The sequence below is a fragment of the Arachis hypogaea genome, chromosome 12, assembly GCF_003086295.3.
Source record: "Arachis hypogaea cultivar Tifrunner chromosome 12, arahy.Tifrunner.gnm2.J5K5, whole genome shotgun sequence".
In the NCBI taxonomy this organism is placed as follows: domain Eukaryota; kingdom Viridiplantae; phylum Streptophyta; class Magnoliopsida; order Fabales; family Fabaceae; genus Arachis; species Arachis hypogaea.
The window spans coordinates 83,249,158-83,320,939 of NC_092047.1; the positions used below are offsets into that span (position 1 = coordinate 83,249,158).

The following is a 71,782-nucleotide window of genomic DNA, read 5'->3' on the forward strand; positions in this document are numbered from 1 at the left end:
AATGGGCTATGAGTTAAAAAATGAACATCACCCATACTATTCAGAATAACCATCTGGGTACCAGGGATAATAAACATCTCATGTTATGAAACCACTCATCCCAAAAGCTGAAGCTGATTTTAGGGTTCACCAAGGATCGAACTCTTGAGCTTTCAGATCTAGAGCTCTAATACCATATCATGAAACCACTCATCCCAAAAGTTTAAGCTGATAGGAAAAGGTAACACTAATGGTTATATCTCTAATACTGAATCGGACATCTCTAAACCTCCATTGTACACATTGTACAGATATTCCATTAGCTCCCTATACTTCCTCTTTTTGTATTGTTTTGTATCTGTTTGAACAAATGAGAAGTCCTTTATGCTGGCGATGGTGACGGTGAGTGCTATTCTTGATGCGATATTAATGACTAGATGATTGAAAAATGGAATGAGTATTGATTGATATGATAACTCCCTAGGTAGATGCAAGGGTTGTGGTTCACCCCACTTACTCTAGGTTGAGACTAAATGTAGAGAATAATTGATATGAGACCGATGATGAGATGAGAATTATAACTTTGAATCATAGCCAAGTTTGGCGAGTTGACAATCTTTAGAGATTGAGATGATTAACAGATAGAAAAGAGATTATGGCGGTGTTGATTTAAGGCTGATGAATAAATTGTTTAACTTAAAATTCTTAGTCTGTAACTGCGAGAGAATTATTATTGTATTAAGGAACTTTATTAATGAAAAGACAAGTAAAGGTTAAACTTAAAGTATCTATTAGAGTTTTCCCTGTTTGGTTTAGAAAAGAACCCTAGGCTTGAAGCTTGTGTTGATTGGAGTTTAGGATCGCCTAACAGGTTCATATCTTTTTACATAATCACTATTTGGAATTATTACTCTGCTGAGAACGTTCGGATTCTCACCCATTATCGGATTTTGTTTTCAAATACAAGACATGACGCACCTCATTGAGCGTGCCAATCGAATCTCTTGGGACGCAAAGACTTCTTTACATTGTGTACTTTGTGCTTATTATATTTATATTCTCACATTTTGATCACATACTTGTACCCTTTTCAAAAGTTGATTTATGGAAAACACGTATTTTATTTACTTCTGGTTTGTATTATATTTTCTAGTCGGCCTTATTTTCGCAGGTCGAGACTAGTATTTATTATGGATCTCCTTTTGAATCATATATATTTCTGTTGTTTCTGTATATCATTAACATTTCGAGTGCAATGCACTTATTATTCTGTCATCTTTTTTCACAAGCTCCTAACTATATTATTATCCTTCAAATACTATGTATGTACCTTTAAGTTTAGGTGTCGTAATGTCTCGCCACTTTTGACTTACGACTATAGCGTCAGGTTTTATGTGGTAGGATGTTACACAAAAAAAGTTACAAATTAAAAAATAAAAAAATTACCTTGACTCTAAAACTCAAACTCATAAATCATAAAAGAAAAACTATATAATCTTTAGTAGGACGAAATTAATTATAAAAATTGATATAAATATCAATTTCATACTAATTGATACACATGTGCACAACAAAATTATTAATTTAAATATCATATAAATGTTTATTATGTATAAATTATATTATAATAATTGACAATTAAAATTATTGACAATTAGAATAGTTTATTAAATATTAATTTTCATATAATTATAAAGAAGATATTTTAAAAAAAAAACTGAAGAAAAGAGAAATAAGTATCAAAATGCGCCACATTAGCATTTTTGGTGCTAAAATATTATCGATTGTAGAATAATATAATTTTAAAATTTCTATAAAAAAATACACATATTCTAAAAAATTAATCCAAAACAAAAATAAATAGTATAAAATAAATTATTTGATTTACTCTTAGAACAGAAAATATTTTTTCTATTTTACGAACCTTATTTGGCTTCAAATTCAAATGTGATAGGATTCACATTTTCTACATATGAATACGGCTGTAAAGTTATTTCAGAGTTCAGACTTCAGGTAGACCCACACTTATTTTATTTTTATTTTATTTTTCTACATACAGGTACAACTATATATAACTCGAAAGGGAAATTGAGTCACATGAGACTGAGAGAGAGAGAGAGAGCGCATATTATTATTCTAATTTCTAATTGCACTTCTCGCAGTGTAAGTATTCGACGCACACATGATTATCCATCAAATTGCTCCTCAAAATAAGTGTAATAATCATCATATGTCCCAAGAAAACAATAGCCTTTAATAATTAGTATTAGAAAACAAAACAAATCAGCACCAAATGAAACCTGAATATCCAAGATCACAATCAAGCTCCAAATCCACTCAAAGTAATGAGGGACAGCACCATAATTTGACTCGAGGCATGGATTTTAAATTTCCAAGTTCACACGCACAAAATAATAAAAATAATAATAAAGATAATACTAAAATATCAATAATACACTTAACATATAAGGCTTTATTATATTCTTTCCTTTGCATTCAACCTTTATCCCCATCTCGTACAGAGACAAAAAAACAGAGGGGGAAGGAAACCACAAAACAAAAACATCATTCTAATAAGTTCTCATCAGATCTTATTACAATGATGATACCCCAGTTGCATAGTATGATTGCAACAATAATAATTGTTGTTGTTGTTGCAAAGATAAATGTGGGAGTGAATTCAGCTCCAGAAGCTGATAAGGTAACCAATTTGCCAGGGCAACCACCAGTGAAGTTCCAGCAATATGCTGGTTATATTACAGTGGATGAGAAGCAACAAAGATCTTTGTTTTACTACTTTGCTGAAGCACAAGTTGAACCTGCTTCCAAGCCATTGGTTCTATGGTTAAATGGAGGTATGATTCTTCTTTTCTTTTTATTTCTTTTGGACTAGGTTGCTTGCTATCTTTAAGCCACTTTATTGTTTTGAGCTCTTTCTTTCAAAAATAAATAAATATGGAGATACAGAGGCATAGATGGTCAGATGGGTATTTTTTTTGTCCCCGTTTTCAAGGAGTCAAGATTTTTTTCTCTATAAAAAATAAGTGTCTTTATTTTGATTTTACAATCAAATGGATCTCTATTGTTATTGTTTCTGTATCAGATACAGCATCTAAACATGACTCTAAACCTCTAACAGAACTGGTTAAAAGAGATATAACTATAAATAGCTTAGTTCATATAAGATTCATGACAAAGTGCAATTGAATCATTTGATTCATTTAGCCGAATTCACCAGGTGGAATAGTACTTGTTACTTACTGTTGTGGCAAAGACATTGTTTTCAATCCTTGATTTTTTGAATCTGAAAGTTCCTGTTCATATCAAAGTAAAATTTGGTGTCTATAGGGCCTGGCTGTTCTTCTGTTGGAGCCGGAGCTTTCGTCGAGCATGGTCCATTTAAACCAAGCGAAAATGTTCTTCTCAAGAATGATTATAGTTGGAACCAAGGTAATTTAATCCCAGTTATTCTGAAAAGATACCAATTTTTTTTTTTTAAAAGTATGTAACATTTTTATGTCCTTTAATTTCAATCAAAATTGCTTGTTGCAGAGGCAAATATGCTGTACTTGGAATCACCGGCTGGTGTTGGTTTCTCCTACTCTGCCAATAAATCTTTCTATGAATATGTTAATGATGAAATGACAGGTTCTTTAATTTCATTTTATTTTGTTAAAAGAGTTAGATGAGTTTGGACTTTTGGTTGAACTTGAATTGCTATTAATACCTCTTAATCTTTTTATCTTAGTTTGTATTCAGATTTTGATATCATATTTCATGAATCTAATTAGGGTTTGATTTCCCTTATTTTATAGCAAGGGATAATCTTGTATTCTTACAGAATTGGTTCACTAAATTCCCAGAGTACAAAAACAATGACTTCTTTATTACAGGGGAGAGTTATGCAGGTACTATCTTATTAAGTAAATTATTTCTTTATTAGAAATATAAAAACTTTGAATTTTCAGTGAGAACTTTTTTTATTGTTTTATTAATTAATGCCCTTAAAACACTTATTGACCAAACTTTAAATTCATTGTTGAATTTTCATTTTATTAATTGTTGAGGTAAATTTAGACTATTTTTGACTAATTCTTTTTTGTTACTAAACATTTTCGTTTTCATTTATACCAATACCATAAATGCAGTCAAAACTACTCTAATACTTTCTCTCCTCATTAATTAAGGGTTATTTTCTAAGGTTACTTTAAATCTCCAATGCTAATATTTATTTTAATTTTATTTTGAATTTCACAAAACACTATATTAATATAGAATCATATATTATAAATAATAATTTGATATTAAATGTAAAATTTGTTACTCCAATACTTGGTGTCAATTATTCAATTTGAATTAAAAATAAAACTAAATAAAAATAATTATACAAAGTGTCAAAATTTAATTGATTCTCATCAAAATGATTTGATCTTTTTAAACTAAGGTCAATCTCATTTCATCTATTTTTTTTTAATGCAAATTTCAATTTCAAAAGAATTTATTTCTTGTAAATGTCAAAAGTGATACTTTAAAGATACTCTATTGGAGTTATTCTTAGTTTCAAGTTCTTAAATGTACATTTAACTAAAGTAACAATGTTAAAAAAAATAAGGAATTATTATTATTATTGATTTAGGCAACAATTTAGTGTAATTCATAATTAAATTTTCAGGTCACTATGTACCACAACTTGCACAACTCATTGTTCAAAGCAAGACAAAGTTCAATTTCAAGGGTATAGCAGTGAGTGCAGAAATGACAAAAGCTTCAGTGATAGTAATTAAACTATATATGTGACATAATAAATGCTAATTTGATTAGGACTTAATTGTTGCAGATAGGAAACCCTCTTATGGAATTCAACACAGATTTCAATTCAAGGGCAGAGTATTTCTGGTCCCATGGACTAATATCTGATTCAACTTATGAAATGTTCACTAAAGTCTGTAACTACTCCCAAATTAGGAGACAACTTCAAAGTGGAACATTAAATGGGGTTTGTGCAGCCGTAAATAAAATAGTGTCCACAGAAGTTGGGAGATATGTTGATGCATATGATATCACTCTTGATGTGTGCCTATCAGCAGCAGATCAACAAGCTTATGTGCTCAATCAACTTAGCCAAGTGGTAATTGTTTCTTCATGCATTTACTATGGAAAATATACCTCCATGCTCTAGAAACCACATTTATAGTTGCTTGAAATACAACTATAATAATAATACTCTAGATATATTCTAACAATAATTACTGTTTTTTTTTCCTGTTTCAAATTATTTGCCATTTTGATCAATTTTGTTTTCTCACAATATTTGTTATTACTCTTTCTTTTTTTTTTTTGTAGAATTTATTATTGGGTTCTCCCTTATGTCTATAATTAAATTAGTTATCGTATTAGAGAAAATTAAATGTTATTTTGCATTTTTCATGTGAAGAAAGTCTTGGAAGCTAACATTACCAGCCAATATTCCAACTAATAGTTAACATAAGAAAAAAACATCTAAAACTCTTAAAAACAAAAAAAAAAATTCTGAAATTCAATTTAAAAAAATATTCGAAATCTAAACCCAATAAAACTCATCCTTAAAATAGTGTTTGGTGGAAAGACAGAGACAGAAAGACTGAGACGGAGAGATTGAGACTAAGAGACAGAGACTGAAATAAATGTCAGTATTCTGTTTGGTGTAAATTGGAAGACAAAAATTGAAACAAAAATAAAGTTCTAATTTAACTTGCACAAAGGGTAAAATTGGAATTAATTAATTGAAATGAGAGTATTTTAGGTATAAAATGTTATTAAAATTTTAGTCTCTGTTTCTAAAATTTTCAGTTTTCTATGTTTCTACTTTTTGGAGGTACTGAAATACTGAAATTTTGAAGACAGACAGAAATTTTAGTATCAGTCTTTGAGTCTTAGTCTTCTAGTCTCTGTCCCGTATCTCAAAACAAACGCTACCTAATGGACTTTATATTGGTCTTGTTTGACTATCTCCTATAGTATTGGTTGAAATTTATTGTTATAGTGTTGGGTTCTAGCATTACTCTTTCATGCAAGATATGTAGTTTTGTGACTGTATCGTTTAGATTACTTTTTATTTTAGATTTCATACATCATGTGTATTTAGCCTAAGTAAAAGATAATTTGGAACAAAAGAAGTAAAATTTATGATTAGTATAAATGATAAATCTGGTATCTAATTTGTTCAGTTAATGTGTGTGTTGGCCTTGCAGCAAGAGGGAGAGAAGATTGATGTGTGTGTGGAAGATGAAACGATCACATATTTGAATAAAAAAGATGTGCAACAAGCTTTCCATGCTAAGCTTGAAGGGATCACTAGATGGTCAACTTGCAGCGAGTTAGTTTTTTGCCTTTCAAATTCACTCTTGAGATTTTTTTTGAGCACCTATCCATCTTTTCAATTTTCATAGCTTATAAGTTTTGACAACACTTACTTTATCATCGTTAATTTCAAATTTTATCATAAACATCGTTCTAATGAGTAATGCATGCTTAAGTGTTGTTTCTACTGTCAAATTGAATTGAGTGGCCTAATTTTGGGTTGTACTTGTACAATTTTCACTATTTCAATTCACTATTTTGGGTTGTACTTGGCCTAATTAGGAATTATTATTATTATTAATAATTTGATTTGCTAATATTATTATTATTATTAATTTGATTTGCTTTGTTTTACAGCGTTCTCAAATATGATATGCAGAATCTAGAGGTTCCAACCATTTCTATCCTAGGAACACTAGTTAAGTCTGGTATTAGAGTTCTAGTATACAGGTAAGTAAAACTTTCCTTTATTTTCTATAATAATCATGTTAAGTAGTTTAATTAATTAATTAATTATATCATCATACATTACACCTACCACTAGTCCACTAGTCCAGTTAATGGTTACATGGAGCGCGGTTCAAGCTTCCCATGATTCCTGCTTGTGGACCCCAGAATTTAATGTTTACTAATAATGGTTGGATTAACAAATGTTTTGAAGTCACTACACTTTTTCAACCAAAAAAAAAAAAGTCACTACACTTGATAAGAAAGCAATTAAAATTTTTTACTAAAATTGAAGGTTTTGAATTTAATATTAAAAACTGAAAAGAAAGTATAACTTTTATTTACATAATGCCCTTAGCTGATTCCTATTAACGACTATCAATAGCTTTTTCATTGTTCTTTTTATCATTTATTTATTTTTGCTGTATTATTTATACAGTAATATTACATGACCAAATAATTTTAATAACAAAATTTAATTAAATTGGTCTAATAATTTATTTTGACACAATAAAAATTAATTAAAAAAAAAGAGATGCATAAAAAAATTGATTAAACTTAATTATAAAAATAACTTATTCACCTCACACTTCTCTTATTTATATCCATATAGAAAACTCAAACCTAAACTCCTAAAACAGAACAAATATTGAACAGCAAAAACCAAGGAAATATTCACAACATTAATCCAACTGTTTTTTATTTGTTTGTGAAGAGTATGTTTATCCGTAATATTAGGGAAAAAGATTCTCAAAGCATGAAACAATTGTTTAATTAGGTATTTCAGTACTTTCGAAATTAGAAGTGTGGAAGTCCATATAAGAAAAGAAATTACATCAAACAAGGGTAGTTTGAAAGACTCTAACTAGCGTTTGGTGAGATTGTTAATATTCTGTTTGGTGCAAAGTGAGTGACAGAAATTGAAACAAAAATAAAATTTTAATTTAATTTGTACAAAGAGTAAAACTAAAATTAATTAATTGAAATGAATGTATTTTAAGTATAAAATTTTATTAAAATTTCAGTTTCTATCTCTAAAAATTTTAGTCCATGTGTCTTCACTTTCTGAAGGTATTGCAATACTGAAATTTTGAAAACAGAGACAGAAATTTTAATACCAGTCTCTAAACCAACAAATATGATATTGAATCTTAATCTCTCAAGTTTTGTGTCAGTACCTCAAAACAAACGCTACTTAAAGAAGTGTTTGAGTTTTCAAACAGTACAAATTAACATTTTGCTTTTGGTGAACAAAATGTTGTTATGATTGTGTTTTCTATTTTTCAAATTTAGGAGTACTAATAAAAATATTTTTTTTTTAATTAAAATATCTAATATAATTTTATATATTAATAGTCACGAATTACTCTGTCGGTGACTGGCGCATAAAAAATTCATTTCTAGCAAACTTGGGAAGTAGATTTCATCATTTTCACAGAAAAACAAACTTGGAAAGTACATTAATGATTAGTATCTGAATTTCGTTTATTTTTTTTTAATATTTACACATGCTGATATATCACATTTAACACAATACATCATAATTTTGGAGAATTTTAGTTTAAGGGTTCTACATTAATATTAGTATCTGAATTTTTTTTACTATATTTAAATTTATTATGATTATTTTAAAACTTAAAATTAATTTTAACAAACACTATTAATTTAGCTTGTTTAAGCTATATCTATTAAAGTTATTTTTATTTTATTTTATCAGATGTAACTTTTGAAAACATTACAAAAACTAGTGAAATAGTCTAATTGAGAAAATCACACCAAAGGTAAATAATGTTTTTCAAAGTTTCTAGATGCTGCATCAAAGATGAGAAAGCTTTTGCAAAATGAAGAAGAAAAAGTGGGAAGAGGAAAAAAAAAAGTGAAAAGAAAATATCAAAAGAGACATAAGTGGATATAAATATGTTTATAAGATTGTGACGTACAAATAGCATTTTTTTTTTCTTTTCTTCTAAATACGAAAGATACCATAAATAATGTGTGTTCCCTTTCTTCTGCAGTGGTGATCAAGATTCAGTTCTGCCATTAACGGGAACAAGAACGCTTGTGAATGGGTTGGCTAAGGAGTTAGGACTTAATACAACAGAGTCTTATAGAGCATGGTTTGGAGGAAGACAGGTATATTATGTCAACGAAATTGATATTTATACGTCTAAAAAAATGTGTTTACTATTAACCAACTTTAACACTGTTACTGGATTAATAAACAACTTTCTTTTTATTTGTGGACCAACTTTATCACCACTGTTACTAGATTAGATATGTCTATTGACAGTCACTTTTAAGTTTTAATAATAATAATAATTAAATAGTAAATGCTCTGTTCTTTTTTGTAAAAAATCTTAAGTTCAAATTTTAGGATCAACAAAATAAGTAAATAAAACTTGTATAACAAACCGATTCCACTTGTTTCTCACTTGTCCACTTTAAATTTAAAAAAATGTCTGTAATAAACACCAAATTGAACATATAAACTAGATCACCTTTATTATGAAGAATAAAAATATTATATGCACACAAAAAATTAATCACCACATTTCTGTATAAATATATATATGTTGTTTACCTTTTTTTTTTTTATGTACTTTATATGTCAACATATATTTTATGAGTGATTGTTTTTTATTTATAAATATTAAGTAACATGGTTGTATAAAGAATGCAAACATATCCTTAATACCCGTTAGTATCATCCGTATTGTTATTGTGAGTATTTGAATAATTTTCAGGTAGCTGGATGGACACAAGTATATGGTGACATGTTATCGTTTGCTACTATAAGAGGAGCATCTCATGAAGCTCCTTTTTCACAGCCAGAGAGATCACTTGTGCTGCTGAAAGCATTTGTTGAAGGAAAATCTCTTCCGGGAATAATCTCTCTAACGTGAGTATCTATCTAAGTGACAGTTGCACTTGCACCCGCCACACCCAAACAAAAATCACAACAGAGAAAAAAAAATTGAAAGAAAGAAAGGAAATTGATAATATCACCTGAAGCTTCCGTTGTCCTTTACTTTCTGCAAATTGCATGTTACCAACCAGAAGTAATTTTCTCGCATTGGTATTGTTGGTCAACCAAAAAAATTTAAAGTGTTTATCAAAGAATATGTTTGTCCTGCCAGAACAGCTGAATGTGGTTATAAATTATGGGGAGTGGATTCTCTCCGGTGGAAAAAGACTGGATGGTGTCCAGTGTTTAATCTCACCATTTATTGCTTTTTCTTTCTTATTTATTTTTGGTCTCACTTATAGAATTAAAGGTGAGAGATCACACTTTATTCTCTCAAGTGTTAAGAAAAATGGAGAGGATCAATTTCCGAATGAATTATGATATATGTTCAAGGGGCCGGTTATTTCAGTTAAGCAAAAAATATTGTTTCCCTAAGTGAGTACTTTTGATGGGTGGTTGTATATGACCATATCTTTAATGATTTTATGTCTTTGCAAACAAACACCACACATGTACTGCTGTATCCATGTCTTAATGAACATATACACCAAAATAAACGCTGCCTACACTCATTTAAATATCATTCACACTCCTATAGGTCCGATACGGCTAAAAAATGCTAAGAATCTTGAGTTAGCCATCAACATATTAGTTCTGGTAACCTACGATATATTTCTTTTCTGTTAGCATGAGTTGGTTGCTGCCAACATGAGCGGTTTCTAATCCAAGAAAGAAGTTGAACTTTCCAAGATCCTTGAGAGAAAAGATAAAATGTAGTCTTTGAATTAAGGATTGAAGCTTAGCTCAATTGTCAACTGTAATTAATATATCTACATATGCTAAGAAAGTGACTGAGTTATATATCTAACGAATAAAGAAGGATCAAATTTAATACTAGAGAAACCAAACTTCTTTAAGATACAAGAGAATCGTCTTCTAGAAAGAGCAATGGTTATTACAATTCAAATAGTTTGTTGTTTAACAAGAAAACTAAAGGTTTGATCAAAATCAACCACTTCCCTGGCATGAAAGCCATTAGCCACAAGTCTAGCCTTATATCTAAGAATCTGACTTTGAGGCTTTTTTTTTTCTCAAGGCAAACACCCATTTGCTGCCTAGGATAGTAGCATTAAAAGGAGGGACAATAAGATCCCAAGTTCATGAAGACCCTGTGTTAGAAATTGTAATACCATATGTCCATATCCATTAGCAATATAAAGTCAACATAGTAGTAGTAGTATTGTTGAATTTGCCACCTCTAGTGAAACGTCCACCACCACCTCTTCTTGAGAAGATACTTATCTCGTAATTCTGGCTATAAGGTACTGGTGATTGTAATAAAGAGGAATGTTAGGGGCCAGCAACTTTTATGATTTGTAGCCATCAAATAGCCATCAATGATGATTTTAATGGTGTGAGATTGATGTGAGATTTCATCCAATAGCTCACTTTTCTTTGCTGGTTACATGCTGACCAGAATTTAACAAAATTGCTGGTCCCCTAAACTTTTTCTTGTAATAAATTCGCAAGAGGGAGATAAAGAAGAGATGATGTCTTTATATTCCTCGGTAAGGTTATCAATGATGGTTTGAATATGATCAACTCCAGAGTCGGGGCAATCAATTGCTATCAAAGAATCTACTAAATGCCTAATTCTAGTAAGATATTCATCTGCATAACTCAAGTAATCTTTACTAATTTTAGTTGGGCTTTAAGACTTGGTACTCTAGCTCTAAAAGAGGCAGTGAAAACTTCTTGATTTTTATCATAAAAAGAGTTGCAATGCACTATCTTGTTCTTTAAGTTAGAGTGCGCTGATGCCAAAAGCCATGTCATGAGTGAAAGATCTTCAAGTTTCCACTCTTTATATTGTATCTAATTCTACTTTGGTAGGTTTTCATTGCATCTCCAGAATCTACGCATTGAGGTAGAATCTTTTCCTTCTTAAAGTGACCTTCCAACCGTGATGTTGGCAGAGTGGTGCCATGTGAGAAAATTGTTCTCGTTCATCTTATCAATGATGATAGGTAGAAGGTATTTGCATGTGGAAGCACTGGTGTGGATCACTGCCATGATGTTAACTACTGGCTCTGGATACCATATTAGAGTTTCAAGACTTGTGATAAAAAGTGGTGTTTGATCAATGAAGATTGCACAAGAGAAAAATGAGTGAAGAAATGAAACTGAATGAGTTGGGTATGATTCTGAGTTTACAGTACATGTACTACACCTTCCTTTACATACACTCACCGATTCACACTCCTAATCCTATTCTTTATACTACTATACAATGCTAATTGCTAAGTATCATGAGTTAGTTTTGTCTGTTGCATTTCTATTAACCATTTAACCTTCACAGTGTAAGTCAACAAACAAATTTAACCGCAATTGTTTTTCATCCTACAAGAGAGGATTAGGGGAAGAGAGATAAACATAAAGGGGATAAACATTCAAATAAAGGCAATGTATGCAATCAAGTGAGCAATGAGCCAAAACAACAAAATTAGCAAACAGGAAATTTATGGTATCCATAACAGTTCCTAAATTTAAAACAAAACTCCAAATGTATTATAGAAAGTTGGACTAAAATTAAAACCATAAGTTATTTGGTTCCTACTAACAAAATACACATTTGATATATTAAAATTAGAAGAGAATGTAAACTGCTCGCAGAAAGTGTAACATACATAGTTGCTACAGCAAGCTTCTAAATGGGTGACGAGAACGGCCCTATCATTCATGGAGTGTCCCCATAATGTCTTCGTCTCGATACAGGTAATACCTAAGAGTAAAAGATAAATAAATAAATAAATAAATCATAATCTAAAATAAAATCAGCAGCTGTTGTTGCAACTATGACGAATATAGCCAGTGTGAACGGCCAATTTTATCCAAAGGTTAAAGCTTCCGTGGTTGTTTGAATTATGCTTTTGAAATTGAAATATAGAGATAAAGGTAGAGATAGAAACAAAGAGGCAAATACGTACATATATTTCCTATCCAAGTTTTAAGAAACACACGAAATACAAGAATTTTTTAAGCCCATTTTTTTGTATTCATATTTCTATTTTAGAAACAGTGTTCAAACATAGCTTAAGTGAAAGCCTTATGCCCCCTCGTGCAAAATAAATTTAACCTTAATGCGTAAACAATTGCCTGCCATATTTGTCCTTGTGGAAAAAATTCAATCAAATTCCCGACTTTTTTAAGAGGCCTCAACATTCAAGATCTTTTGTTTTCAAGACTTTGTGGGGGGAAAAAAGGAAAAATAATGAAAACAATGGAATCTTGTTTTCCCTTGTTTTTATTTTTATTTTTTTCTACAAAATTCTGAAAACAGAAAATACTGAAAATTAAAAAAAAAGAAAACCTTTCACAAGCCTATCAGGTTAAGAATCAAAAGTGCAGAAAACACTAAAAATTAATTGGACAAAAGTGCAGCTAAAACCTAATTACTCAACATTTTTATTTTACGAATATATGCCGGAAGAAAAAAAAAAAACTTAAAAAGGCATTTTAAAGCTTATCACATCGAATGTGTCAAGCCATGCAAAAATATGAAATTAAGAACTGTAAGAGTGCCAATCAAAGAAATAAATGGAACATGGAATGTACAAAAGATGTACTTACTCTTTGTCAGCAAGTTTCACCTCTGTTCCTCCATATTCAGGTAAAAGGACAGTGTCGCCTTCCTTCACGGCAAGAGGAATTAGGTTCCCGTCCTTGCCACGAAGACCGGGGCCAACAGCAATAACTTTTCCCGAGTTCAACTAAAGCAAGTCACCAAGTCATCAAATGCACTTCAATCAAGCAAGAGTTCCACACAAATTGGACGTATTTAATAATAAGAAAACCCGTGTTAAGAACATAACACTAATACTGATTGCACAAAAAAAATTTGAACCAGGGAAACAATTTTTCCCTCAACGACAATCGCCAAGTCATGAAATGTACTTCGATCAAGAAGCACTCAACACAAAATATACTAAGAAATCCTGTGTTAAAAATACGTAACACTAACACTGATTGCACAGGAAACTTTTGAACTAGGAAAACATTTTTGTTCCATCAATGTGGAGCAGAATTCTATAAGAGTAGAGAACGATAAGCAACAAGCGAAAGACATTTATGAGAATCAAACCCAGAATTAGGACATATAATCAACTTTCACAAGTGTATTTCACAGTTTGGAAACTCTTTCATGGATTACTACTGATTTATAGCATTTGACCACAAATTGATCCTACAATAATTCGTTCTTCATCAAATTGGGGTGCAAAAATGTTTGCTATTTTTCTCTAGCCTATCATATCAATCTAACATTAACTTTTCTCCCTCTAACAATTAAGTTGTGATAAGAGAAACATAAATACAGGTACAGTAAAAAAAATAAAATAAAATAAAATAATAGGAGGAATACATTTCCAATGGCAAATTACGGGAAAACAAAGGAAAAGTTCCAACACATTTGTGTAGATAACCATGGATCCAATAATAATAATTAATAACAATTCTCTTAAAAAGTTCGGTGCCCGAGGGGCATCAACTAAACAAAAAACATAGTGGTATTGTTGAGAATAATTAACATAACGGAAAGTGGGAACAGAAAGAAATTGCATTAAGAAATTTTGAGACAAAAAATAAAATATATAATTGAGATAAAGAAGTAAAGGAGAAATGGGTATAAATTAAGACCTTGGTGGTCTTCTCTGGTAAAAGAATGCCAGTGTTGGTCTTCGATGGAGGGATGATTTTCTCAACCAATACACGATTCAGTAGAGGAACAAGGCGCTTTGCCATTTGAAACACGAGAGAGAGAGAGAGGGAGGGGGGTTGATTCAGTAAAGAAATCGTAGGATTTTCGGCTGGTAGGGTTTTAGAGGGGGTTTATACTTTATATTCAATTGTCGGAGGAGTTTCTAGAATTTTCAGCTAAAATTTTTGCTCCCTTTTGAGTGCCTCAATATTAACTTATCCTAAAAGGTTTTTTGGTAACTTAATTTTTCATTTTTTATTTGTTATATTTTGTATTAATAATTTATATTTAAAATATAATATGTAGATTAACATCTTCTGAATAAATTATAAGAAAAAATGAAAAATGCAAAATTTGTAAATATATACTTTTGAATTTTAAAATGGAGCTTGGCATTGTGTAATGCAATGTTATTAAAGAGTTGCATGTTTAATGTTATTGTGGAGGACAGCTGCAAGTAAATCGAATGGTCATAGAAATAAAAATCGAACGGTTCACTTTAGGTACACAAATTGAATGGTCTGATTTTGGTACCTAAGATATGTGTCTTTCATACAGCGGACTGCAGGGGGCGAAGCTAGACAATATTTACTAGGGGTCAATATCTTTTTTAGTTTTTTATTTTAACAAAAAAAAGTTAAAAATAACTCTATATATAATTTTAATTAAAAATAACAACTAAACCTTAAAAATTTACTTTTTATAAGATAACTGAACATACCGTATATTAAAATAATTAAACACAAATATCTCAAAACTAATTTCAAATATTGTAAATATAAGTTGTTACATACTTGTTTTTAGAATCTTCAAATACTATTCAATTTCTTTTTAGACGTTTCCTGCAAAATTATTAAAAAAATGTATTATGCTTCAACCTTCATGTAAATAATTTAAATCACAACCATAATTTATGCAATAAAAAAATTAGTAACAATATTATTAGAGGTGAAATAAATTAAAATTTGCAACTTACATAGACAATTGAGCTCGATGCTTTTTCCTTGATTCAAAGTCATCTATTATTGAATTTGTACTGAAAGTAGCTGCAATTTCTTTTTCAATGTAAATGACTAAATTATTTGCAAGAAATTCGTCTGCCATTTTACTCCGAAGTCTTGTTTTAACAATTTTCATTGCCGAGAAAGCTCTTTCTATTGTTGTTGTAGATACTGGAAAAGTCAAGACATTGCGAATCAGTCTATTAACCAAATGATAAGTTTTTTATTTTTCTGTTTCTTTCAATCTTTGACATAACTCAGAAAGTGTCCCAACATCTTTTAGATGATTCGGTATATCAAATGCATAATGTTACAATTGAGCATTCAAAAGAATCCTTTTTTGATAAGAAAAAATCTGAAGGATAAAATTTTTCAGCTAACTTGCATATATTCTGAATATTAAACAACTTAAAATTGTCTTTAGGGACAAAGCATTACTTAAAGTCAAAAGCTCCATGGTTTCCTCATTGAATCTACTATTTAACTCTTGAATTTGAGAGTCAATTGCTGCTAAAAACACATATACTCGATAATGATGCTTGATTGTTATCTTTGGTTGACGAGATCGACCTCTTCCAACCGTGTATTGTGTACTCATATCAGGGATGTGAATTTCATGTTTCTCACAAAACTTCTTAACAATCTCAAGTAAATTGCACCAACCATTATCCCTCAATTTTTGAAGTAGTTTTGATGTGGAAACAGCATGCATTGCATTTAAAATATCTTGAGATTTTTAATGTAATGCTTGGCACAAAATATTAGTAATCCCCATAATTTCCTTCATCAAATATAAAAAACAAATTCAAACGAGGATAGCACTTTGTCGATACCATAAGCCTCACCTCTTTTAGCAGAAGTTGTACCATCATCAATAATGTTATTAAGAACGGTATGAGTAGCTGCAAACATTCTTATCAAGCTACAAATAAAATGAAAGTGAAAACTCCATCTTGTATCTCTAGCTCTTTGTAAAGTGCCAATTTGATTTGCACCTTGACTTGTTTTTAACTCATCATTGGCAATTAATTTTGTATTTTCAATTTCTTGAGCTTCTTGTAGTTGATCATGTCGTTTGCAAGATGCACCAATAATATTGACAATAGCAGTCAATTGTGTGAAAAACTCATGAAATTGAAGTACTTCTTTTGAAGCAGCCACAAGTGTTAACTGCAATCTATGAGCAAAACAATGGACATAATATGCTTGTCGGAAATCATTGAGAAATAAAGCTTGTAAACCATTCCATTCCCCCTCTCATATTGCTAGCACCATCATACCCCTGACCTCGAATATTTTTAATTTGGAGATTATAAATAGAAAGCACAGACACCAACTCTTTTTCAAAGTCAAGGCACTAGTATCACTAACATGTACAAGATCAAATAAGCGTTCACGAACAAAATCATCCACATCAACAAATCTCAAAACAATAGCCATTTGCTCTTTTTTAGATTCATCACGAACTTCATCAATGATAATACAAAATTTGGCATCTCCAATATCCTTTCTAACAAAATTTGACATCTCCAATATCCTTTCTAATTGAGTTTCTTACCATTGTAGCAAGAATATGTAGAATTTCTTTCTGAACATCACTTGAAGTATATTTAGCAAATCTAGGAGTATTTTCCAAAACAAGCTTCTGAATACTACTATTGTAAGAACCCAAAAACTTTAACAATTCAATAAAGTTACCTCGATTATCTGAACTCAAGCTTTCATCATGGCCTCTATAAGTGCAACCTTGAAAAGTCAACCATCTAATACAATCAATAGATGCTCCAAGTCTATGTTGATTATTCTCAATTTCCTCTGATGTTTGTCATTTCATAAGTGTATCAACATGTTATGATTGTTTCATCAAATCATCACATGATTTCGTTGCCCTATGATGGAACGAATTGGGGCCTTTGCTAATGTGATTCAAAAGAGAACCATCTTTTTCACTATTTACCTTCTTCCAATTCCTGAAGCCATTTTCAATGAAAGCATTTGAACCTGTATTGATTGAAGATTCCATAGCAAATAGGTAGCATGGTAAACAATATACAGCATCATTTTCAATAGAATACTCTAACCATGAAGGATATAATTCAAACCAAGAAGCTTGAAAATGACGACGATGACTTGTATCGCTCGAGAATGGATACTTATCAAGTATTGGTTGATTTGGTCTAGCTTTAAGATAAGCTCGACGAATTTCATCTCTTTTACTTGGATGGAACTTCCAAATCATTGGTCGAATTCCTGGACTCTTACCAAATGACATACTTCCATTTGTTCAAGATTAAATTGTGGGAACTTTGACTTTGAACTATCTTGTTGAGGAGCTAAAGTATTCATGTTTGATATCTCAAGTATTGAAGAGGTTGGTGTTGATGTAACAACATTAGAAACATTTTCACTCTTCTAGCTAGTCTTTTTGAAAAAAGTATCTATTATTTTCATCTTGCTCATGATTCAACTAAATTCCTACAATTAAGAATTTACATAAATAATAAGATAAATATTATGCAACTTAACTAAACTCAATTTATTTTATTTTTTGCAAATCAATAATATCAATGTCACAAACAATTAATAATGAGAAAAAAATTAAAAACAATACAAAGATAACATTATAATTACGTGATTATCATCTTTAATTTTTTTCAAAAACCTAAATTATTATTATAATATTATAAACTAGATAAATAAATAAATATATAAATTATTTATAAAAACAAATAAAATAAATAACTTACAAAAGAAAGAAGAATGAAAGATGATAATAGAAGACCAAAGACTACTTACTATCTTCTAAGTTGTAATGATAATGGAAATATGAAGTAATGTTTTGTTTTCTGATTAAAAGAAGAGGGAAGAACGGAAAAAGTGATTTGTTGACTTCTTGTTATTGCCTTTTTAGATTCTTTACTTTTAATATGGATTAGGACTTTTTTTTTTTAATTAAGCATATGACCCTCTATCCATAACCCAAATAACACACTACTTTCCAATCCATTTCTTGAATGGAATTAAGGATAGCATATTTTTTCTAAAGGGGGAGGCCTACTTTTTTTCCAGGGAGCCACTCTTTGATTTTTTTATTCTTGTAAACAAATTTGGGGAGGGGGGGCACTGCTTCCCCTGGAACATACGAAGCTTCGCTCTTGGCGGACTGCACTTCACTCTTCTCCCTCCTAAATCTCTTACACTCATAGCTCTTTCTTATATTATTTTGAGAATCTCTCTTCACATATTTACATTTTTTATCTGTGTTCTTTCAAACTGATAAACAAGAAGAAGAAAGCAACAACAAATTTCTTCCCTTGGCAACATTAAGAAGTAAGCAATGTCTAGGAGATTTAGAATAAAAGATGTTGATTGTCGTAAATTTTTACATTGTTAATTATCACAATCATCCTAATTATGTAAGTAATAATTTTTAATTTTATGTTTTAGTAAAAATAAAAATGATAATATTATAGATTAATCTTATTTATAATGATTAAATGATAGTATTATAATATATTGTGTTTAGATATTTTGTATTAGCGAGTTAGTTAATGTTATTGAATTGATATAGTTTGTATATTAGGGAAGAAATTAAATATGGTCCATTTTTGGGCGTGTTTAATAATAATTATTAGAATAATATTTTAGGTATTTTTAAATTATATTAATTATTGTTAAAAGCTAAATATAATTGTGATTTTTTTAAAAATAAATTTAGTATATTTTGGATAATTAATGAATTAATATTAATTATATGTTAATTAAAATTAGATATTAGTATACCTTTATTAATTATAGTAGCCTTGTATGTGAATATAAATTGTAATTCTTTTTGGGTGAAATTATTAATTATATTTTTGCATACAGTTTGTACATTAGGAAAGAAATCCGATAAAACATATACTTTTTAGATATATTTTTTAGAATTATCTTTTAGATATTTTTAAATTTTATTAATTATTTTGGATATATTGGATCTTATATGTTTGATGCAAAACATAAAAAATTTTAGGAGGTGATCAAGTTCCATTATTGCAAGCAATGGTTGATCTAATAGAATCATGTTAACCAGTGATAAGGTCCACACTATCTCGTATCACCACATATTGTCACAAGTTACTGAAAAAAAGGTGTCATGTATTAGAAATCTCCCCTCTATAATGACAACTGCAATAGGCACGATAATGTTATTTGATTTTGTGAAACTGTAATTAACAGACAACCTTTATATTTTTCATACAAGTGAGTCTCGTTTATCTGTACAACTGATTTGTAGTGTCTGAATATTCTAATACAAGGGAGTAATAATTCTAGAAGACCCAATGTAATACCTGGATATCAGGAACCAAGACATCCCCTAGTGCACAAGCATAGTTTTGAAATGAATGTCTACTGATAGCTCCTTGTGACACATAGCTTCAAACTATCTAGGTAAAGCTTCATAAGAAGCTTTAAAACTTCCGAACAAAATTTTTTCTCACTTTTACTTTGCTAACTATGCATTGCGATAACTTATGGTAAAATTAAACTTCGACTGAACTTTAGTGATTTCACCCTTATAAAGGGGTCAACCTCTATTAATGGCTTTATTACTTCTGCAATTGTGTTGCAATCCATCTTAGTGGTTCTAGTACAAGTGTGACTGCCATTGTACTTTGTAACACCCTCATTATTAGAATGTCACGCTTTCGACTACGCCACTCTGATAGCAAGACTATTACGTCGACTTCCATATATATAATAATAAGATATGAGCCTTTACTTCGAAACCTATCGCTATTTTCTTTGAAAAACCGAAAATACTTTTTATTTGAAAATGCACTTACATACATACAAATCAATCACAACCAATTATATATATATATATACCATAACTTACAAACATAACCATCAAAACTCCTAACCCTCTTTACAAGATACAATATTAATGGCGAGGGATAAATAAATAATAACTAAACTAGTATAACAATATCGAATAAGTAAAACGCAAATAAACTCTTCGTAAGCTTCTTCATCCAATTTCTGAAAAGATAAAGCTGTAGGGGGTGAGAACCAAATCACAATACCACATGGTCTCACTACGGATTTTTAGAATTGTTATAAGAAGATATTTAATACGAAAATTTTTTTTCAAGCTCAGTGATCATTGTTGTCTTATGAATCTTTTGAAAACCAACGATTTAACATTCAAAAATCCAAAATCCAAAGCCTTTTCAAAAATTAATATTTAATTATCTAGAAACCAAAAACCTTTCTTTTCTTATAAGAAAATCTTAAAAAGTTTCCTAGACTGTATGAATGACCAACATGTTCCAAGCATAGGTTCATTAAGTCTATGCTGAACCAGCTTGATTTTTCATACTTTACTGAAACCTCAAACAAAAACCAACCACGACCTCCGGCCCAAGCAACTCAATCAAATCAACAATCAAAGAATCACATCAAGAAAACAACCCCCAGCTTTACCACCACCAGCATGAGGGATCTCTCAGTTGCACACACATACAATACAACCAAGGAAAACACAGATAGGATACAAATACAGCAAGTAGGCCAAATAGCAGATAAGCATAGTTAAACAAATAGGCAAACAAAAACAATGCACACTCAAGTAAAACATACAAATGCATATGATGTATGCCTGTCCTATGGCTGATGATATCATCTATTGGTTATATAGCCAATCCGACATATCCTGGTAGCTAACCTTGGACAGAAATAACCCATCGTAGAGCAAGTGGGCCTGAGCCACAACCCATTGCTATTACTCGCTTAACCCAGAGCATGTGAAATAAACCACTACTGCTGCTACTACCCAGGTGGGTGTTTAAAGACTCAACCTGGAGAAAGTGGAATAATCCACTACTGCTGCTACTACCCAGGCGTCATAATCACTGACAAGGTGTAAGCGGGACAAACCACAATCCTTGTTATTGCCCAGGTATCTCAATCACTGACCCGGAGCAAGCGGGACGAACCACAATCCTTGCTACTGTCCAGGTATCTCAATCAAATAAAATTTCATTTTCAAATTCATTCTTAATATAATTCAATTCATTTAAAATCATACTTTGAAAAATCAATCCTCATTATCCTCCCATTTCATTCATCAATAATTCAAACTCAAAACATAGTTTATCATTTTCTAAATAAATCAAACTCAAAATGTAATCATTTCCTTAATAACTCAAAATCAAATTATAAATTCATAAAAATTCCAAATCTTTCTAATAAGCACCTCAAATGAAACTTTCAGTTTTTATAAAAATTTTGGCAGCATCTCCTCTAAAATTCAGATTATGCCACCCTTCAAAGGTCCCAACCAAACCATTTCTCAAACTCTTTTCAAATCTTTTCCAAACTCAGACCAATTCCAATATTAAATCTTTTTCAAAATCAAATCAACTCCAATATCAAATCATTTATAAAATTAAACTAATTCAGCAAAATCGATGAATGCACAGTAAAACCAACAAAATCATTTATATAATTGCTACGCTTTTTTAACTTTTTGCCACGCTTTAAAAGCGTAGAAAAATCGATGTTTGCTTGTAGCATGTAAGTGAATTACATATTCTAATAAGCAAAATATCAAAAGGTTTTTTTTATTAAATTTAGTTAATCAATTTGTAGATGTATGCACTGTAGAATTTGAGAAATGGGATTTACCAGACGCTCACATTCTGCTATTCATACATCCGCTATTCAAGCCAAGATTATCGGACATATCGACAAGCTCATATCAGCTGAAATCCTGGATAAGTCAACCTGTCCTAAGCTTCATGTAGCGGTTGAAAAGTTTATGGTCCATGGACCTTGTGGGAAGCATAACATTACTAGCCCATGCATGTTGAATGAAAGGTGCTCAAAGTTCTATCCAAAACCATTTAGGACGAGGACCATAATTAACGATGCTAGAGTTCCTAAATATAGAAGACTTGGCAATGGCCGAACAATCAATAAGAAAAATGTGACTCTTAACAATTCATACATTGTGCCTTAAAATCCATCTTTGTTGCTGAAGTATGGTTGTCATGTAAACGTTGAGCATACGTGCCAAACATAAAAATCAAGTATCTATTCAAGTTTGTTCACAAGGAAAATGATCGAGTAATTGCCCCTTTCTACCAGTAAGTAGGTCAATTTAATAGTATGCAGGTAATTGATGAGATACACAATTATTATGATTGTCACTACGTATCTGCATGTGAAGCAGCTTGAGGATATTTGGATTTGACATACAATTGAAGGAACCGTCAGTTATTAGGCTTCTATTTCACTTGCCCAATGATCATCTAGTAGTTTGTAAGGATCATGAAAACATTGTTGATGTCATTGATAGGAAGTTAACAAAAATTTTAGCATGGATGCTTGCAAATAGATTATTCCCTGATAGGAGGAAATTAACATATACCGAGTTTCCAAACAAATTTGTTTAGAAAGATGATATTTCCATGTGGAAGCCAAGGAAACAACGTTTCTCAATTGGCAGATTGACACATGTGACACGTGAAAATGGGAAAGACTACTACCTGAGATTGTTACTAAATGTACAAACAGGTTGCCTGAGCTTTCTTGATCTGCATGCCGTTGATGGTGTCGTATACGAAACATTCAAGGATGCATGTTATCCATTAGGATTATTGTAAGATGACAAAGAATTTAATAATGCTATCATAGAGGCAAGCACTTGGGCATTTACAAATTATGTTCGAAACCTTTTTTTTGTGCTACTGTTGTTGATTAACATTGCTAGACCTTATGTTGTTTGGCTATAATGCTACGATGTTCTTTATGATGATGTGTTATATTCATACAAGAGAACTAAGCAATGTCAAGGTTAGTTCAATCTGCACAAATTTTGTTCCTATTGAAAATGTGAAATACATATTTAATATTGTGCCTTATTTTCTTTCTGATTAGTTTATTGCATCCTATAGACTTACAACTTTTCGAGGAACAAATGATTAACATTATATTAACAAAGATAGATGAGGAACTATAGGATAATGTCAGGTTGCTTAAAGAATTTGAGAGCATGTGATAAACCCCAATTTTGTGGTTTATCTTGTGCTTAATTTAGGGGATTTTATCAACTTATCTCACATTTATTCAATAAAATAGCATAGTTTTTGTAATTCTCCCTAACTTGTGCTTAAGAGTGAAAATATGCTTTTTAGACCTTAAAATTGCTAAATTTAATTCACTTTAATTCCATTTGATGCCTTGATATGTTTGTTGAGTGATTTCAGGTTCATAAGGCAAGGAATTGATGGAAGAAGTGAAGAGAAAAGCACGCAAAGTGGAGAATTCATGAAGAAATGAGCATTTGGAAGATTCAAGGCCACGCGCACGCGTCACCCACGCGTACGCGTGAGAAGGGCATTTGCCAGCGATGCGCACGCGTCGACCACGCGCATGTGTGACACTAATCACAAGACCTCATTAAAGTGAATATGCTGGGGGCGATTTCTGAGCTTTTCAAGCCCAAATCCAACTCATTTCTGAGGCTATTTGATGTAGAATTGAAGATTGGACAAGGGGGGAGCAATTAGATTAGCTTAGGATCATGCTTTAGGTAGTTTCTAGAGTGAGAAGGTCCACCTTCTCTCTAGAATTAGGTTAGAATGAGGTTAATTTTTCTCTTAGATCTAGGTTTAATTCTTGTTTTCATCTTATTTTCTTTATAATTTCTTGTTCATATATCTTTATTCTTCTTAGTTCTCTTGTTAATTTCCCTTTTTATGCCTCTTTTATGTTGATGCACTCTTGTTGGATTGGGATTTTCTTTAATGCAATTTTATGTTTTCATGTTATTGTTGTTTATTTGAGTTATTAATGTTAATTTCTTGCATTTGGTAGTAGTAGATTTTATTATTCTTGGAATTTTACCATGCTTTCTTTTTATGCCTTCCAAGTGTTTGACAAAATGCTTGGCTTAGGTTTAGAGTAGCTTTTTGAGCATTCTTGGCTTGGAAAGAGAAATCAGGCAATCTTGAGTCATTAATACCCAACTCATGTTGGTGATCTGGAGTTGTTAGTTAATATTATTTCCATTGCTCTAATCTCTTGCTAATTCAATTAGTGAGTTGATCAGGACTTTTGGATTGAGATTAACTAGTCTTATTTGACTTTCTCTCAAGTGAAGATAACATTATACCTTCTTCCGATGTTGGAGATGACTAAATAGGATTAGCTCTTGTTAAGTATTGTATGATGATTAATGACTAGGATAGAAAGCCTTGATTCTCAATCCTTGCCATGAATGCCTCTTTTTATTATTTGTTATCTTTGGTTGTTTTCTTTAATTTCTTGCCATTTAAATTTTTGTCTTCTTATATGCAAACCCCCTTTGTTCCTTCATAGCCAATAATTGATCATTTCATTGCAATTCCTTGTGAGACAACCCGGGGTTTAAATACTTCAGTTTATTTTTATTGGAGTTTGTACTTGTGACAACCAAATTTAAACTTTGATGGAGAGTTATTAGTTGGTTTGGAACTATGCTTACAACAAAGTTCTCTTTTTCTATTGAGAAATTCTAAACCAACAAAAATTATCACTTTCAAGTTTTAGCGCTGTTGCCGGGGAATTGCAATGTGCTTGTTATTGGTTATTGTTCATATGTGAATAGTGTGAATAGTTTGCTTTTTGTTGGTTTGCTAGTTTTGATTTAGGAGTTTGTTTTGTTTATCTCTTCTTAGTTTTTGTTGTTATTTTTCTTTTCCACTATGAATTCTCATCACTTTGGCTATGAGTTTGGTTCAAACTATATTGTAGGAAATGAAAATGAAAGCTTCAATGGAGGTTTGCATCAAGGAATTGGGATCAAAGATGGGAGGAGCCTCAAGCATATGGATACTCTTCTTGGCAACAACCTCCGCCGATTTCTTATAGGTATAATCCAACTCCTAATGCATACCAATCTAATGGATGTGGTGACCCTCATTGTGGTTTTCAACCACAATCACCACATATATGACCCATTCCCTCAACATAGCCCTCAACAACCTTACTCACAAGCCCCGTACCACCATTCACCTCCATATGATCCTAATCCATATCCACCATACCAACAACCATGTGAATCATACCTAGAGCCACCACCATTCTAACATCAATATTCTCAAGAACCATCAATTCCATATACCTCACCTTCATACCTGATGAGCGGATAATTTATACGCTTTTTGGCATTGTTTTTAGTATGTTTTTAGTAGAATCTAGTTACTTTTAGGAATGTTTTTATTAGTTTTTATGTTAAATTAACATTTCTGGACTTTACTATAAGTTTGTGTATTTTTCTGTGATTTCAGGTATTTTCTAGCTGAAATCGAGAGACTTGAGCAAAAATCAGATTCAGAGGTTGAAGAAGGACTGCTGATGCTGTTGGATTCTGACCTCTCTGCACTCAAAGTGGATTTTCTGGAGCTACAGAACTAAAAATGGCACGCTTCCAATTGCGTTGGAAAGTAGACATCCAGGGCTTTCCAGCAATGTATAATAGTCTATACTTTGAACGAGTTTAGATGACGTAAAAGGGCGTTGAACGCCAGTTCTACGCTGCTGTCTGGAGTTAAACGCCAGAAACAAGTCACAAACCAGAGTTGAACGCCAGAAATATGTTACAACCTGGCGTTCAACTCCAGAAAGAGCCTCTGCACGTGTAACATTCAAGCTCAGCCCAAGTACACACCAAGTGGGCCCCGGAAGAGGATTTATGCATCAATTACTTACTTCTGTAAACCCTAGTAGCTAGTTTATTATAAATAGGACTTTTTACTATTGTATTAGACATCTTTGGATTATATTTTGATCTATTGATCACGTTTGGGGGCTGGCCATTCGGCCATGCCTGAACCTTTCACTTATGTATTTTCAACGGTAGAGTTTCTGCACTCCATAGATTAAGGTATGGAGCTCTGCTGTTCCTCAAAGATTAATGCAAAGTACTACTGTTTTTCTATTCAATTCAACTTATTTCGCTTCTAAGATATTCATTCGCACTTCAACCTGAATGTGATGAACGTGACAATCATCATCATTCCTTATGAACGCGTGCCTGACAACCACTTCCGTTCTACCTTAGATTGAATGAGTATCTCTTGGATCTCTTAATTAGAATCTTCGTGGTATAAGCTAGATTGATGGCGGCATTCATGAGAGTCCGGAAAGTCTAAACCTTGTCTGTGGTATTCCGAGCAGGACTCTGGGATTGAATGAATGTGACAAGCTTCAAACTCGCGAGTACTGGGCGTAGTGACAGACGCAAAAGGAGGGTGAATCCTATTCCAGTATGATCGAGAACCTCAGATGATTAGCCGTGCTGTGACAGAGCATTTGGACCATTTTCACAAGAGGATGGGATGCAGCCATTGACAAGGGTGATGCCTCCAGACGATTAGCCATGCAGTGACAGCGCATCGGACCATTTTCCAGAGAGGATCAAAAGTAGCCATTGCCAATTGTGATGTCCTTACATAAAGCCAGCCATAGAAAGGAGTAAGACTGATTGGATGAAGACAGCAGGAAAGCAGAGGTTTAGAGGGACGAAAGCATCTCCATGCATTTATCTGAAATTCTCACCAAGGATTTACATAAGTATCTCTATCCCTATTTTATTATTAATATTCGAAAACTCCATAACCATTCTATATCCGCCTGACTGAGATTTACAAGATGACCATAGCTTGCTTCATACCAACAATCTCCGTGGGATCGACCCTTACTCGCGTAAGGTTTATTACTTGGACGACCCAGTGCACCAAGTTTTTGGCGCCGTTGCCGGGAATTGTTCAAGTTTAGACAACCGACGGTTCATCTTGTTGCTCAGATTAGGTAATTTTCTTTTTGTTTTATTTTCAAAAAACTTTTCAAAAATCTTTCAAAAAAATTTCTCCTTTGTTTTTGAAAAAAAAAATTTAAAATAAAAATGTTTTCAAAAATATATTTTTCTTCAGAATTTTTAAGAATGAATTCTAGAGTTTCATGAAGCATGTTGAAGCATGTTGGCTATAAAACCATGTCTAAATTCCGTTGGACAGAGGTTTTGGCTTAAAATTGAATGAATTACTCCCATATTCATGCTAAAGCTTGACTGGCTATTAAGCCATGTCTAACCCTCAGATTGGAGCTTTAGATTAAGATTGTAAGATTCCTGGAATTCATATTAAAAATTTTGGAATCCTTATTTTTCTTTTTCAAAATGATTTTTGAAAAAAAAATTAAAAGAAAATACAAAAAATCATAAAATCATAAAAATGAAAAATATTTCATGTTTCTTGTTTGAGTCTTGAGTCAAGTTGAAAGTTTGGTGTCAATTGCATATTCATCTTGCATTTTTCGAAAACTTCATGCATTCATGGTGTTCTTCATGATCTTCAAGTTGTTCTTGGTAAGTCTTCTTGTTTGATCTTGATGTTTTCTTGTTTTGTGTCTTTTCTTGTTTCTCATGTGCATTTTTGCATCCATAGAGTCTAAGCATCAAAGATTTCTAAGTTTGGTGTATTGCATGTTTTCTTTGCATTAAAAATTTTCAAAAATATGTTCTTGATGTTCATCTTGACATTCAAAGTGTTCTTGGTGTTCATCTTGACATTCATAGTGTTCTTGCATTCATCACATACTTTGATCCAAAATCTCCATGCGTTGAGCATTTTCATTGTTTTTCTCTCTCATCTTTAAAAATTCAAAAATAAAAAAAATATCTTTCCTTTTTTCTCTCATAAATTTCGAAAATTAGATTTGACTTTTTCAAAAAATTTTTAAAATCTAGTTGTTTTTATGAGTCAAATCAAATTTTTAATTTAAAAATCTTATCTTTTTTAAAATCTTTTTCAAAAATCAAATCTTTTTCATTTTTCTTAGTTATTTTCGAAAATTACAAAAATATTTTTCAAAAATCTTTTCTTAATTTTATCTCATAATTTTCGAAAATAACATCATCAATTAATGTTTTGATTCAAAAATTTCAAGTTTGTTACTTGCTTGTTAAGAAAGATTCAAACTTTGAGTTCTAGAATCATATCTTGTGATTTCTTGTGAATCAAGTCATTAATTGTGATTTTAAAAATCAAATCTTTTTCAAAACTAATTTCAATCATATCTTTTCAAAAATATCTTCTTATCTTATCTTGTTCAAAAATTTGATTTCAAAATATCTTTTCTAACTTCCTAACTTATCTTTTCAAAATTTGTTTCAACTAACTAACTAACTTTTTGTTTGTTTCTTATCTTTTTCAAAACTACCTAACTAACTCTCTCTCTCTAATTTTCGAAAATATCTTCTCTCTTTTTCAAAATTTCTTTTTAATTAACTAATTATTTTAATTTTTGATTTTAATTTTCGAAAATTACTAACCTTTTTCAAAAACTATTTTCGAAAATCACTAACCGTTTTTTCAAAAATAATTTTCGAAAATCCTTCTCCCTCATCTCCTTCTAATTATTTATTCATCTACTAACACTTCTCTTCATCTCACATCACTGCTCCTATCCTTACCTTTGTGTTTGGATTCTTCATTCTTCTTCACCCCTATTCCTTTTCTTCTTCTACTAACAATAAGGAACCTCTTTACTGTGACATAGAAGATTCCTCTTCTTTTCTTGTTCTCTTCTCTTTCTTATGAGCAGAAACAAGGAAAAAGGCATTCTTGTTAAAGCTGATCCAGACCTGAAAGGACTCTGAAGAGGAAACTAAGAGAAGCTAAATTACAACAATCCAGAGACAACCTTATTGAAAATTTTGAACAAGTAAAGGAGATGGCAGCCGAACCCAACAACAATAATGCAAGGAGAATGCTTGGTGACTTTACTGCACCTAATTCCAATTTACATGGAAGAAGCATCTCCATTCCTGCCATTGGAGCAAACAATTTTGAGCTTAAACCTCAATTAGTTTCTCTGATGCAGCAAAACTGCAAGTTTCATGGACTTCCATCTGAAGATCCTTTTCAGTTCTTAACTGAATTCTTGCAGATATGTGATACTGTTAAGACTAATGGAGTAGATCCTGAAGTCTACAGGCTCATGCTTTTCCCTTTTGCTGTGAGAGACAGAGCTAGAATATGGTTGGACTCTCAACCTAAGGATAGCCTGAACTCTTGGGATAAGCTGGTCAAGGCTTTCTTAGCCAAGTTCTTTCCTCCTCAAAAGCTGAGTAAGCTTAGAGTGGATGTTCAAACCTTCAGATAGAAAGAAGGTGAATCCCTCTATGAAGCTTGGGAGAGATACAAAGGACTGACCAAAAAGTGTCCTTCTGACATGCTTTCAGAATGGACCATCCTGGATATATTCTATGATGGTCTGTCTGAGTTATCTAAGATGTCATTGGATACCTCTGCAGGTGGATCCATTCACTTAAAAAAAACGCCTGCAGAAGCTCAAGAACTCATTGACATGGTTGCTAATAACCAGTTCATGTACACTTCTGAGAGGAATCCTGTGAGTAATGGGACGCCTATGAAGAAGGGAGTTCTTGAAATTGATACTCTGAATGCCATATTGGCTCAGAATAAAATATTGACTCAGCAAGTCAATATGATTTCTCAGAGTCTGAATGGAATGCAAGCTGCATCCAACAGTACTCAAGAGGCATCTTCTGAAGAAGAAGCCTATGATCCTGAGAACCCTGCAATAGTAGAGGTAAATTACTTAGGTGAACCTTATGGAAACACCTATAACTCATCATGGAGAAATCATCCAAATTTCTCATGGAAGGATCAACAAAAGCCTCAACAAGGCTTTAATAATGGTGGAAGAAACAGGTTTAGCAATAGTAAGCCTTTTCCATCATCCACTCAGCAACAGACAGAGAACTCTGAACAAAATACTTCTAATTTAGCAAATTTAGTCTCTGATCTATCAAAGGCCACTGTGAGTTTCATGAATGAAACAAGGTCCTCCATTAGAAATTTGGAAGCACAAGTGGGCCAGCTGAGTAAAAGGATCACTGAAATCCCTCCTAGTACTCTCCCAAGCAATACAGAAGAAAATCCAAAAGGAGAGTGCAAGGCCATTGAATTAATCACCATGGCCAAACCTGTAAGGGAAGGAGAGGACGTGAATCCTAGTGAGGAAGACCTCCTGGGACGTCCAGTGATCAATAAGGAGTTTTCCTTTGAGGAACCAAAGGAATCTGAGGCTTATCTAGAGACCATAGAGATTCCATTAAACCTCCTTATGTCATTCATGAGCTCAGATGAGTATTCCTCTTCTGAAGAGAATGAGGATGTTACTGAAGAGCAAGTTACCAAGTACCTTGGTGCAATCATGAAGCTGAATGCCAAATCATTTAGTATTGAGACTTGGGAAGATGAACCTCCCTTGTTCACTAATGAACTAAGTGATCTGGATCAACTGACATTGCCTCAGAAGAAACAGGATCCTGGAAAGTTCGTAATACCTTGTACCATAGGCAACATGATCTTTGAAAAGGCTCTGTGTGATCTTGGGTCAGGGATAAACCTCATGCCCCTCTCTGTAATAGAGAGACTGGGAATCTATGGGGTGTAAGCTGCTAAAATCTCATTAGAGATGGCAGACAATTCAAGAAAACAGGCTTATGGACAAGTAGAGGACGTGTTAGTAAAGGTTGAAGGCCTTTACATCCCTGCTGATTTCATAGTCCTAGACACTAGGAAGGATGAAGATGAATTCATCATCCTTGGAAGACCCTTCCTAGCCACAACAAGAGCTGTGATTGATGTGGATAGAGGAAAATTGATCTTTCAATTAAATGAAGACAACCTTGTGTTTAAAACTCAAGGATCTCTCTCTGTACCCATGGAGAGGAAGCACAGTAAGCTTCTCTCATTGCAGAGTCAACCAGAGCCCCCACAGTCAAACTCTAAGTTTGGTGTTAGGAGGCCACAACCAAACTCTAAGTTTGGTGTTGGAGAGTCTCGACAATGCTCTGAACATCTGTGAGGCTCCATGAGAGCCCACTGTCAAGCTATTGACATTAAAGAAGCGCTTGTTGGGAGGCAACCCAATTTTTATCTAATTTATATTTTTATTATTTTTCATGTTTTATTAGGTTCATGATCATGTGGAGTCACAAAATAAATGAAAAAATTGAAAACGGAATTAAAAACAGCAGAAGAAAAATCACACCCTGGAGGAAGACCTTACTGGCGTTTAAACGCCAGTAAGATGCATCTGGCTGGCGTTCAACGCCAGAACAGAGCATGGTTCTGGCACTGAACGCCCAGAACAAGCATGGTTCTGGCGTTCAACTCCAGAAATGGGCAACAAATGGGCGTTCAACGCCCAGAACAAGCACCAATCTGGCGCTGAACGCCCAGAGTTGTGTACAAGGGCATTTTTGTATGCCCAATTTAGTGCAAGGTTGTAAATCCTTGAACATCTCAGGATCTGTGGACCCCACAGGATCTCCACCTACCTCCACTCACTTCTTCTCACCCCTCTTTCACACATTCCCATAAACACTCTTCCCCAAAACTCTTCACCAATCACCTCAATCTCTATTCCCTATCACCACTTCACCACTCACATCCATCCACTCTTCCCCATAAACCTACCTCATAAACTCCACCTACCTTCAAAATTCAAAATCAATTTCCCACCCAAAACCCACCCTTATGGCCGAACCTTACCCCCTCCCTTCCCTATATATAGCCCTCCATTCTTCCTCATTTTCACACAACACAACCCTCTCTTCTCTTCTTGGCCGAATACACCACTCCCCCCTCTCCTCCATATTTTCTTCTTCTTCTTCTTCTTCATCTTTTCTTTCTTTTCTTGCTCGAGGGCGAGCAATATTCTAAGTTTGGTGTGGTAAAAGCATAAGCTTTTTGTTTTTCCATTACCATTGATGGCACCTAAGACCGAAGAATCCTCTAGAAAAGGGAAAGGGAAAACAAAAGCTTCCACCTCCGAGTCATGGGAGATGGAAAGATTCATCTCCAAAGCTCATCAAGACCACTTCTATGATGTTGTGGCCAAGAAGAAGGTGATCCCTGAGGTCCCTTTCAAGCTCAAGAAGAATGAGTATCCGGAGATCCGACATGAAATCCAAAGAAGAGGTTGGGAAGTTCTAACAAAACCCATCCAACAAGTCGGCATCCTAATGGTTCAAGAGTTCTATGCCAATGCATGGATCACTAGGAACCATGATCAAAGTAAGAACCCGGACCCAAAGAATTATCTCACCATGGTTCGGGGGAAATACTTAGATTTTAGTCCGGAAAATGTGAGGTTAGCGTTTAACTTGCCTATGATGCAAGGAGATGCACGCCCCTACACTAGAAGGGTCAACTTTAATCAAAGGTTGGACCAAGTCCTCATGGACATATGTGTGGAAGGAGCTCAATGGAAGATTGACTCCAAAGGCAAGCCGGTTCAACTAAGAAGACTGGACCTCAAGCCTGCAGCTAGAGGATGGTTAGAGTTCATACAACGCTCCATCATCCCCACTAGCAACCGATCTGAAGTTACTGTGGATCGGGCCATCATGATTCATAGCATCATGATTGGAGAGGAAGTAGAAGTTCATGAAGTCATCTCCCTTGAACTCTACAAAATAGCTGAAAAGTCCTCCCCCATGGCAAGGCTAGCTTTTCCTCATCTTATTTGCCATCTATGTTACTCAGCTGGAGCTTTCATAGAAGGAGACATTCCCATTGAGGAAGAGAAGCCCATCTGATGAGCGGATAATTTATACGCTTTTTGACATTATTTTTAGTATGTTTTTAGTAGGATCTAGTTACTTTTAGGGATGTTTTCATTAGTTTTTATGTTAAATTCACATTTTTGGACTTTATTATGAATTTGTGTATTTTTCTGTGATTTCAGGTATTTTCTGGCTGAAATTGAGGGACTTGAGCAGAAATCAGATTCAGAGGTTGAAGAAGGACTGCTGATGCTGTTGGATTCTGACCTCCCTGCACTCAAAGTAAATTTTCTGGAGCTACAGAACTCGAAATGGCGTGCTTCCAATTGCGTTGGAAAGTAGACATCCAGGGCTTTCCAGCAATATATAATAGTCCATACTTTGGCCAAGAATAGACGACGTAAACTGGCGTTCAACGCCAGCTTTCTGCCCAAATCTGGCGTCCAGCGCCAGAAAAGGATCCAAAACCAGAGTTAAACGCCCAAACTGGCACAAATACTGGCGTTCAACTCCACAAATGGCCTCTACACGTGCAACACTCAAGCTCAGCCCAAGCACACACCAAGTGGGCCCCGGAAGTGGATTTATGCATCAATTACTTACTTCTGTAAACCCTAGTGACTAGTTTATTATAAATAGGACCTTTTACTATAGGATCTTTGAATCTTTGATCAGTTGTATGCTATCTTAGATCACGTTTGAGGGCTGGCCATCTCGGCCATGCCTGGAACTCTCACTTATGTATTTTTAACGGTAGAGTTTCTACACTCCATAGATTAAGGTGTGGAGCTCTGCTGTTCCTCAAAGATTAATGCAAAGTACTACTGTTTTCTATTCAATTCATCTTATTTCGCTTCTAAGATATCCATTCGCACCCAAGAACGTGATGAAGGTGATGATTATGTGTGACGCTCATCACCATTCTCCCCTATGAACACGTGCCTGACAAACACTTCCGTTCTACATGAAATAAGCTAGAATGAATATCTCTTAGATCTCCTAACCAGAACCATGGTATTGGCACCATGTTCTTGGCGCCATTGCCAGGAAAAGAAAGAGCCATGAATTTTACATAATCAAAGTGTAATCACGATTGCGCGTACCAAGTTGCTCACATTGCCAGGGATTGTTTGAGCCTGGACATCACAATTTCGTGCACCACCATCACTAAGAAAAGGATGGAGCAAGCAAGAGAGCCCATTCATGGAGCTCAAGAGGCGCATGAAACTCATCACCATGAGATCCCGGAGATGCCTCCAATGCATTTCCATCCACAAAATTATTGGGAGCAAATCAACACCTCCCTAGGAGAATTAAGTTCCAACATGGGACAACTAAGGGTGGAACATCAAGAGCACTCCATCATCCTTCATGAAATTAGAGAAGATCAAAAATCAATGAGGGAGGAGCAACAAAGACAAGGAAGAGACATAGAAGAGCTCAAGGACATCATTGGTTCCTCAAGAAGGAAACGCCACCATCACTAAGGTGGACTCATTCCTTGTTCTTACTTTCTCTGTTTTTCGTTTTCTATGTTAAGTGCTTATCTATGTTTGTGCCTTCATTACATGATCATTAGTATTTAGTAACTATGCCTTAAAGTAGTGAATATGAATCCATCACCTCTCTTAAATGAAAAATGTTTTAATTCAAAAGAACAAGAAGTACATGAGTTTTGAATTTATCCTTGAACTTAGTTTAATTATATTGATGTGGTGACAATGCTTCTTGTTTTCTGAATGAATGCTTGAACAGCGCATATGTCTTTTGAAGTTGTTGTTTAAGAATGTTAAATATGTTGGCTCTTGAAAGAATGATGACAAGGAGACATGTTATTTGATAATCTGAAAAATCATAAAAATGATTCTTGAAGCAAGAAAAAGCAGCAAAGAACAAAGCCTGCAGAAAAAAAAGAGAAAAAAAATAGCGAAAAAAATATAGAAAGAAAAAGAAAAAGCAAGCAGAAAAAGCCAAAAGCTCTTAAAACCAAGAGGCAAGAGCAAAAAGCCAATAACCCTTAAAACCAAAAGGCAAGGACAAATAAAAAGGATCCCAAGGCTTTGAGCATCAGTGGATAGGAGGGCCTAAAGGAATAAAATCCTGGTCTAAGCGGCTAAACCAAGCTGTCCCTAACCATGTGCTTGTGGCGTGAAGGTGTCAAGTGAAAACTTGAGACTGAGCGGTTAAAGTCAAGGTCCAAAGCAAAAAAAAAAAAAGAGTGTGCTTAAGAACCCTGGACACCTCTAATTGGGGACTTTAGCAAAGCTGAGTCACAATCTGAAAAGGTTCACCCAATTATGTGTCTGTGGCATTTATGTATCCGGTGGTAATACTGGAAAACAAAGTGCTTAGGGCCACGGCCAAGACTCATAAAATAGCTGTGTTCAAGAATCATCATACTGAACTAGGAGAATCAATAACACTATCTGAACTCTGAGTTCCTATAGAAGCCAATCATTCTGAACTTCAATGGATAAAGTGAGATGCCAAAACTATTCAAGAGGCAAAAAGCTACAAGTCCCGCTCATCTGATTGGAGCTATGTTTCATTGATAGTTTGGAATTTATAGTATATTCTCTTCTTTTTATCCTATTTGATTTTCAGTTGCTTGGGGACAAGTAACATTTTAAGTTTGGTGTTGTGATGAGCGGATAATTTATACGCTTTTTGGCATTGTTTTTAGTATGTTTTTAGTAGAATATAGTTACTTTTAGGGATGTTTTTATTAGTTTTTATGTTAAATTCACATTTCTGGACTTTACTATGAGTTTGTGTGTTTTTCTGTGATTTCAGGTATTTTCTGGCTGAAATCGAGGGACTTGATCAAAAATCAGATTCAGAGGTTGAAGAAGGACTGCTGATGCTGTTGGATTCTGACCTCCCTGCACTCAAAGTGGATTTTCTGAAGCTACAGAACTCAAAATGGCGTGATTCCAATTGCGTTGGAAAGTAGACATCCAGGGATTTCCAGCAATATATAATAGTTCATACTTTGGACGCGTTTAGACGACGTAAAAGGGCGTAGAACGCCAGTTCTACGCTGCTGTCTAGAGTTAAACGCCAGAAACAAGTCACAAACCAGAGTTGAACGCCAGAAATACGTTACAACCTGGCGTTCAACTCCAGAAAGAGCCTCTGCACGTGTAACATTCAAGCTCAACCCAAGCACACACCAAGTGGGCCCCGGAAGAGGATTTATGCATCAATTACTTACTTCTATAAACCCTAGTAGCTAGTTTATTATAAATAGGACTTTTTACTATTGTATTAGACATCTTTGGATTATATTTTGATCTATTGATCACGTTTGAGGGCTGGCCATTTGGCCATGCCTGGACCTTTCACTTATGTATTTTCAACGGTAGAGTTTCTGCACTCCATAGATTAAGGTGTGGAGCTCTGCTGTTCCTCAAAGATTAATGCAAAGTACTACTGTTTTTCTATTCAATTCAACTTATTCCGCTTCTAAGATATTCATTCGCACTTCAACCTGAATGTGATGAACGTGACAATCATCATCATTCCTTATGAACGCGTGCCTGACAACCACTTCCGTTCTACCTTAGATTGAATGAGTATCTCTTGGATCTCTTAATTAGAATCTTTGTGGTATAAGCTAGATTGATGGCAGCATTCATGAGAGTCCGGAAAGTCTAAACCTTGTCTGTGGTATTCCGAGCAGGACTCTGGGATTGAATGATTGTGACGAGCTTCAAACTCGCGAGTACTGGGCGTAGTGACAGACGCAAAAGGAGGGTGAATCCTATTCCAGTATGATCGAGAACCTCAGATGATTAGCCGTGCTGTGACAGAGCATTTGGACCATTTTCACAAGAGGATGGGATGCAGCCATTGACAAGGGTGATGCCTCCAGACGATTAGCCATGCAGTGACAGCGCATCGGACCATTTTCCAGAGAGGATCAAAAGTAGCCATTGCCAATTGTGATGTCCTTACATAAAGCCAGCCATAGAAAGGAGTAAGACTGATTGGATGAAGACAGCAGGAAAGCAGAGGTTTAGAGGGACGAAAGCATCTCCATGCATTTATCTGAAATTCTCACCAAGGATTTACATAAGTATCTCTATCCCTATTTTATTATTAATATTCGAAAACTCCATAACCATTCTATATCCGCCTGACTGAGATTTACAAGATGACCATAGCTTGCTTCATACCAACAATCTCCGTGGGATCGACCCTTACTCGCGTAAGGTTTATTACTTGGATGACCCAGTGCACCAATACCCTTACCAAGATGATCTACCTTCCAATTATGAGCCCTTTCCCCAAACACTGGACCCTCTCTTCCACCACCCCCTTCAAGGGATGAAGCCCTCTATACCTTCTTGCAAGAACAACGAAGAGATATTAACTCTTATATCCAAAGGCAAGAAGAGAAGCAAAAGGAGATAAAGATGCTAGAAGTCATGGTTGCTACCATGGCGGAAGCCATTAACCACATGGCCTCCCACCTAAGCTCATGCATCCCAAGTACTCCTATCGACGAATATGGAGGATCAACCAAGGAGCATAGTGAGGGAGTGAATTTGGAGCTTCAAGGTGAAGAAGAGAAGTTGAAGCAAGAATTACAACCAAGGGAGGAAGTTGAGACAATTGAGCCGGAAGGAGTGGTTGAAAAATTAGGAGAGGTTGATCAAGAATTGGACTTAATCATTGATGAGTTCTTGTCCTCACTAACAAATCACCTCGAAGATCCTATTAAGCCTTCTTCCATTGAGCTTGAAAGCAATGTCAAGGAGGGTGCGCAACCTCCAAAGCATTTGATGAATGATGAAGAATTGGAAGGAGTTGAGCAAGCAATAAATCTTCCTCTTGATAATGATTCCACACCAACACATGACCCTTTTGTATTTGAGGAGTCTTCTTCCATTAAAATTGAGGTAGATGTTGAGATGAGTTCTACATTACCTCCAAGTTGTGACATGAAGAATGGAGAAGAGCTAGAAGAGGTTGGTGAGGAAGTGGTTGAATGTGAAGAACTTTGTCAAGAAGTGGACATGAAAGATGCTTATCAAGAGGTGGAGGTAGTCAAAGAAGAGCACAAGGGAGTGGACCTCGCATTGTCAAAGTGTGGGGAGGTCCCCCTTCCTAAGTCACCATCATCCTTTTACACCATTGATGAGTTGAATTAGTGTTGGTCTAGAATTTCTCAAAATAAGATCACTTTGTTGCAAGTATAGCTAAACCAACAACTAACTCTCAACGTCAAAGTTTTAGATGATATTCAAATGCAAAACATAAACCGAGATCAAGAGTAATTCAACCTCGGATCGTTCTCCCTTGGAACTAATGTCAAAGAGTGCACATAATCTTGGTTGTGGGAAACAAGGGGTGTTTTCAATAATAAGGAAGCAATAAAGAAATAAAGAGATAAAAGAACAAGACAAAATTGCAATTAATAAACTAATAAAGGAATAAAAGAACTATGTATGCAATATGGACAAGTAAGGCTAAAAAGTAATGGAAAAGCGGTTCAAAACATAAATGAAACCTTGACTTGGGATGAGTTATGGAATCCCTTTCTTGCCATAACCACAACTATGATAATTATCATGAGTTAATCTCGCCTAGTTAACCCCAAACATCGATGAGTAAGTCAAGCAAGCATAATTGACCTTAATCCATAAGTTCTAACTAACTTATCAAACTAGTTGATAAAAGGCTAGCTTTAATGGAAACAAGAATCAACTAACTTTCCAAGAATTATCACTAAATGTTAGACATTATGACTCTAGTAATCCATAGACTCATTTTCCCCAAGCCAAGGGGTGGAAATTACCCCATAATCAAAATTGGCATTTCATCAAACACATAGAGGGAATAAACATAAAACATGGCAAAATTGGTAAATTAAGGAAAGCTATGAACAATAAATGACCAAAATCAATAAAGACAACTCAAGCAAACATATAAAAGCCATCAACATCAAATAAACAACTAGAACATAAAAATTTCAAAACTGTATAAATTGGCAAGAGAAATGAAAATATAAGAAAGTGTAGAACAAGTAATGTAATGAAAAGAAAAATTAAAGAAATATTTACAATGTAAATTGCAAAATCCAAAATCAAGACTTGAAGTATAAAATTCTACAAAACCCTATTAAACCTAAGAGAGAATATCCTAATCTACACTACTCCTACTCCTACTATGTGTTTTTCCTACTCTAAGATGGCTCCCTCTCATAAGGCATGAAGTTCTCTTCATATAGCACTTGATTTCAGCCTCAAGCCTTCAGAAATTGGCCAAGGAAGCCCCAAAATGTGCACGTGCACTTTTAATGAAGGCACGCACTGGGACCTGTTCGGACACACAGGCGCGTGCGGACGCACAAGCGTGTCTGTCCGCACACTTTGCTGAATTTCTACTTGTGGGTACGCACGCAGGGCTGTGCGCACGCACACTCCGCGATGCTCTTGGTTCGCTCTGCTTGGGTTCTTGTGTGTACGCTGGTGCACGAAATTGTGATACATATCCATGGCTTCAAAGGCCTGGTACTCTGATCTAGTTTTATTGTCTGTCACAACTTCGATACAACTAACCAGCAAGTGCACTGGGTCGTCCAAGTAATACCTTACGTGAGTAAGGGTCGAATCCCATGGAGATTGTTGGTATGAAGCAAGCTATGGTCACCTTGTAAATCTCAGTCAGGCGGATATAAAACAGTTATGTGGTTTTCGAATATTAATTAATAAAATAGGGATAGAAATACTTATGTAATTCATTGGTAGGAATTTCAGATAAGCGAATGGAGATGCTTTCGTTCCTCTGAACCTCTGCTTTCCTGCTATCTTTATCCAATCAGTCTTACTCCTTTCCATGGCTGGCTTTATCCAAGGGCATCACCGTTGTCAGTGGCTACATCCCCTCCTCTCAGTGAATAATATGCTCACGCACCCTGTCACGGCACGGCTATTCATCTGTCGGTTCCCGATCATGCTGGAATAGGATTCACCATCCTTTTGCGTCTGTCACTAACGCCCAACAATCGCGAGTTTGAAGCTCGTCACAGTCATTCAATCATTGAATCCTACTCAGAATACCACAGACAAGGTTTAGACCTTCCGGATTCTCTTGAATGCCACCATCATTCTAGCTTACGCCACGAAGATTCTGGTTAGGAGATCTAAGAGATACTCATTCTAGCTTAATTCATGTAGAACAGAAGTGTTTGTCAGGCACGCGTTCATAAGGGAGAAGGATGATGAGCGTCACACATAATCATCACCTTCATCACGTTCTTGGGTGCGAATGGATATCTTAGAAGCGAAATAAGATGAATTGAATAGAAAACAGTAGTACTTTGCATTAATCTTTGAGGAACAGCAGAGCTCCACACCTTAATCTATGGAGTGTAGAAACTCTACCGTTGAAAATACATAAGTGGAAGGTCCAGGCATGGCCGAGATGGCCAGCCCCCTAAAACGTGATCAAAGGATCATAAGGTAATCCAAAGATCCAAAGATGATCAAAAGATGTCTAATACAATAGTAAGAGGTCCTATTTATAATAAACTAGTCACTAGGGTTTACATGAGTAAGTAATTGATGAATAAATCCACTTCCGGGGCCCACTTGGTGTGTGTTTGGGCTGAGCCTGAGTGTTGCACGTGAAGAGGCCATTTGTGGAGTTGAACGCCAGTATTTGTGCCAGTTTGGGCGTTCAACTCTGGTTTTGGATCCTTTTCTGGCGCTGGACGCCAGATTTGGGCAGAAGGCTGGCGTTGAACGCCAGTTTACGTCGTCAATTCTTGGCCAAAGTATGGACTATTATATATTGCTGGAAAGCCCTGGATGTCTACTTTCCAACGCAATTGGAAGCGCGCCATTTCGAGTTCTGTAGCTCCAGAAAATCCACTTTGAGTGCAGGGAGGTCAGAATCCAACAGCATCAGCAGTCCTTTTTTAACCTCTGAATCTGATTTCTGCTCAAGTCCCTCAATTTCAGCCAGAAAATACCTGAAATTACAGAAAAATACACAATCTCATAGTAAAGTCCAGAAATGTGAATTTAACATAAAAACTAATGAAAACATCCCTAAAAGTAACTAGATCCTACTAAAAACATACTAAAAACAATGCCAAAAAGCGTATAAATTATCTGCTCATCACAACACCAAACTTAAATTGTTGCTTGTCCCCAAGTAACTGAAAATCAAATAGGATAAAAAAGAAGAGAATATACTATAAATTCCAAACTATCAATGAAACATAGCTTCAATCATATGAGCGGGACTTATAGCTTTTTGCCTCTTGAATAGTTTTGGCATCTCACTTTATCCATTGAGGTTTAGAATGGTTGGCATCTATAGGAACTTCAGATTTCGAATAGTGTTATTGACTCTCCTAGTTCAGTATGATGATTCTTGAACACAGCTTCTTTATGAGTCTTAGCCGTGGCCCTAAGCACTTTGTTTTCCAGTATTACTACCGGATACATAAATGCCACAGACACATAATTGGGTGAACCTTTTCAGATTGTGACTCAGCTTTGCTAAAGTCCCCAATTAGAGGTGTCCAGGGTTCTTAAGCACACTCTTTGTTTGCTTTGGACCTTGACTTTAACCGCTCAGTCTCAAGTTTTCACTTGACACCTACACGCCACAAGCACATGGTTAGGGACAGCTTGGTTTAGCCGCTTAGACCAGGATTTTTTTCCTTTAGGCCCTCCTATCCACTGATGCTCAAAGCCTTGGGATCCTTTTTATTTGCCCTTGCCTTTTGGTTTTAAGGGTTATTGGCTTTTTCTGCTTGCTTTTTCTTTTTCTTTCTTTTTTTTTCTATTTTTTTTTCGCCCCTTTTTTTTTTCTGCAAGCTTTGTTCTTTGCTGCTTTTTCTTGCTTCAAGAATCATTTTTATGATTTTTCAGATTATCAAATAACATGTCTCCTAGTCATCATTCTTTCAAGAGCCAACATATTTAACATTCTTAAACGACAACTTCAAAAGATATATGCACTGTTCAAGCATACATTCAGAAAACAAGAAGCATTGTCACCACATCAATATAATTAAGCTAAGTTCAAGGATAAATTCGAAACTCATGTACTTCTTGTTCTTTTGAATTAAAACATTTTTCATTTAAGAGAGGTGATGGATTCATAGGACATTTATAACTTTAAGACATAGTTACTAACTACTAATGATCATGTAATGAAGACACAAACACAGATAAGCACATAACATAGAAAACGAAAAACAGGAGAAATAAGAACAAGGAATGAATCCACCTTAGTAATGGTGGCGTTTCCTTCTTGAGGAACCAATGATGTCCTTGAGCTCTTCTATGTCTCTTCCTTGTCTTTGTTGCTCCTCCTTCATTTCTTTTAGATCTTCTCTGATTTCATGAAGGATGATGGAGTGCTCTTGATGTTCCACCCTTAGTTGCTTCCAATAATTGTGTGGAAGAAAATGTATCCCCTGAGGTATCTCAGGGATTTCTTGATTTGCAGTCAAATGTTCTACCACTGAGCTATAGACCCTTGATGGAAGCTTTTGTCTTCCCTTTCCTCTTTCTAGAGGTTTCTCTGGCCTTAGGTGCCATCAATGGTTATGGAAAAAAACAAAAAAGCTATGCTTTTACCACACCAAACTTAGAATGTTGCTCGCTCTCGAGCAAAAGAAGAAAGAATAGAAGAAGAAGAGGATATGGAGGAGATGGATGGCTGTGTGTATTCGGCCATATGGGTGGGATTGGGTGGGGAAGAGATGTTGAATTTTTGAAGGTAAGTAGGTGTATGGGTGTGAGTAGTAAATGGAAGACAGAAGGGATGAGTGTTTATTGGGAATAGAGGATGATTGAGAAGAGAGAAGAGAGTGAGTGAAGGTAGGTGGGGATCCTGTGGGGTCCACAGATCTTAAGGTGTCAAGGCATTTACATCCCTGCACCAATTTAGGCATGCAAAATGCCCTTGCACACAACTCTGGGCATTCAGCGCCAGGTTGGTGCCCATTTTGGGCGTTCAACGCCCCTTTGCTGCCATTTCTGGCGTTGAACGCCAGAACCATGCTTGTTCTGGGCGTTCATCGCCAGGATGCTCCCATTCTGGGCGTTCAGCGCCAGAACTATGCTCTGTTCTGGCGTTTGAACGCCAGACAGATGCTCCTCCAGGGTGTGATTTTTCTTCTGCTGTTTTTGATTCCGTTTTTGATTTTTTTGTTTATTTTGTGACTCCACATGATCATGAACCTAAGAAAATATGAAAAACAATAAAAATAAGAATTAGATAAACATTGGGTTGCCTCCCAACAAGCGCTTCTTTAATGTCAATAGCTTGACAGTGGGCTCTCATGGAGCCTCACAGATGTGCAGAGCTTTGTTGAGACTCTCCAACACCAAACTTAGAGTTTGGATATGGGAGTTCAACACCAAACTTAGAGTTTGGTTGTGGCCTCCCAACACCAAACTTAGAGTTTGACTGTGGGGGCTCTGGTTGACTCTGCCTTGAGAGAAGCTTTTTCTGCTTCCTCTCCATGGTTGCAGAGGGAGATCCTTGAGTTTTAAACACAAGGGAGTCCTCATTCCATTGAAGGATTATTTCACCTCTGTCAACATTAATCACAGCTCTTGCTGTGGCCAGGAAAGGTCTTCCTAGGATGATGGATTCATCCTCTTCCTTTCCAGTATCCAGGACTATGAAATCAGCAGGGATGTAAAGGCCTTCAACCTTTACTAATACGTCCTCTACTTGTCCATAAGCCTGTTTTCTAGAGCTGTCTGCCATCTCTAATGAGATTTTAGCAGCTTGCACCCCATAGATTCCCAGTTTCTCTATTACAGAGAGGGGCATGAGGTTTATTCCTGAACCAAGGTCACACAGAGCTTTAAAGATCATGGTGCCTATGGTACAGGATATTATGAACTTTCCAGGATCCTATCTCTTCTGAGGCAATGTCAGTTGATCCAGATCACTTAGTTCATTGATGAACAAGGGAGGTTCAACTTCCCAAGCATCAATGCCAAATAATTTGGCATTCAGCTTCATGATTGCACCAAGAAACTTGGCAGTTTGCTCTTCAGTGACATCCTCATTCTCTTCAGAAGAAGAATACTCATCAGAGCTCATGAAGGGCCTAAGGAGGTTCAATGGAATCTCTATGGTCTCTAGATGAGCCTCAGAGTCCTTTGGTTCCTCAGAGGGAAGCTCCTTATTGATCACTGGACGTCCCAGGAGGTCCTCCTCCTTGGGATTCACGTCCTCTCCCCTCCTCAGAGGTTCGGCCATGGCGCTTATGTCAATGGCCTTGCACTCTCCTTTTGGGTTTTCTTCTGTATTGCTTGGGAGAGTACTAGGAGGGATTTCAGTGATCCTTTTACTCAGCTGGCCCACTTGTGCTTCCAAGTTTCTAATGGAAGACCTTGTTTCATTCATGAAACTTACAGTGGCCTTAGATAGATCAGAGACTAAATTTGCTAAATTAGAAGCATTTTGTTCAGAGTTCTCTGTCTGTTGCTGAGTTGATGATGGAAAAGGCTTGCTATTGCTAAACCTATTTCTTCCACCATTATTAAAGCCTTGTTGAGGCTTTTGATCCTTCCATGAGAAATTTGGATAATTTCTCCCTGTTGAGTTATAGGTGTTTCCATAAGGTTCACCTAAGTAATTTGCCTCTGCTATTGCAGGGTTCTCATGATCATAAGCTTCTTCTTCAGGAGAAGCCTCTTGAGTACTGTTGGATGTAGCTTGCATTCCATGCAGACTCTGAGAGATCATATTGACTTGCTGAGTCAATATTTTATTCTGAGCCAATATGGCATTCCGAGTATCAACTTCAAGAACTCCCTTCTTCATAGGCGTCCCATTACTCACAGGATTCCTTTCAGAAGTGTACATGAACTGGTTATTAGCAACCATGTCAATGAGTTCTTGAGCTTCTGCAGGCGTTTTCTTTAGGTGAATGGATCCACCTGCAGAAGTGTCCAGTGACATCTTTGATAGCTCAGATAAACCATCATAGAATATATCCAGGATGGTCCATTCTGAAAGTATGTCAGAAGGACACTTTTTGGTCAACTGTTTGTATCTTTCCCAAGCTTCATAGAGGGATTCACCTTCTTTCTGTCTGAAGGTTTGAACATCAGCTCTAAGCTTGCTCAGCTTTTGAGGAGGAAAGTACTTGGCTAAGAAAGCCGTGACTAGCTTATCCCAAGAGTTCAGGCTGTCTTTGGGTTGAGAATTCAACCATAATCTAGCTCTGTCTCTTACAGCAAAAGGGAAAAGCATGAGCCTGTAGACTTCAGGATCTACTCCATTAGTCTTAACAGTATCACATATCTGTAAGAATTCAGTTAAGAACTGAAAAGGATCTTCAGATGGAAGTCCATGAAACTTGCAGTTCTGCTGCATCAGAGAAACTAATTGAGGTTTCAGCTCAAAGTTGTTTGCTCCAATGGCAGGAATGGAGATGCTTCTTCCATGTAAATTGGAATTAGGTGCAGTAAAGTCACCAAGCATCTTCCTTGCATTGTTGTTGGGTTCGGCTGCCATCTCCTTTACTTGTTCGAAATTTTCAATCAAGTTGTCTCTGGATTGTTGTAATTTAGCTTCTCTTAATTTTCTCTTTAGAGTCCTTTCAGGTTCTGGATCAGCTTCAATAAGAATGCCTTTTTCTCTGTCCCTGCTCATAAGAAAGAGAAGAGAAAAAGAAAAGAAGAGGAATCCTCTATGTCACAGTAAAGAGGATCTTTATTGTTAGTAGAAAAGAAGAAGAAGAAATTCGAACACAGATAGAGGAGGGGGTTCGAATTTGGTGATGATGTGAGGAAGAGATGTTAGTAGATGAATAAATAAATAGAATAAGATGAGAGAGAAGGAGGGAATTTTCGAAAATTATTTTTGAAAAGGAGTTAGTGATTTTTGAAAATAGTTTTTGAAAATTGTTAGTATTTTTTTCGAAAATTAAGTTTTAAAAATTAAAATAATAATTAATTAATAAATTAAAAAAGAAATTTTGAAAAAGGGGGAAGATATTTTCGAAAATGAGAGAGAGAGAGAGAGTTAGTTAGGTAGTTTTGAAAAAGTTAAGAAACAAACAAAAAGTTAGTTAGTTAGTTGAAGCAAATTTTGAAAAGATAGGAAGTTAGGAAGTTAGAGAAGATATTTTGAAATCAAATTTTTTTAAAAAGATAAGATAAGAAGATATTTTTGAAAAGATATGATAGGAATTAGTTTTGAAAAAGATTTGATTTTTAAAATCTCAATTAATGACTTGAATCATAAGAATTCATAAGATATGATTCTAGAACTTAAAGTTTGAATCTTTCTTAACAAGCAAGTAACAAACTTCAAATTTTTGAATCAAAACATTAATTGTTTATGTTATTTTCGAAAATTTAATACAAAAATAAGAAAAAGATTTTTGAAAAATATTTTTGAAATTTTTGAAAATAACTAAGAATTTTGAAAAAGATTTGATTTTTGAAAAAGATAAGATTTTCAAATTGAAAATTTGATTTGACTTATGAGAAACAATTTGATTTTTAAAAATTTTTGAAAAAGTCAACTCAATTTTCGAATTTGATGAGAGAAAAAGGGAAAGATATTTTTTTGATTTTTGAATTTTTATGATGCAAGAGAAAAACAAGAAAAATGATGCAATGCATGAAATTTTTAGATCAAAACAATGAATGCATGCAAGAATGCTATGAATGTCAAGATGAACACCAAGAACACTTTGAATGCCAAGATGAACATCATAGACACAATTTTGAAAAACTTTTAATGCAAAGAAAACATGCAAGACACCAAACTTAGAATTCTTTAATGCTTACGCACTAAGAATTCAGGAATGCATATGATAAACATGAAAAGACACAAAACAAAAAATCATCAAGATCAAATAAGAAGACTTACCAAGAACAACTTGAAGATCATGAAGAACACTATGAATGCATGAAATTTTTGAAAAATGCTAGATGCATATGCAATTGACACCAAACTTATGATATGACTCAAGACTCAAACAAGAAACAGAAAAATATTTTTGATTTTTATAATTTTCTAAATTTTTTTGGATTTTTTTCGAAAATTATATGAAAAAGAAAAAGAAAAATTAAGGATTCCAAAATTTTTAACATGAATTCCAGGAATCTTGCATTCTTAGTCTAAAGCTTCAGTCCAGGAATTAGACATGGCTCACTAGCCAGCCAAGCTTTCAAAGAAAGCTCCAGTCCAAAACACTAGACATGGCCAATGGCCAGCCAAGCTTCAGCATTTAACATCAGAGTATATTGATCTTTATAGCAAATTGCTGCTCATCATTTACCAAGTATGTAACTTACCTCTGATGGTTTGGAAGCCTCAGTCCAAAAGAATTTAGACATGGCTTTGCAGCCAGCCAGGCTTCACATGCTCCATGAAACACTAGAATTCATTCTTAAAAATCTTGAATAAAATTAATATTTTTGAAAACAAATTTTTTTTTTCGAAAACAAGTGAGAAAATTTTGAAATATTTTTTTGAAAAGAAAACAAAAAGAAAATTACCTAATCTGAGCAACAAGATGAACCGTCAGTTGTCCAAACTCAAACAATCCCCGGCAACAGCGCCAAAAACTTGGTGCACGAAATTGTGATACATATCCATGGCTTCAAAGGCCTGGTACTCTGATCTAGTTTTATTGTCTGTCACAACTTCGATACAACTAACCAGCAAGTGCACTGGGTCGTCCAAGTAATACCTTACGTGAGTAAGGGTCGAATCCCACGGAGATTGTTGGTATGAAGCAAGCTATGGTCACCTTGTAAATCTCAGTCAGGCGGATATAAAACAGTTATGTGGTTTTCGAATATTAATTAATAAAATAGGGATAGAAATACTTATGTAATTCATTGGTAGGAATTTCAGATAAGCGAATGGAGATGCTTTCGTTCCTCTGAACCTCTGCTTTCCTGCTATCTTTATCCAATCAGTCTTACTCCTTTCCATGGCTGGCTTTATGCAAGGGCATCACCGTTGTCAGTGGCTACATCCCCTCCTCTCAGTGAATAATATGCTCACGCACCCTGTCACGGCACGGCTATTCATCTGTCGGTTCCCGATCATGCTGGAATAGGATTCACCCTCCTTTTGCGTCTGTCACTAACGCCCAACAATCGCGAGTTTGAAGCTCGTCACAGTCATTCAATCATTGAATCCTACTCAGAATACCACAGACAAGGTTTAGACCTTCCGGATTCTCTTGAATGCCGCCATCATTCTAGCTTACGCCACGAAGATTCTGGTTAGGAGATCTAAGAGATACTCATTCTAGCTTAATTCATGTAGAACAGAAGTGTTTGTCAGGCACGCGTTCATAAGGGAGAAGGATGATGAGCGTCACACATAATCATCACCTTCATCACGTTCTTGGGTGCGAATGGATATCTTAGAAGCGAAATAAGATGAATTGAATAGAAAACAGTAGTACTTTGCATTAATCTTTGAGGAACAGCAGAGCTCCACACCTTAATCTATGGAGTGTAGAAACTCTACCGTTGAAAATACATAAGTGGAAGTCCAGGCATGGCCGAGATGGCCAGCCCCCTAAAACGTGATCAAAGGATCATAAGGTAATCCAAAGATCCAAAGATGATCAAAAGATGTCTAATACAATAGTAAGAGGTCCTATTTATAATAAACTAGTCACTAGGGTTTACATGAGTAAGTAATTGATGAATAAATCCACTTCCGGGGCCCACTTGGTGTGTGTTTGGGCTGAGCCTGAGTGTTGCACGTGCAGAGGCCATTTGTGGAGTTGAACGCTTACCTAGTGACATATTTTTTAGCTTTGTAAAGCTTTGTGGACCATACTTGCTATGTGATTGATTTTAATTTCTCTCTTCTTTTTCCTAAGTTCCATAGCACCCATGTGTTCCACCTCTATGTCACTTAGGTGTTGCAAACAAACTTTAATATGTGTCATTGTTTGAGGTGTGAGTTCTATATTTCATTTGGTTCATTAAGTTTACTTACACACCAATCAATGCCTATTCATTATCTAATTCACAATTGCTTGATTAACTACTTGAATGCTTTTATGCTTCTTCATTGCTTGTTTGGTTGTCTTAACCTACAAGTTCTCTTTGAAGTATCTCAAGCACACTAGAATGAGTGAAGTGCACCCTTCTTTTATGTAATTATGACATAGCTCTCTATGCTAGTGTGTGTGTTCTAAACCGCATGCAACTTAGAACTCACACACTATTCTTCCTTAATGTCACACTAATTCACTCATTCCATTCTAATGGTCCTTACCTCATTCCAACAATATATGATTCCTTGCTTTTGCATTTTCTCATCTTACTGTTCTATTTTCTATTTTTCAAGGGTGAGTCATCATAAGCTAAAACGGAAGCGGGAGAAAGAACATGCAGCAACCAGTTGATCCACCAGCTGAAGGTGGCAATCCAGAAAGTCGCCGTACCCTCTTGCTCATCTTTGAATGCACCAAGGACGGTGCAAACTTTTAATTGTGGGGAGGTCGTCCAACCGATCGGCTATTTTTGGGTGACAAATTTCTAACCCCAACACTTTTCACATTTCATTTTTAGGTCTTTTAGAATTTTTAGTTGCATTTTCTTAGTTTGGATATATATAATAAGCTTAGTCAAAATAATAAAATTTTCCAAGGAATTTATCTATAGGGCACCCTAATTGATTTGAAAAAAAAAAAACATTTTAGAACTTGCTTGAACTATATATTGTGGAACTTATTTTTGAGCTAAGAACACATAAGCATGTGAGTTTTGAGCCTAATTGTGTGGTTACATCATATAACCACTATTTTCCTTCTTGTGTGTATTATTCTCTTTTCATGATTGCAATCTTCGATTTGTTTGATTCTTTATGTCCATTATTTTGTATATACATGCATTTATATGATTGAGGCCATTGTTTCAAATAGCTCACTTACCCAAATAGCCTACCTTTTATCTTCCATTGTTAGCCAACTTTGAGCCTATGCTAAACCCTTTTTGTTCTTAATTTTAGCACACTACAAGCCTTTAAGCAAAAAATAATAAATGTCCTTTGTTTGGATCTTTGATTAGTTTAGTCTAGTGAGAGTGTTTATCATTTAATTGTGGGAGAGTTGGGAACATTGGGTAGGGATAAAGTGTATTTTTGTATTTTTATTGAAAATTTTGGGAATTAGGTACACACTCATGTATTAAATGTTTAAACCATATGCATTGGTACCTTTGAATATAATTCATCAAAAAGAAAAAGATAAAAACAAAAGAAAAAAAAAGAAAAAAAGAAAAAATAAATAAAAAGAAAAAAAGAAAAAGGAACCAATAAAAAGGGGACAAAATGCCCCAAAGTGAAGTTCAATAATAATCAATGCATATGGGTTGTGATAAAAAAGAGAATGCATGAGTGTGAAAAAATGAAGAATGGATAGTTAGGTTTGCTTTAAATAGTATAGGTTGTCATAGGTTAGGTGGAAAGCTTAGGTTAATCAAAGATTCCACCTGACCAAATACAATCCTATTTTGACCCTAGCCCCATTACAACCTTATGAAAAGCCCTCATGTTATTTGTATGCATGCATTGAATAATTGTTTATTGTTAGATGAAAAACAAATCTTAGAAAGCATGATTGGAGGAGAATTGAGTGAATCAACCCTATACGCTTGAGCGACTAGAGCGGATACACATCTGGTGAGGGTTTGATCGCTCAATTACATGTTTTCACCTATGATCATCTCCTTTGTTGCAAGTTTGTAAAATCTTTTTAATAACTCAATTCAATTGTGGGTTTGACTTGGTTGTTAATACCTTTAGCCCTTGTGTTCATATATGTATTTTTGGGAATTGATTTATTTTGACCAAGTAGTGCATGCATTTAGATAGATTGCATGTAGATAGGTTGCATATAAATAGTTTTCATTGAATAAATGTCGATACCCTTTGTCTCTTTCTTGAGTTTAGCATGAGGACATGCTTGGTTTAAGTGTGGGGAGGTTTGATAAACCCCAATTTTGTGGTTTATCTTGTGCTTAATTTAGGGAATTTTATCAACTTATTTTTAATGCAATTTTATGTTTTCATGTTATTGATGTTTATTTGAGTTGTTAGTGTTAATTTCTTGCATTTGGTAGTAGTAGATTTTATTATTCTTGCAATTTTATCATGCTTTCCTTTTATTCCTTCCAAGTGTTTGACAAAATGCTTGGCTTAGGTTTAGAGTAGTTTTTGAGCATTATTGGCTTGGAAAGAGAAATTAGGCAATCTTGGGTCATTAATACCCAACTTATGTTGGTGATCTAGGGTTGTTAGTTAATATTGTTTCCATTGACTCTAATCTCTTGCTAATTCAATTAGTAAGTTGATTAGGACTTTTGGATTGAGATTAACTAGTCTTATTTGACTTTCTCTCATGTGAAGATAACATTGTACCTTCTTCCAATGTTGGAGATGACTAAATAGGATTATCTCTTGTTAAGTATTGTATGATAATTAATGACTAGGATAGAAAGTCTATATTCTCAATCTTTGCCATGAATGCCTCTCTTTATTACTTGCTTTCTTTAATTGTTTGCTTAATTTTTTTGCCATTTAATTTCTTGTCCCCTTGTTTGCAAACTACCCCTTGGATACCATAACCAATAATGTGCATACCTCACTGCAATTCTTTTGAGAGACGACCCGAGATCTAATACTCTCGGTATTTTTATTGGTTTGCACTCGTGACAAATAAGTTAAACTTTGATTGAGCATTACTTGTCGGTTTGGAACTATACTTGCAACGAAGTTATTTCTCTTTTACTAAGAAATTCTAAGCCAACGGTAACGCTCTTTCAGCATGCCTTACCTTAATCTTGATGGTATTATTGGAGTTATTTGAAAAATTGGATAACACGACTACTGAGCAGAAAAGAGTATTTGACGTTATAATTGATGCTGTCAATAATTCTACGGGAGGATTCTACTTTGTTTATGGTTATGGTAGAATAGGTAAGACATATATGGACAAGGCACTTTCAGTTGCTATACGTAGCAGCTGGGAGATTGTTCTAAACATTGCATCAAGTGGAATAGCTTCTCTTTTGCTTCCAAATAGGTGTATGGCTCATTCAATGTTTAAGATACCCTTGGACTTGAATGAGGACTCCATTTGCTATATAAAACAAGGGACTCCATTGGCAAAATTGGTTTGCAAAGCTAAGCCCATAGTTTGGGACAGAGCGCCAATGCTGAACAAGTTGTGTTACGAAACTTTAGATAAATCTTTGAGGGACATTCTTAGGTTTGAGCCTTATTATAATGTGGATTTACCGTTTGGGAAAAAGGTTGTTGTGTTAGGTGGTGACTTTAGACAAATATTTCCTGTTATTCCAATTGGCTCACGTTAGGACATTGCACATGCATTAATCAACTCATCCTATTTGTAGAATTATTGTCATGTTCTTAGGCTAACATCAAAAATGCTAATTCATGATATACTCGATGCATTTGAAATGTTGGTTAATTTTTCTTACCTGAACCTTTTGGGTAATATTAGCTACGCATCATTTTTCAAGGATAGGTCCATCTTGGCTCTCACATTAGAAGTGGTGAATGAGATCAACAACTACATCATGCAACTATTACAAGGGGTTGAAAAAACCTATCTTAGCTCTGATACGTTGTGTTTCAATGAGGGCAACATGGAATCCGAGTTAGAAACTTTAACACCGGATATCCTAACGAACGGATTTTCGTTGGTAAAGAATTCACAATAAATTCTCGTTGCTAGTATAGTTTCTAAACCAACAAAGAATCCTTCCGTACAAAAACTTGTTTGTCACTAAAGCAAACCCAATAAAAATATAAACCGAAGTATTTAAACCTCGGGTCGTCTCTCAAGGAATTGCAGGGAGGTGTAGTTATTATTGGTTATGGGATTGTATCTTTTTGGGTTTTGAATAATGAACAGGGAAAAGTAAATTGCAAGAATTAAAATAATAACTAATAAAGCTCTTAGCAAGGTATGAGAACTGGACGTCCTATCCTAGTTATCGTTATCAATTGTGATGAGAATTGTTCATTGCTCCCACTTAGTTAACCCTTACTAAATAAAGGAAAGTCAAGTGAACTAATCAATTTAATTGCTCAAGTCTTAGTCAACTCCTAAGGAAAGACTAGCTTTAGAGGGATCCAAACTAACTAGCAAATTCCAATTATCAATCAACAAGGAGTTTGATAACTCAAGTGTCTCCAGTTAATCAATTCAAGCGAAGAATGTAAAAAGCTAAATTAAAATCATAAATCTGAAATACTTCAAATTTCATTAATATAGAAAATCAAATCTAACATGAAGAGTTCATAAACCAAATTGTCAACATAAAGTAATCAATCAAAGGGAATAAATAAACTAGAAAGCTAAGACAAATAAAAGTAGAAGAGAAACTAAATTAAAGGAACATTGAACCTGGAATTGAGAAGAAGTAATCCTAAAACTAAGAAAAATCCTAAATCCTAAAACCTAGAGAGAGGAAAGAGCCTCTCTCTCTAGAAACTACATCTAAAACCTAAATTGTGAATAATGAGAAGTGTCTCCTGAATGTCACCTTGATTCCCCCACTTTGTAGCCTCTAATCTGTATTTTCTGGGCCAAGAACTGGGTCAAAAACAGTCCAGAAATTGACCCCAGCAATTTCTGATACGTCCAGCACGTGGCTCTGTCACGTGTACGCGTCATCCACGCGTACGCATGGATTGAATTTTTGCCAGGTCACGCGTACGCGTGATCCACGCGTGTGCATCACCTAACAGCGTGGAAACTATGGCAAATTATATATCGTTTCGAAGCCCCAAATGTTAGCTTTCCAACGCAACTAAAACCACCTCATTTGGATCTCTGTAGCTCAAGTTATGGTCGATTTAGTACCAAGAGGTCAGGTTGGACAGCTTTAGCAATTCCTTCAATTTCTTGTATTCCTTCCACTTTTGCATGCTTCCTTTCCATCCTCTAAGCCATTCCTGTGCTATAAAGCTTGAAAACACTAATCACATAGATCACATCATCGAATGGTATAAAGAGGGATTAAAATACACAAATTAAAGGTTTAGGAAGCAAGTTTTTAATCATAGAGTAGAATTGGGAAGGAATTGTAAAAACCATGCAATTTATATGAATAAGTATGCAAAGACTTGATAAAACCACTCAATTAAGCACATGATAAACCATAAAATAGTAGTTTATCACATCCTCAATGCTATTAACTGTTCAGGATTGCCCCGCATGAACTATCACTGAAGGAAGGTGTAGCCATAATGCTTCTATGCAATATTGATCAATCAAACGGTTTATGCAACAACACAAGCTTACATGTCAGAAGATTAGATAATCATGTTATTGAGTGCCTGACATTGACTGGTGATAGAGCAAGAAACGTCGCTCTTATACCACGAATGAACATGATTCCAAATAATCAGACTCTTCTATTCAGGTTTCAGCAAAGACAATTTTCTATCATCATTTCCTTTGCAATAACTATTAATAAATCTCGGGAAAAACACTTAGTATAGTGAGATTGTACCTTTCGAGACCGGTTTTTACTTATGGCCAACTATATGTTGCTCTATCCAGAGTTAGGTCTAAGGAAGGACTCATAATCTTACTTCAGAACAATCCGTGCTCTTTATTAAATGCCACAATAAATGTCATGTATAGGAAACTTTTTCAAAACAATTCTGCTAGGGAACCAAGATGGGGTCCAGTCAATTTCTGCCAATTCTTATTGGGCTAGACCCAAAGCCAACGACAACAAAAAATCATCCCTCCATTACCCCCTATCCTAACTCAGAATTACATTTCACTATTTCACCTTTCCTTCTTTTACCACTGCTGTTCATCTTCTTTCCCTCTATACCCATCGATAAACCTCCCTCAAACGGCGAAATGCTGCTGACCTCCTTTTCACACTAGCTCCGTCATCTTCAACAGCACTGCTCAGTGCCATCTCCATCTCCCAACTCGACGACGTCGCCACTACATGCGAGGATGCTGTCGTCGTCAACAGTGAGTCTCATGGCTTCCTCCACTGGTTCGAACTCTGGTCAGCGTCACCACCGCAGACTCGTCATCTTCCCAAACTCGCGTCATCGTGCTGCCACCTTTAACCTTCCACCGTGCCGCATCAAGTCTGCCACTGCCTCCACGATGAGCCGAGACATCTCCTCCTTTTCCGTTGCGCACTGCTGCTCATCATTCACCACATTGGTTAGTTTAATTTTTTCGAATTGAAATTGGGTTTGAATGTAAAAAGGATGTTCATTTTAATTAATAGGTGGATAGTTCTTTTCGCATTAAATTGGATGTTACATTTTATCATTTTATCATGAAGAGATAGTCTTCAGATGATCGCGGTTGTTACTTTTTGGCTTAGATTGATGTTTCATTTTTTCTTGTACATGGATGTTTCCCAAAATTAATTTTTCAAGTTCATCTTAAAGGTAAACGGATGTTGCTTTTTTTGGATGTCTCTCTTAAATCGTTGTAGAGGTTTGTATTGATTATATGATTTGAACCGAATTTTACACGTTACTGGTTCTGCCTGAATTGTTGAATTCTGCATTGACATACTCCGCTGGGTTCTTTTTTATGTGGTTTGGGAGTTAGGAAAAAAATTAGTTTAAATTTTCTTGAATTGAAGTTGGGTTTGAGTGTAGTTATTTAAACATGGTGCAAGGGTGAAATTTTTCCTAATTTGTTAGATGTTTCTTATCAACTAAAACGGATGTTTGACGAAGGAAAAATGTCGGTAAAGAATTTTTTAATAAAATCGCGTTGCAAATATATATCTAACCCGACAATTAAACCTCAATCAACATTTAATTTGTTTGTTACTTAAGCAAACCCAATAAAATTAACCGAAGTATTTAAACCTCGGGTCATCTCTCAAAGGAATTGCAAGAAAGTGTAGCTTATTATTAGCTATGAGGTATATTTTGGGGATTTTGTAATAAGAAACAAGAAAGTAAAATGGCAAGAAAATAAACTAATAACTAAGAAAGCTCTTAGCAAGGAAAGAGAATTAGAAGTCATATCTTCATTATCGTCGTCAATTGTGATGGTAAATATAAATTGCCTTCACTTTGTTAACCTCTAACCAATGAAGGAAAGTCAAGTGCTTACAATCAACTTGAGTTCACAAGTCCTAATCAAAGACTAGATTTAGTGAAGTTCAAGCTAACCGGTAATCTTCAATTACCAATCAACAAAAGACTTTGACAATTCAAGAATCTCCAAATCATCAACCCAAGCCAAGAACACAAAAATCTATTTTAAAATCTGCCAAGTATTTTATCAAACACTTGGAAGGCACAAAATAAAAGCATAGAAAATTAACAAGAAAGAGTAGAATCTAAGACTAACAATTGCAAGGAATCAATAACCAACAATTAAAGGAATTAGTCGTAACCATGAAATACTTCAAATTGCATTAATAGGGAATTAAATCTAACAAGAAGAGTTCATAAACTAAATTGGAAAAATAAAGAAATCAACAAGAGGAGATAAACTAAGATAACAATAGAAGGGATAGGAGAAACTAAATTAAAGCAAGATGAAAATCTGAATTTAAGAAGAAATAAAACTAAAAGAAATCCTAAAATCCAGAGAGAGGAGAGGCTCTAGAAACCTACATCTAAAACTTAAAGTGTGCGAATGAAAATGAATCCATAATGCCCTTCCATCTCCACTCTGTAGCCTCTTGTCTTCATTTTCGGGCCTGAAACTGGGTCAAAAGCAGCCCAAAAATCGCCCCCAGCGTTTTCCCTTTACTGAGGCACGTGCCACTTGTCACGCGTACGTGTCAGTCACACGCACGCGTCACTTTGATAATTCACTGGCCACTCGTACGCATCAGTCACGCATACACGTTGTTTGGAAAATGGCTTGTTCACGTGTACGCGTCATCCATGCTTACGCGTCAAGACCAGCTTCTCAAATCTTCAAATTCTTGTGTTCCTTCCACTTTTGCATGCTTCCTTTCTATCCTTTAAGCTATTCCTGCCCTATAAACTCTGAAAACACTTAACACACATATCACGACATCGAATGGTAATAAGAAAGGATTAAAAATTAGCCACTTTAAGGCCTAGAAAGCATGTTTTTAATCATAGCACAACATTAGGAAGGGAACTTAAAAACATGCAATTAGATGAATAAGTGTGAGAATAGTTGACAAAGTCCACTCAATTCAATACAAAATAAACCATAAAATAGTGGTTTATCAATCTCCCCACACTTAAACATTAGCATGTCCTCATGCTAAGCTCAAGAGAACCAAAAGAGTGAAGGGAAAATGGTAAGACTTATGCAATGCAACTTATCTATATGAATGCAACTCCATGCTAAATGCTTTTACCTACTTGGTCACAAGTAAATAAATCTTCCAAGAGCGAATATGAACTGGATTCCACTAATTCAAATTTCAAAATAAAGTACAAGTAGACTTGAAAGAAGAAAGCTCGTGAAATCCGAGAACAAAGAATCGAGCATCGAACCCTCACTAGAAGTGCATACACTCTAATCACTCTAGTGTTTGAGGGTCGATTCTCTCAGTTCTCTACTAATCTTGCTTTCTAAGGCTTTCTCTTCTTCTACCAATCAACAAAAATTTAATGCACGAATACATATATCGAGAGGTCTTTTCAAGGGTTGTAATGGGGTTAGAGCCAAGGTAGGAATGTATTTGGTTAAGTGGACTAAAATCTGAATCCTTGATTAACTTAAACTTTCCAGCTAACTTAAAACAATCCATGTAATTACTATGCAAAACCTAACTACCCATTAACTATCTTTTCCACATATTCATACATCCCAAATTTGAGTACAATACATATGCATTGTTACCACAATTTACTTTGGGGCATTTTGTCCCATTTTATTGCTTTCTTTTTTTTTTAATTTTTCTTTTTCTTCTTTTATTTTTTATTTTTTTTCATATGGTGGATGATGATTAATGCACACGATTAAAGTAGTGAATGCATGAACATGCCCTCAACATTCTTTTCATTACCATCAAAATTATAAAATACCCAATTTCCAAACCAAATGTTCCCAAACCCAATTTTTCCACACTTAAATCATGAACACTCTCACTAGTCTAAGCTAACCAAGGGTTCAAATTAAGGATATTCATTGTTTTTCGCTTAGAATTAGTAATGTGCTAAAATAAAGAACAAATGGGATAAAATGGGCTCAACATTGATTTGCAAAGGATGATGAAAGGTTAAGGCCATATGGGTATGTGAGTTATAGTGAAACAAGGGCCTCAATCACATAAGTGCATGCATATATCAAACAATAGAAATATATAATTAAGCAAGACAAAGATCACAGTCTTAGAAAGAACAACAGACACCAAAACAAAATATATTGGTTTATAAAATGCAACCAATCAAATAGGCTCAAAATCTCTCTAGGCTTGTGTGTTCTGGCTCTAAAATCATGTTCCAAAATAAATTTCTTCAAGCAAGCTCAAAAATTTTAATTCAAATTAGTGAAATGCCCTAAAATAGTTTCTTGGAAAAGAAATTATTACTTCAACCCAGTAGTACTTAAATGCAAGCAACTAACTACACATGCAATCTATTATACAATGCAACAACTAATCTAACAAAGAAGATTAAGAATTGGTGTTGGAAAAGGAAGTAGTTACCCACGGAAGTCGGTCTCGACCTTCCCACACTTAAAGATTGCACCGTCCTCGGTGCATGCAAAGACGAGCAAGGTGGATTAGGGTGGGTTGCAACTGATAAGCTCCTTCAAAAGATTGTGCAGAGGGACTTGTTGTTCGCCCCATTTAGAAGCTTTTCCTTTTCTTTCTTGCTGGCCGGCCTGAAAGGGGAGGAAAGATGGAAGATTAAGCCCAAAAATAAAGATATCATAGCAAATAAAATATAGGTGGGGCTAATGCCAAATAAGAGTGGGATTCTTGACTACATGGTAGCTACAACATATAAGTGAGAAAGCAGTATAAGCGAATGACATATCAACAAACACTTGATGCAAGAGTAAAGTCAAAGCATAAGTAAATGACATGAAGAGAACACTCGGAAGCAACAAGGTCAAATAGGAAAGAGTGGGTCATGAAAGACAATATGAGTTCATATCAATGCACAAAGAATGCAAGTGTCACGAAAGATAAGCATTGACCTATAAATATCATCACCCAATAATACAAAACATGTCACGAAGCACCAAAATAACGCAAGAAATATTCAACAGTTAAGTAGGAGAATTCAACACCAATGGAAATATAGTGACCTTAGAAAAGAAAATAAGAACAAGCAGCACATTTAAAAAGCAATAAATGAAGGTATGAAAATGTAATAAACAAAAGAGAATGAAAGAGAATAAAGATGAGAAGTGAAAGGAATGAAGAAGAAGAAAGGTAGAAAGAAAGAAGAAGGAGAGAAGAAAGAAAAAAGAAATGGGAGAAGAGATGCGACGCGTAAGCGTCGTCCACGCGCACGCGTGGAAAGGTTCATAAACTGATGATGCGTGCGTGTCGTTCACGCGTACGCGTGGTTTGCAGTAGAAGGGAGTGACGCGTACGCATCGTCCACGCATACGCGTGGGAAGTAAAAAGCAGAAGGTGATGCGTATGCGTCGGTCACGCGTACGCGTGATAACCATTTGTGCTGGACGCATGAAACCTGCACAGTGCCATCACAACTCTCTGGTTTTTGTACCAGAGGCAGCATGAAGAGATGAAGCGTGCGCGTCGGTCACGCTCATGCGTGGAAAAGTAAAATTTGTGGGTGATGCGTACGCGTCAGCGAGGCGTATGCGTGGGGTGGGTTTTGCGCCTAACACCCCACCCGCACAGTTTCAGCACAACTCTCTGGTTTTTATACCAGGGATTGCGACATTAGCATACGACGCATACGTGTCGTCCATGCACACGCGTGGGATCCTATTTTTTTTATAATAAACTAACAAGCTTAAACACAACTTAAACTAAATAAACCTAACTAAAATTAAAAATTCAATTTATTACCAATATAGATAAAAGGAAAGATAGAAAGAATTTACCATGGTGGGATGTCTCCCACCTAGCACTTTTTGTTAAAATCCTTAAGTTGGACTTTGGTGAGCTCCTTGTCATGGTGGCTTGTGCTTGAACTCATCTTGAAACTTCCACCAATACTTGGACTTCCAATAAGCTCCAGTGTTTCCAAATAAATTCACCCAGCCTTGATGAAGTTCTTCACAAGCTTTGAGCTCCCAAAGTTGATCCTCTTGTATACCGGGATCCCAAATCTTGTTTCTACACCCGTCTTCAAGTTGATCATCATTATTCCATCCGGGTGGTAAGCAAGCCGAATTCTTAATGAGGTATCGAAACAACTTTCTAGACCCATTCAATCTAGCTCTATACCAATCTTTGCGCTTCAACTTTGAGCGTGCAACCATATTGAATCTTGCATGGCAACTCCAACCACTAACCATCTCCCTTTTGCTCTTAGAGCCGCAAAGAGCTCTAAGTTGACCATCCGTCTCAAGCAGACCATATTCAAGTGGGAAAGTAAAGTTTAAGGATAAGAATTTTACCCACTTGAATGTTATGTTGGATGGTAATGGCTTGGGGAGAGGTGTTTTTAGTGATCTTGCAAGCTCCATTCCCTTGTGCTCTTCCTTGACTACTTCCACCTTTTGGTAAGCTTCTTCAACTTCAACCTCTTCCTCTTGGTAGCTTTCTTCAATTTCAATTCCTTGCTCACCAACTTCTTCTACACATTCCTCATTGTTCAAGTCATGTGTTGGAGGTTGTGCTCTAGCCTCCTCAACATCAATTTCACAACACAATGATGAAGGTTCAACAATCTCAAATGGCACATTAGTTGGTGTGGAATCATCTTCAGTAATAGGATTTATCGCTTGCTCAACCTCTTCCAATCTCTCATCATCCGCAATATGCCTAAGAGGTTGCACATTATCCTCTTCAACATCAAATTCATGCTCAATGGAAGAAGGTTCAACAACTTCCACAACATCATCAATAACATCACTTGGTGTGGGGATGTTCTCAAGCTTGCAATCCACCTCTTGTTCAACTTCGCCTAGATCTTCAACCACTTCTTCTTCTTCAACCATCTCCATACTTCCCACTTGTTGCACAACACACTCCATTTTCTTATTCTCATGTTGAGATTCTAAAATCTCCTTCATGCTCCTCTCTTCGATTGATTTTCCACATTCATCCGTGGAAATACTTTGCTTGTGGCATGTATCCCATGAGTCCACGGTGGCTTGAATTTTAGCAATGTTGGCCATGATAGTGTCGTGCATCCTTTGGTCTTCCTCTTGCTCCTTTTGACAGATGATTGCTTGAAACCGATCCATTGCTTCCTTGAGATGATCTATTGGCTCTTGTTCTACTTGGTTAACATAATTGGGGTCATGTTGCTCTTGGGTTGATGGATATGAGCATTCTTCCATGGAGGGTTGTAGTGGGATGGAGAGATCATTATATGGTTGGAAAGGAGATGCATTAAAGCTTGAAGGTTGGAAGGTGTTTTGGTTGTTGGTAGAAGGTGGAGGTAGACGGGATATAAGCTCTTGGAGGGTAGAGGTGAAACCAGTGAGGGAAGAGGTGAGTATGGCTTGAAGCTCTTCTTGCTCTTGAAGAATGATGCCAAGTGTATTATCCATAGGAGCTTGGTTGGAGGGAAAAGAAGGGTTGTGAAGGTAATGATGTTGGAATTATGGTGGTTCAATGGGTGCTTGTTCACATGGCTCATATGGTGGTTGGTATGGGGGATATGGATTAGGGTCATATGGAGGTGTTTAGTCGTATGAGGCTTGTGAGGATGGTTGGGGACTATATTGAGGAGGAGGTTCATAGGCATATGGTGGAGGTTGTTGATAATCATAAGGAAGTCCACCATAGCCATCGGGTTGGTATGCATCTTGGGATGGCTCTTTCTCATAGTAAGTTGGTGGAGGTTGTTGCCAAAAAGGTTGATCATATGCATATGGCTCCTCCCACCTTTGATTGTTCCATCCTTGTTACATATCTTCATTGTAGCTTCCATTTCCTACAACATAGTTTGAGCCAAATTCATAGCCAAAGTGATGAGAATTCATGGTGAAAAGACAAAATAAAATGGAAAGCTAATAAGAAATAATGAAAACAAACTCCTAAAACTAGCAACAATTAACAAAGAAGCAAAAGGAAAACATATTCATAATATATACAATAACCAATAATAAGGCACACATTTGCAAGCCCCTGGCGACGGTGCCAAAAACTTGATGAAAGAAAAATGTTGGTAAAGAATTTCTCAATAAAATCGCGTTGCAAGTATAGATCTAAACCCACAATTAAACCTCAATCAACGTTTAATTTGTTTGTCACTTAAGCAAACCCAATAAAATTAACCGAAGTATTTAAACCTTGAGTCGTCTCTCAAAGGAATTACAGGGAAGTGTAGCTTATTATTGGCTATGAGGTATATTTTGAGGGTTTTGTAATAAGAAACAAGAAAGTAAAATGGTAAGAAAATAAACTAATAATTAAGAAAGCTCTTAGCAAGGAAATAGAATTAGAAGTCCTATCTTCATTATCGTTGTCAATTGTTATGGTAAATGTAAATTGCCTTCACTTAGTTAACCTCTAACCAATGAAGGAAAGTCAAGTGCTTACAATCAACTTGAGTTCACAAGTCCTAATCAAAGACTAGATTTAGTGAAGTTCAAGCTAACTGGAAATCTTCAATTACCAATCAACAAGAGACTTTGACAATTCAAGAGTCTCCAAATCATCAACCCAAGCCAAGAACACAAAAATCTATTTTAAATCCAACCAAGCATTTTATCAAACACTTGGAAGGCACAAAATAAAAAGAAGAAGAAATAACCAACAATTAAAGGAAGAAGCCATAAACATGAAATACTTCAAATTTCATTAAAAGGGAATTAAATCTAACAAGAAGAGTTCATAAACTAAATTAGAAAAATAAAAAAATCAGCAAGAGGAGATAAACTAATATACTAAAACAATAGAAGGTAGAGGAGAAACTAAATTAAAGCAAGATAGAAATCTGAATTTAAGAAGAAATAAAACTAAAAGAAACCCTAAAACCTAGAGAGAGGAGAGAGCCTCTTCTCTAGAAACCTACATCTAAAATCTAAAGCGTGTGAATGAAAATGAATCCGTAATGTCCTTCCAGCTCCACTCTGCAGCCTCTTGTCTTCATTTTCGGGCCTGAAACTAGGTCAAAAGCATCCCAGAAATCGCCCCCCGCATTTTTCCTTTACTGAGGCACGTGCCGCTTGTCACGCATACATGTCAGCCACGCGTACGCGTCACTTTGGTAATTCATTGGCCACGCGTACGCATCAGTCACGCGTACGCGTCACTTGGAAAATGGCTTGTTCACGCGTACGCGTCATCCATGCGTACGCGTCGAGACCAGCTTCTCAAATCTCCAAATTCTTGTGTTCCTTCCACTTTTGTATGCTTCATTTCCATCCTCTAAGTCATTCCTGTCCTATAAACTCTTAAAACACTTAACAAACATATCACGGCATTAAATGATAATAAAAGAGGATTAAAAATTTGCAATTTTAAGGCCTAGAAAGCATGTTTTCAATCATAGCACAAAATTAGGAAGAAAACTTAAAAATATGCAATTTACATGAATAAGTGTGAGAATAGTTGACAAAATCCACTCAATGCAATACAAAATAAATAATAAAATAGTGGTTTATCAATGTTCATTTTAATTAATAGGTGGATAGTTCTTTTCAAATTAAATTGGATGTTGCATTTTATCGTGAGTAGATGGAATTTATTTGATTTTGCATGTTGTGTGTTTATGTTTTGATATTATTTTACAGGGCTCCATTGTAAAAAGATCATTGATTATGCAACTATCATACTATCCATAACTGGATATTACAGACAGAGAGCATGGTAAATCAGCCACAAGCAACAAGTTCTACCACACCGATCTAGAATACTGATGAATGATGATCAAGTAGCAAGTGCCTCTTTTATTGTGAACTTGATAGATTCATTGCAGAAACAGTATCTCAAAATAAAAGAACATGCAAAAACCTACCCCTTATGTATGGGCTTACTATATTGTTGTATATGGTAACTTTGGTCTATGGACTATATATAGATGGAGAACGCTTCAAAAAACCGAGGACAGAGTAACGAATCTTCAAGAGAAACTACGAAAGCTTGTTAAAACTGAAAAATCTGATCCTTTTACTTCTAAGAATCTCCTAATTTGTCCCTTTTCTAGTTTTATTATTTTTTTTTGAGCTTGTGCATGTTGGCTTTGAGTTTCAATTATTATATCTCTATGCATGTGTTTGAACAATTGTAGACTGGATGCATATTTTTCAGTGTTAAAGCCAAACTAATGGAAGTGATTGTATTTTTCATTGAGTTCAAGAGGAAAGATGAAGCATAAAGAAAACCCTTTTATTTAGATACTAGAAGCCAAGTATAGCATGAAGAAATCATTTCTTTTTTCTTCTTATTTTAGTCAGTCTTTTGGCTTTTATTTTCTTGATTTGGATGATAATTTCAAAACTCAGAAGAAGGATTTTCTAGACCCGACTAAGAAATTTAAGATGTTCAAACAAGAAATGCAAAATTAGAATGTTATTTGTGTGGAGGTTGCAAAATACTCTGTCTATTTAAGATACTAATGTTTGGTATAATATATCTTTAAGTCTGAAAATCAGATATTGTTGTTCTTTTTCTTAATTTTTTTCCTTCTTTAAATTTTTTAATCAAGTAATAGGATAAATACAAATTTTTTTCCTTCTTTTGTGATACTTATATTCACTATCAATTGAATTATCTCTACAGTAAAGAATAAATACAAATAACTTATATTAGGTACCTAATTATTTTTGCAAAGATCTAAGTGGATGTTATTTCTATCAAGCATCAAGATATTCCTTTTTCATACTAAATAGATTTTACTTTAATAAAAGTCATGTGAATGAAAAATAAAAAAAGGTTATCCTACATAAGTAACTATAAATTTGTCATCATGCTAAGATGCAACGAAAGGAATCAAAATATTCATTCAACTTATCCATATAATTTGCAACACTGTAGATACAGGAATTCATCATGACAAAAAATAATACAAGAAAAATCATTCATTTAGTATAAAAAGAAACATCTATTTATTTAACAAAAGAAATATGTGACGTTATTCAATTAAATTTTTGCATAAACATTCAAGTTGCCTACAAAAAAAAAAGATACTAAGTAGGACCAAAATAAAATACATCCAATTCTTAAAGTATTATAAAAATTCACATCTGTAACTCAAAAAAAAATTTCAAAATGTATCAAAAGTGTCTCAAACAGTGACATCATCACATGTGTTAAAAGGCTCAACCCTTACATGAAGTGCGACAAAAGGAAGAGATCGGCTATGTGAAAGAGGTTAAGAAGAACGAAGCACCAGGGGAACCGCTCGGCAATAGGTGGATGAAGAAGTTGGAAGTGCCAGTAGCAAAAGAAAACCTGGTCTGGCTGCAGAGGAGTCTAGTAGGCGGAACGACAAAGACAATTGACTATAACTCTTTGAAGGCAATGATTAAGAAGAATGTACCCCAGGTGGTGGAAATCAGAGAATTAGGAGCACACAAAGCACTCCTGACGTTTGACAGTATTCTTAGTGCTGAAGAGGCGTACACGTTCGAACTGAACAACCTTCTCAAGTTTTTTCATAGAGTATGGAGATGGGATGAGGAGGAGCGGAGCGATACTCGAAGGGTATGGCTAGAGTGTTTCGGTATTCCCTTGCATACATGGTCACCAGATACATTCAAGTTGATAGGGAGCCAATGGGGGGAAGTTGTTGGATGCGATCAAGCCACGGAATCTTGCCTCTCCTTCAGCGTGGCGCGAGTACAAATTGACACTTGTTGTATGGACAGAATCAACGAGTGGATCCACATCACAATTGGGACTAGTGGGTTTGACGTTCTAGTTAAAGAGGTTAATCATGAGAGCCTTGGAAGGGAGCTGAAGATTGCGGAAACAGATAAAACTTATTTTCCAGAAATATGCGAGTGCTCCTGTGCGCGCGGTGGTTTGGTAATTGGTGATCCGGCGGCTGATTTGGTGATGGCGACTCCAAGGGAGGAAGATTATGGAAAGGACAATTTGGTAATTCAAGAAGACATATTGAATGAATGGAATAATGACAATTCAATTCATTTTCAAATTCCAAGAGTAACGGAAGGCTTTGTTTCAGATAGAATCGCTAAATTAAAGGAATTTACTGATTTGGTTAATGATTCGTGTTCAGAACAAACGGTTAGTCGAGAATATGATAATGGGCTGAAGGAAGACTATTATTGTACAAAAAAGGGAGCCCAAGCATGGGATGAGGTTTGGGCCAAAAATCAGAAGAGATACAGCAGGTTGGAGGATTTAAACGTGGGCTACATCACCGCAGGCCCAAACCAAGCTGAATTTGGCACATGCAGCCCAGCCAAGGATCAAACTCGGACTGATGGGGAGCGTGCGTCATCTCAAGCGGGCCGGGTAGTGCTCCATCTGGGTCCGCGGTGTCTAGCAGTGAAGGATAGCGTTGTGGCTGATGACCTGACGGCTATGGAGACGCCGTGCAATGGTCAGTCCGGAGTGGCAGTACCACGACGACGCAGAGACCACCTGGACGCTTACCACGGCTCCATCGGGATAGTTGAAGGGGATGCCGTGCTGAGGAGAGATGGCAATGCGGGCTTCCATGGTCTACCTAGAAACCTGTCAAGACGTCCTGTGGCTCCATGGCAGGAAATGAAGGGAGTTGCTCTGTCCGGCGCAGGTGGGACTGGCAGAAATGCCGAGGAGGCTGGAGCGATGTCCGAGGGGGCTGATGCAGTGGATGAAGAGAGAAGCCTGGCTCCTGCAATAGTGGATGAGGGCAGTAGTGCAACTGGAATCGTGGAAACAAATGAAGGGCAACAAATATCTAAAATTGAAGAACAGTTGGCTGAGAATAGAAAGGCGTGGGATTTAGCTGTTGAATCCGGAGCAGTACAGTACGATGAAGAAGACGACTTAATGAGGATATTACAAGAACAAAATGAAGCGATAGCTGAGAAGAGGAGGATAGCAAAACTGAAAGAGAAGGTGCGAAGAAGCAGACCGAAAAAGTTTAAACAGTTGTGTAACAATGTTTTAAAATGATTTTTAGCTCTTGGAATGTTAGGGGGTTGAGGGGGGTTGGAAAATTGAGTATGATAAAAGAGCTAAAAAAAAGCAAAAATTAAATATGTTAGGCTTGGTTGAAACAAAATTGCAAGTTGTGAATAAATTCGATGTCGTACGTATTTGGGGAAGTGATGCGGTGGATGGGAGTTTGTAGGATCGGTAGGCACATCTGGGGGTCTGTTATTAATGTGGGATGAGTTGCTATTTAGAATGAATAACTGCTACAAAGAGGATAGGTGGCTATGTGTTGAGGGAGTTTTTTTGAAAAATGAGTTCCATTGTGCTTTCTGTTTGGTTTATGGTCCGCATATGAGAGTTGAAAAACTTGTTGTTTGGGAGGAACTGAGCTATATAGCAGGGTTATGTCAAGTCCCGATATGCTACTTGGGTGACTTCAATGAGGTGATACAGGTTGATGAAAGGAAAAATCAGGACAGATTAACAGCGTCTGCAGAAGATTTCAAGGGTTGGATCCAAGATATGCAATTAGTGGACTTACCACTGAATGATCGCAAGTTTACATGGTATAGAGGTAGATCCTGTAGTCATATTGACAGAGTCCTGCTGAGTGTAGAATGGACTGAAGAGTTCCCGGAGATTCGTTTAAAAGGTGGTCCGAGAGGCTTGTCAGATCATTGCCCAATAATAGTCGAAGTTACTAAGTTTAGAGGAGGCCCACGTCCGTTCCGGACTTTAGACTCATGGTTTACACATGAAGGATTCCTAAGAATGGTCAGGGAGGAATGGCGGAATATTGGAGAGGGACAGTTCACAGATAAATTGAAGGCTCTTACGGTGCCTTTGGGAAAATGGCATAAAGAGAAATTTAGTGACTTGGAAAAGAAAATTCAGCGTTTTGAGGAGGAGATCAAGAGGGTGGATGATATGGTTGGAAATGGTGTCTATGATGGTACTATGGAGGCTAGAAGGAAGGCTCTAGTAAGTTGTTGCAAGCAGTGGTATGTGAGGAAAGAGGTACATTGGAAACAGATGTCGCGTTCTAGGCATGCGAAGGACATGGATAGAAACACTCGGTACTTTCATAGTTTGGCGTCGGCAAGAAGAAGGAACAATAGGATCGATGCTTTGGTGATTAATGGTAGGTTGGTAAGAAATCAAGGTAGGATCAAGATTGCCATCAGAGACTTCTACAGAGAGTTGTATCACCAGGAGAGATCCCCGGTAATAGGGTTTAGAGACGGTCTGGTTAATCAGATTAACGAAGAAGAATCCAGTGCATTGGAGTGCATACCATCATTGGTGGAGATTAGGGAGGCTGTTTGGGACTGTGAATCCTCTAAGGCTCCAGGAAGTGATAGGTATAATATGAACTTCATCAAAAAGTGCTGGGATGAGATCGGCACGGAGTTCTCGACAGCTGTTCTGGATTTCTTTCGGTCATCAAGGTTGCCGCCTGATTCCAATGTTACTTGGGTGGCTCTGGCTCCGAAGTTCACTGGAGCCAAAGAGATCAAAGACCTCAGGCCGATCAGCATGGTTGGATGCATCTACAAAGTCATTTCAAAGGTGATGGTCAGAAGGATGAGATCAGTGATGCCAGGCTTAGTAGGGGAGACTCAAAGTGCATTTGTGAAAGGTTGGAAAATTCATGATGGGGCTCTGATTGCGTGCGAAACAGTGCAATGGCTGAAGGCAAGGAAGAAGAAGGCGGCAATTATTAAATTAGACTTCCAGAAGGCTTATGATAGAGTGAAGTGGAACTTTGTGGATATTGTGCTGCAGAAGATGGGATTTGGGCGGAGATGGAAAGAGTGGGTTAGGGAGTGTATCGGTTCAGCGTCCATGGCAATTCTGATAAATGGCTCCCCTTCCAAACCATTCAAGATGGAGAGAGGCTTGAGACAAGGTGACCCTTTGTCCCCATTCTTGTTTGTTCTGGTAGTGGAGGTCTTACACAGGATGATAGGGGAGGCAGTGAGAAACAGACGAATCTCGCCGCTGCTGGTGGGGAAGGAAAACATAGAGTTATCACATCTCCAGTTTGCAGACGATACTATTTTATTTTGCCCACCGGAGGAGGAGACCATTAGAAACTATGCCAGACTCTTAAGGTGTTTTGAGATTATGTCGGGGTTAACGATTAACTTTGATAAATCCAGCTTAATCCCAATCAATTGTGAACAGCTCTGGACTGACAACATGTGTAGCTTATTGGGATGTAAAGAAGCGAACCTCCCAGTCCGTTATCTTGGCATTCCTTTAGGAGCAAACCCGAGGCTGGTAAAGACATGGAAGCCGATAATTGACAAGGTTGAGGAAAAGCTCAGTTTGTGGAAGGCTAAGGTGCTAAATAAAAGCGGGTAAGCTAGTCCTTATTAAGTTTGTGTTGAATAGCTTGCCAGTGTACTATCTAAGCCTGTACAAGATGCCGAAGGCCGTGGCAGAAAAGTTGATATCATTACAAAGAAGATTCTTATGGAGTAAGGAGGAAGGTAGGAATGGGATAGCACTAGTCAAGTGGGAAGTGGTTCAGGCCCCTAAAAAGGAGGGAGGCTTGGGGGTAGGAGATGCAGTGATTAGGAACTCCGCCCTACTATTTAAGTGGTGGTGGCGATTTTCAAAGGAGGAGTGCCCTTTATGGAAGAAGGTTGTTTGCTCCTGTTACGACCTGAAGCCCAATATGATGTTATCATCTCAGCAAATGCCTACTAAAGGGGGACCGTGGAAGGACATATGCCAGTTGCAGCTCAAGGATAGTAATGTAAGGGACAAGTTGATTACTGGGTTGTCTATGGAGGTGGGTGATGGCAGGAGGACTCTTTTCTGGAAAGATGTCTCGTTACAAGGCGGTTCCCTCAGGTTGAGGTTTCCGAGACTTTTCTCTATTTCAAACCAGCAAGGATCTGTCATAGGGGATTGCGGATTTTGGGATGGGCTAGAGTGGGTATGGAATTTCCAGTGGAGGCGAGGCCTATATCAATGGGAGTTGGAATTATTGAACAGGTTACATGAGGTTTTAAGGCCTATAAAACTAGCAAGTGATAAGCAAGACAGACTTGTATGGAAGTATGGCAAGGAAGGAATTTTTTTAACTAACTCTTTTGTGCAGGTGGTGCAATCAGAGACTCTCCCAGAGGATATCACAAGTTTCAGCTTCACCAGAACCATTTGGAAAGGTTTGGCGCCACCACGAGTGGAGTTATTTATTTGGTTTGTGCTGATAGAAAGAGTAAACACTAAAGAAAGACTACATAGATTGGGAATACTTAGGCATGGGGACAATATATGTGTGTTTTGTAAAAGAGATGTTGAACATATTTACCACATGTTCCTGGGGTGTGAGTTTACTTGGCAGGTATGGTGTCGATGGCTTTCTGATCTCGGGAGAGCGTGGTCTATTCCGGGCTCACTCAAGGAACATTTTGAGAGTTGGACAGGTGTCGTGAACAGTAATGAGGAGCGGAATCAGTGGTTAAGGTGCTTCTTTGCGGTCATTTGGAATATATGGCTTGAGAGGAACAGACGTATTTTTAATTCCAAAGAAGGTGGTTCAGAAGAGGTGTATCAATGGTCCTTGACCAGTTATAGAGAGTGGAGTAGCAGGAACCGTGTTGTTGTTGATGGCAATGCCGGAGATGACAACAGGGGTAGTTGATTTACTTTGCTATATTTCCTTTATTTTAATGTCCTCAGTTTGATTGTATGCTGCTCCACTGTATTGTGTTGAGCTTTCTTGTTCAAAAAATTAAAACTTTTCAGTGCTTGAACAATTGTTTGAACAAATAGAAGGTGATTTAGGTGATGAGAACATTTGTGGAATAAAACACACTGCAGAAAGGATTTCAAGAACTAACAGCATTTTTTCAAGTTGTTGACGGTACTGGAGATTCATACATAGTCCTGCATATATAACATTGGTGATCAACAAAGATGCAATCGAGAGGAGAGGAGGAGTATGGCGGTGATTGCGAACCGTGAGGGGAGGAGGGTTGTGGCGGTGATTATGAACCGCGAGGGGAGACTGTGGCGGTGGTGATGAGAAATTGCGACGAGAATGGCAGTGTGGTGGTGATAAATTGCGACGAGGAGGGCGCTGTGGTGGTTGGCAGCGCTGAGAATCGCAAGGGAGGCGCTGTGGTGTTTGACGGCGGTGCAAATCGTGAGGGAGGATGACACTCCTGAAGGACGACGATGGCGAGAGTAGTTCGAGTGGGAGTGGGACACAATCACAGTGCGTTATCTTATGGGGATGTGAGAGAGGAAGAGAAGAATACGGCATTATGGGAATTGTTTTATAAAATCTAATTTTTCAAACCATTGATGTCAATTAATAATAACTTAATAAAATAAATTAAAATAACTATAATTAATTGAGTTGTTTAATTTTTGCCTCGTTAGACATTTAGTTTCTTATATTTTTTCTTTTCAAAATATTGGATAAACTCTGTGGTTTGTGTATAAATAGTTAAATACAGAGAGTTGTAACAGTGTTTCGTA

General features: G+C 35.8%; 5 protein-coding genes and 2 non-coding genes across 7 annotated transcripts; 4 read left to right on the forward strand and 3 right to left on the reverse strand.

Annotated features, from left to right (window-relative positions):
- The first annotated feature begins 2,087 nt into the window (after positions 1-2,087).
- LOC112727589 (serine carboxypeptidase-like 45) lies at positions 2,088-9,985 on the forward strand. Its single transcript, XM_025777395.3, has 10 exons — positions 2,088-2,834; positions 3,328-3,429; positions 3,532-3,627; positions 3,795-3,887; positions 4,652-4,722; positions 4,817-5,107; positions 6,210-6,334; positions 6,676-6,768; positions 8,781-8,898; positions 9,510-9,985. Exons 1-10 carry the CDS (start codon positions 2,273-2,275, stop codon positions 9,666-9,668), a joined length of 1,710 nt encoding a protein of 569 aa, XP_025633180.2. The 5' UTR covers positions 2,088-2,272; the 3' UTR covers positions 9,669-9,985.
- A 2,230-nt stretch (positions 9,986-12,215) lies between these two features.
- On the reverse strand, positions 12,216-14,723 carry LOC112727590 (10 kDa chaperonin, mitochondrial). The gene is made up of 3 exons (XM_025777396.3): positions 14,426-14,723; positions 13,361-13,500; positions 12,216-12,512 (listed from the first exon to the last, which is right to left on the reverse strand). Exons 1-3 carry the CDS (start codon positions 14,528-14,530, stop codon positions 12,464-12,466), a joined length of 294 nt encoding a protein of 97 aa, XP_025633181.1. The 5' UTR covers positions 14,531-14,723; the 3' UTR covers positions 12,216-12,463.
- Positions 14,724-15,306: 583 nt separating this feature from the next.
- On the reverse strand, positions 15,307-17,759 carry LOC112730173 (uncharacterized). Its single transcript, XM_025780273.1, has 7 exons — positions 17,426-17,759; positions 17,186-17,302; positions 16,859-17,028; positions 16,483-16,657; positions 16,333-16,389; positions 15,463-15,658; positions 15,307-15,328 (listed from the first exon to the last, which is right to left on the reverse strand). Exons 1-7 carry the CDS (start codon positions 17,757-17,759, stop codon positions 15,307-15,309), a joined length of 1,071 nt encoding a protein of 356 aa, XP_025636058.1.
- Positions 17,760-29,647: 11,888 nt separating this feature from the next.
- On the reverse strand, positions 29,648-29,755 carry LOC112732154 (small nucleolar RNA R71). The gene has a single exon (XR_003167891.1). It is a non-coding gene; the product is annotated as a small nucleolar RNA R71 (small nucleolar RNA).
- A 15,374-nt stretch (positions 29,756-45,129) lies between these two features.
- LOC112731256 (small nucleolar RNA R71) lies at positions 45,130-45,233 on the forward strand. The gene has a single exon (XR_003167043.1). It is a non-coding gene; the product is annotated as a small nucleolar RNA R71 (small nucleolar RNA).
- A 6,713-nt stretch (positions 45,234-51,946) lies between these two features.
- On the forward strand, positions 51,947-52,477 carry LOC140176772 (uncharacterized). The gene has a single exon (XM_072208316.1). The coding sequence runs from the start codon at positions 51,947-51,949 to the stop codon at positions 52,475-52,477; it is 531 nt and encodes a 176-aa protein (XP_072064417.1).
- Positions 52,478-69,710: 17,233 nt separating this feature from the next.
- On the forward strand, positions 69,711-70,940 carry LOC112730174 (uncharacterized). Its single transcript, XM_025780274.1, has 3 exons — positions 69,711-70,288; positions 70,395-70,461; positions 70,641-70,940. The coding sequence occupies exons 1-3, from the start codon at positions 69,711-69,713 to the stop codon at positions 70,938-70,940; spliced, it is 945 nt and encodes a 314-aa protein (XP_025636059.1).
- Positions 70,941-71,782: the final 842 nt, after the last annotated feature.

Coding starts and splice junctions, on each gene's coding strand:
- LOC140176772 (XM_072208316.1), top strand. CDS start 51,947: ATGGTATTATTGGAGTTATTTGAAAAATTGGATAACACGACTACTGAG.
- LOC112730174 (XM_025780274.1), top strand. CDS start 69,711: ATGCCGAAGGCCGTGGCAGAAAAGTTGATATCATTACAAAGAAGATTC. Junction 70,289..70,394: donor GAGTTGGAATTATTGAACAG/GTTACATGAGGT, acceptor TCTTTTGTGCAG/GTGGTGCAATCAGAGACTCT. Junction 70,462..70,640: donor CACCAGAACCATTTGGAAAG/GTTTGGCGCCAC, acceptor TTTACTTGGCAG/GTATGGTGTCGATGGCTTTC.
- LOC112730173 (XM_025780273.1), bottom strand. CDS start 17,759: ATGTCATTTGGTAAGAGTCCAGGAATTCGACCAATGATTTGGAAGTTC. Junction 16,658..16,858: donor GCTTATTTGATCTTGTACAT/GTTAGTGATACT, acceptor CATAGATTGCAG/TTAACACTTGTGGCTGCTTC. Junction 15,329..15,462: donor CATCGAGCTCAATTGTCTAT/GTAAGTTGCAAA, acceptor ATAATTTTGCAG/GAAACGTCTAAAAAGAAATT.
- LOC112727589 (XM_025777395.3), top strand. CDS start 2,273: ATGAAACCTGAATATCCAAGATCACAATCAAGCTCCAAATCCACTCAA. Junction 3,628..3,794: donor TGTTAATGATGAAATGACAG/GTTCTTTAATTT, acceptor CTTATTTTATAG/CAAGGGATAATCTTGTATTC. Junction 4,723..4,816: donor TCAATTTCAAGGGTATAGCA/GTGAGTGCAGAA, acceptor TAATTGTTGCAG/ATAGGAAACCCTCTTATGGA.
- LOC112727590 (XM_025777396.3), bottom strand. CDS start 14,530: ATGGCAAAGCGCCTTGTTCCTCTACTGAATCGTGTATTGGTTGAGAAA. Junction 13,501..14,425: donor TACCAGAGAAGACCACCAAG/GTCTTAATTTAT, acceptor GACTTGCTTTAG/TTGAACTCGGGAAAAGTTAT. Junction 12,513..13,360: donor GTGAAACTTGCTGACAAAGA/GTAAGTACATCT, acceptor TTTTACTCTTAG/GTATTACCTGTATCGAGACG.